Source organism: Haliotis rubra, unplaced genomic scaffold (genome assembly GCF_003918875.1).
Source record: "Haliotis rubra isolate DU_JTF1 unplaced genomic scaffold, ASM391887v1 Scf686, whole genome shotgun sequence".
NCBI lineage: Eukaryota > Metazoa > Mollusca > Gastropoda > Lepetellida > Haliotidae > Haliotis > Haliotis rubra.
This window is the reverse complement of record NW_025767397.1, coordinates 520,414-585,165: the sequence shown is the minus strand read 5'-3', so window position 1 is coordinate 585,165 and position 64,752 is coordinate 520,414. Positions and strand designations below refer to the sequence as shown.

Genomic DNA, 64,752 nt, shown 5'->3' with positions numbered 1-64,752 from the left:
TAGTAAAAGTAGTTGTAGCTGTAGTAGCAGTTGTAGTAGTAAAAGTAGTTGTAGCTGTAGTAGCAGTTGTAGTAGTAAAAGTAGTTGCAGCTGTAGTAATAGTTGTAGTAGTAAAAGTAGTTGTAGCTGTAGTAGCAGTTGTAGTAAAAGTAGTTGCAGCTGTAGTAGAATTTGTAGTAGTAAAAGTAGTCGGTGGTGGTGGTGGTGGTGGTAGTAGTAGTAGTAGTAGTAGTAGTACTTGTAGTAGTAGTAGTAGTAGCTGCAGTTGATGCACAAGATCATGTAAAGACAGAGTACCTTTGACAGGATGGGATTTCTTCACTTACAGGCAATGAGAACTTGCTGCGAAGTGACAAGATCTTCCAGAAACTGATTGACAAGTATCAGAAACAGGGATGCTTGGTAGATGGTAGCGACTTTCCACGGAGATACCGCCGAGATCATCAAAGACGACGACAACCAGTTCCTGGATTGGAGTGGAAAAGAGCTTAAGTGCTGCACTTGCTGAAAGAACTGAACCTTCAGGCAGTAACAGTGTAATGAGCAAAGGACTGATTTCTTGGAGGTGTTGTGAATCTGCCGTCTTTAAATATGCATGATTCAGAATGTTTGTTTTTCCCATTCTTTAAGTCCTATTTGTTCTATTGATATTATCATTACAAACATCTGCATGTATCAATATTGTTTTCCATGTCTCAAGAATGTGATTTGAGTAACTGACCATTTTAGGGTCCCAAATACAAATTTTACATATATTTTACTTATCTACACTATGAATGTTATTGTTGTGTAAATATGTACATTTGTGAATACCATAAACTTGTAACAGCCTGCCCCATTTGCCTATTTAGAACGCATGATAAACACAGCATGTATCTTAGGAATCTTGGAAATAGAAAAGAGCACATAGATATATAGGGACACACAGACACAAACACAAACAAACACAGACAAACGTGCATACACACACTCACACACATGTGCACGTAGGACAAACACACACTTGTGAATTAACTACCATGACAACTGGGCAGAACCCTGACAGCCAACGACTTTGATCCCCAAACGCCAAGGCTTTTATTAGGTTAGAGCTGGTTCAGGAAGGTGTTAGTACAGGAAGGGAGGTAACCCTGGTTGACACCACAAACTTGTTAGACATGTTGTATCTTCATATGCTCTTGGGGCCAATGTTTGTTATATTTAGTTTGTTTGATATAAGTACATACATATATGTATTCCAAATGCTCAAATATTTCATTATACAATAAAGCCTGAGCAATGGAATATCCCAATATTTGATATTTGGTAGACACTGATGATCAGGCAGTAACAGTGTGTAATGTTAAATTCATTCCTCATTGTAATTGGCGTCATTGTGAAAAACAGCCTCAGTGCTACAACTGTTGTAAGTCTATCTTGAGGTATGACAGTTAAAGTCATCTTAGTGTTAGAATTGCTTTGTGCAATGACGCCCTGGATCTTGCCATCTGTTCTCTGATTGTGTATTGATTGTTGCCGTCCTTGTAATCTCCCTTGAGCAAAGGTCAGACATCCAAAGGTCCAAGGAATGGTGTTATTAAACTGGTGGAACAAGGGTGCTGAAAGATATGTATACGCCGCCAAAGCCTTTACACAATTGTTTCAAGAACTTATATTTTCTATAAATATCCCAGTTATGATGTAAATAGACATTGTATTAGGTGAATATGATGAAAAATACATAATGTATTAGGTGAACATGTCAGTGTTGTAAACAGACATTGTATTAGGTGAACATCACAATGTTGTAAATACATAATGTATTTGGTGAATATGACAGTGTTGTAATCACACATAGTATTAGGTGAACATCTCAATGTTGTAAATAGATAATGTATAAATAGACATTATAATAGCCGAACATCTCAATGTTGTAAATAGACATTGTATTAGGTGAACATCTCAATGTTGTAAATAGACATTGTATTAGGTGAACATCACCATGATGTCATAAATACAATATGTACCAGGTAAGCATCTCACATGGTGGTCGGGTAGCCAGGTGGACTTGTCATGTCAAAGGTGTGGGTTCTATTCCCGACCAGCATGGCTGTAATAATGCTGACACTAATCCATAACAAAGGGGGGGCGGTGGGGTAGCCTAGTGGTTAAAGCGTTGGCTCGTCACGCCGAAGACCCGGGTTCGAATCCCCACATGGGTACAATGAGTGAAGCCTATTTCTGGTGTCCCCCGCCGTGATATTGCTGGAATATTGCTAAAAGCGGCGTAAAACCAAACTCAGTCAGTCAGTCAGCCATAACAAAGGGATGTAAGAGATTTTCTATGATAATGAATGAAAACAACTACCATTCATTCCTCCTAGCATGCTGAAAGAAAGATAGATGCAGGTGATAATTTGTCTCCAATTGTTTGAAGTCTAGTTAAAGACATTGAAGTTGGTATGCTGTATGAAACTGAAATGTTTTTCAGTGTGGGTAATTGCTGTGTTAAACTAGTTCAGCTTGAAGACAAGTTGTCAATTCTGATTCAAAGCTAGCATGGCTAGTTTGGTGCATGAAAACATGGCAGGAAAATATACTAGTAGATATGTGTCAGTTGTTGTTTCAGAATTACTGTTCTTGATGAAGTTTTATGTTTTTTTATGACTTTGTTTGGTATTGATATCAAAGAGCCAATGATATCAAGATATCAATATCTTTTGCCCATATCCCATTTTGATTACAATCTGGTAACAAGTGTTTAACATTTGCAACACTTATTTGACAATATTGACACATGTGGATTATGTACTTACATATATTGTGGAGGAAGTGGGGTACTCTAGTGGGTCTTACACTGATACTCGTCAGGTCTACGATTCGAGGATACGGTGTTGGAGCCAATTTGAGTGGTCTGCTGTGCCTAAGGCTATGTGAAAATAACCCAACTATTTCTGTAGTGCCATATTTGTTTGTTGTCTCAGTATTTAGTGCCAATAATGTTTGTTTTGATTTTTTTACTTGGATATATTTCCCAATACTTTATACTAGATGTATCTGACATTATTTTCTGAACTTGATGTATATATTTTCATTTATATTGTAACTTTGTTAATGTGTCATTGAACGTAGTTCATAGACCTAGAATCTTATGGAAACGTTTACTTGGTTAAACAAGCATTGTGTGACGAAAGATGTTCAGTTCTCTTGGACAGCTCTGTGGATTTGTGTTAAACAAGCATTCAGTTGAAAAAGATGATTAGTTCTTTTTGATATCTCATTTGAATTGCTAAGGCAGTGTTCCTGTTTTATATAGAATGTTAAATTTGTAACTTTATTGAGACCATTTAGTATGAGAAAGGTTTGGATACAAATTGATTTTATTATTGTCTGTTGAATCCAATTTAAGTATTTTAGACAAGTCTCTGAGGAGTTATTGTATTGGGTTATTACATCAGCTAACTTGGCTGTCTGTAGTTTTAATATGTAATAGTTTACGGTTTTGGGATTCTTTATCATTTAGAAACATACACTTACAGTTATTATTAATTAACCTACATCAATGTACCTGACATTTGCCATCTATTCATGAGTTACTCAGTTGGTTTACATCCATGACACTCTCTTATGATTTATGTTCGTTATTGTGATATTGTTTTAAAACACACATTTACTGTTTATTAACCTTTTTTACCAGTTAACAATCTTTTCACTATTGACCAAGTTTGTTTTATACTTCACCACACTCTCTCATAAATATGTTTTTTATAATTATTGAAACCATATAATGCAATATGTATTCTTTGACAAAAAATGTGATATCTACATTGTTCATTCATACATTCCATGACTGCTAAAGACGGTGGGTAGCCTGGTGTTAAAGCATTGGCTCGTCACGCCGAAGACCTGAGTTCGATTCCCAACATGGGTACAATGTGTGAAGCCCATTTCTGGTGTCCCCCGCTGTGATATTGCTGGAATACTGTTACACCGATACTCACTCAGTGGACCATCCCCAAGTACTTAGATCAGTAGTTAAGTTGTCTGAATTTCATACATTATCAAACATAGGTATATCCCCAGAAATGCAGCATAGAAATGAAATCTTTTTAATATTTAACCAAAAATTTAAATTATAGTTCAAATTCAAATTAAGTTTCCTTAGCAATAAAGTATTCTAGATATTGCCTGTGTGATATTGGACATGATTAATCTCTGAAGTGCTAAAGTGCAATTCATAATGTGTCTGGATACAGTTAATCACATTATACAATCCATTGTACACATCATATATCCAAATCTCCTAAGTGCTACATTGCAGCATATCAGGTGTCTGGATAAGGTTAACACGTTATACATTCCATTGTACATATCATATAGATCTCCTGTCATCGTCACTTGATACTTACAGTATTGTCAACATTTCAATCCGTCCGTTTTATAGGTTGTATGCAAGACATGATGTAATATTGATTACATACATGTGTTCTCCTCGGATGTAATATATCATACTTTTATATTACATAGTCAATATTTTTTATATTTAGATAACAGCTTTAATTCAACTAAACATTGATTGTTTACTTTCAAGTGGGTTTGTTGGAGCCACATAATATCTGGGTGAAAACTGTTTGCCAATTATCAAGGCAGTGTATAATGACAGTTGCTGTTTGAGATTACGATTCACCCTTACACCCTCGTAGAGACTAATCGGTAACGGAAATGAATATATCACTACAGTCTTTGACAATAACTTGAAGATGCAACCATCTTTATTTTATTTTATTCCCAGACTTTCCTCATTATCTTACTAAGTATTTCTATATTCAAACAAATCTTAATGTCAGAGCATATACTTTACTTCAGCAACCGCCAAAGATTTCACCTAAATATGAATGTGGACATGGCAACCATTTGTGCCATCATCAGACTATTTTGTTGTCAATCCATTTATTGGAAATTATATAATGTTAATTTTCTGTTCTTTCATGACTTACAAACAGGGACCTTTGAGATGTTATTATTTAGCGAAAAGTATGTATATGTTTGTGCCATAACTTTTAATATATGTTTGTCAGTTTCCACAAAGGGAAAATAAAGTTTTTTACGTCTTCATGGTTTTTCATGTCTTTATCTTCCCCATAATACACCAATAACTATATGGTGGGTGTGTGAGTTTGATTAATTTGGAATTAAACAGTATTTCCATCAGATCGTGACTTAGGTCTGAGACTTTGAATGGAACCCTCCTAACTGTGCAGTCCACAGCAGTTCTATATTTAGTGTTGTTATTAGTCACAAACGTGCCCATGTTGAAATGAACAAAGTCTGATTCTTGTTAATATGAACCACTCCGATTACTTTCGTGATGAGTGAGTGAGTTTAGTTTTACGCCGCAATCAGCAATATTCCAGCTATATGGCAGCGGTCTGTAAATAATCGAATGTGGACCAGACAATCCAAAGATCAACATCATGAGCATTGATCTACGCAATTGGGATACGATGACACGTGTCAACCAAGTCAGCGAGCCTGACCTCCTGATCCCGTTAGTCACCTCTTACGACAACCATGGGTTACTGATCAGATCAATTCTAACCCGGATCTTCACGGGTCACTTTCGTAATGATTTGCAAAGGGGGCCCTGGTCCAACGTATTCTTTCTGTGGCATCGCTATTCACCTAGACACCCTTTAGTTTGTTTTTGGCTTAACACTGTAATCAGCAATATTCTAGGTACATGGCGGCGGTCTGTAAATAATCTAGTCTGGGCCAGACAATCCAGTGACTGACATCATGAGCAGCCATCTACGCAACTGGGAACCGATGACATGTGTCAACCAAGTCAGCGAGCCTGACCACCCGATCCCGTTAGTTGCCTTCTAGGACAATTATGAAGACCAATTCTATCCCGGATCTTCACGGGTAGTAACAATCTTTAAGTGACAATGTTGGCCAAGTTGTAAAGTACACCACTGATAATCTTAGATATGTGTTCACTTAGGACACCCCGAAGACAAAGGGAAAATGCAGTTTGCCATGAAAGATCTTACAGAGGCAAACGTTTAGGAGATACATGTATTGTAACATTAAGGACCTAAGTTGCCTGCATATTTATCCGCTCGTGTAATGTCAGTGAAGTACAGATTCTAGCGACTTTTTTAGGTTAAGTCTCTTCCAGGATTCGAACGGTAACGGGTTATTTCACCCCAGACACGTTCACCCCAGCACAGTTTCACCCCAGGCTGTTTCACCCGGGTAGTTTCACCCCATTAAGAGGTTGTTTCACACCAGCAAATTATTATTACTATCAACTATATAATTATTTCAATGTTTTATTCATCTATGTATGGTGTGAAAACAGCATTTTCAGATTGTTTGAATAATTGTATCACTTCATATTGACTGTGGGTGAAGTCCTATACTGACACTATAGACAAATAAATAGTCAGTTTATTGATTAATAATAATTTACAGTTTAAATTTAGTCATTGGATATTTGAATGGTATAAATTAAACATTATTTATCAATGGGTATAAAGTATATAAGGGATGGGTCTAGAAAAGCACTGTATACTAACATGCATACTAACTAGACAGACAGACAGACAGACAGACAGACAGACAGACAGACAGACAGACAGACAGACAGACAGACAGACAGACAGACAGACAGACAAACAGACAGACAGAGGCAGCTGAGGCACATCTCCAAACATGCAGTCGCCATGGCAGAAATGCGAGTGTAACGTCTAACTCAATGTTGACTTATTAAAATGCTCATTTAATTTTTAATCGTGATGAGATGAGATTAGATAAGATATAAGACACAGTAGCACTTACCTGATTGTTGTACAAACATTGCCTAATTAGGATTGACAGATTTAAGCATTAGTACCATTGTTCACGTATACTCAATTAGTTGGGTGAAACAATTTTTGATTAGGGGTGAAACAACCCCTAATGTGCGATGAATTCACCTAGTTTTGAAATGGGGTGAAACAACACGGGTGAAACGACTTGGGGTTAAAGGACCCGGAATCATTCGAACCCACACGCTGGCTGAGTGGGTTAGATCGCTGACTTTGTTGCTGGCAATTAGGTGTCTGGCTCTGAGAGCGTGGGTTCGAATCCTGGATGGGACACAACTTGAAAAAAGCACTAGAATCTGTTCTTTACTGAGAAAGTGTAATCCTAAATACATCATATGTTACATTTGATCAATATCTAAATGGAATTGTGTATTCACATATTCGCTCTTAGACAAACGCACACAGGTTATAAATAGCTGTTAAATCTACACGTAACCTACCTGTACATTGTAAACACGTGTTCAGTATTAATTTCTACCTCGATTAAAGTAATCGGAAACTCTTTGGAAGATATTAAATGAAGAAGGTTGAATTCATTGTTTTCGGTGGGGTCTTATAGTCTGAATAGAGGAAAGACAGACTGGCCAAACATGCTTGTTGTAAATTTTCAGACATGGTGGTTTTACAGCAAAACACCTTACCTACATATATTAGTGTATTCTGTTTTCGTCTGCACTTTAATTGGCTATAAGCGGGCTAGGATTAACAGTCCAATGGTTGCACAATTATAGTCTGTTCAAGTAAGTGGAGTTCACTCACCAGCAAGTTCACACACTGACCACACTGTACACAGTCCATTATGATTAGTGAACTCAGTCATTATTTCCTGGTGCCATCTAAACTAAAGATTACTACATCTGGCATTGAACGCATATCTATGTGTTTGCGGATGATATTTGCAATAAAATTTCAAAATGTCACCATATTTGTCAAATGATTCATATTCGTGTATTTATTGTATTTGCGAGTGTTATATGCAATAATGTGATAAACTTTACCGTTCTCCTTATTTACTGGCATACTTGCATTTCTACTACAAACTATAGCCTTAATGCCCATTGTTCTAAGGATTAGTACGCTCCACTGATTTTAATCCCTATACAATACCTGCAGGCAAAAAGAGAACACCCCCATATATTGTATCAAGCTGCCCACATTTACTCACATTGATTCCATTAAAAGGCAATGTTGTAAAGACAGCTCTGTTGATGAAAGAAAGTACTAGAGCTTTGTCATACGGCCCATTGAACTTGTAGCCATTGTAGTCGTTCTAGGAATAGGCGAAGCTTCTAGTGCCAGGAAAGCTAAAAATATCGCTTACACTTATTACATTATCAATATGTTTACCGCTTATGTCACGTCTCCTTACAAACACATGTCATGGAGTGACGGTTAATGATGGGAACTCTCACGTAACAGCCTAGGGCTTTTGTTAAAGGGACTCTCTCTGTATATTGCTCATATTGGTCCTGGGTAAAAGTCCTTGTATGAATCGAAGAATTATGTCTGAGTAACTGGGATAATCCGCTACTGATATATGTTGCGTTGTTAAATGGAATGTTTGGAATTTACAGAGGAACAAATAAGTTAAAATGCGTCTTATAAACGAAGGTTACTATTCTGCTAGTTGTCCAAGATGGCTATGTGGCCATTGTGACGACATTTGTTCCTTGTCGAATACCAAATAGTTGGTACACAAGGATGTTCTTGTATAGATCTGTATGATATGTTATCGATTTGATTGATAGGGATAGGGATATAATCTGTTTAGGGTTTAGGGTTTAGGGTAGGTTTCTTTTCATTCTGCTCACCTAGCAGAAAATGGGTACCCGGTGGAAAGAAATGATATGACTATAACTTTCTAGAGCCTAACAAGCAGCTTGGGTTATCCGTTGTAATAAAGTGTTAATGCCCTTTGAGCATACCTTCATGGCGTCGAGACAGCTCAATATACATGCCATTATTATTATTGAACAAAACAGTCTTTTCGTTTCATAATATGTTTCTTGTTTCCTCTGCTCCAAAGACACAACCGTGTTCAGTGGCTGATTCAAGACATGACTACCATCCTATACGTCCTGTCCAATACCACGTTCCTTCATCCTCATTGTTATCGACAGCGTTGTTTCGCTGGGGCAACTGTGTACAGATTTCTTGTTAAAGTATGCCTGAATACTAACTTCAGTTATTCCATCCATCCATGAAACTGTAATTTCCTTTCATTGGTAATGCATTGTTAAATGCATTCGTGGAGAGAATTATTTTAAGTATAAATGTTTTAACGTTTTTCACTTCAGTTGAAAGATGGGGAACTATACATATTTGTGACTGATATATGTGACTGGTTTTGTACCACAACGCGCTATCAGTAATCAGACCTGACCAGCTGTTCCATATTACAAGTTGATATAGTCTAACCCTGTTTCCTCACGGAAGCTGAGGAAAGGAAGTAAACTTGTACATACAATGTTTTGTCAACACACTGTGGCAGCGCGGAATGTCAAATGATAGTGGCCGATGTGAAAGTACAATACAATAGAATACAATAACAAATAGCGTTAAACACTTTATTTTATTAAATAGAAATACATACATTCACATAAAGATCATATAAAAGAGCGCATAAAAATCCAAGCTAAACAAATCTGAAATGACGCCAGATGTCAATATAATGTTGATGGCTGAGATATTTGGTCTCAACCCGTCAACAACAGGTCTATCGTCATGCTGATTGGCTGAGATATTTGGTCAGAACCAGTCAACAACCAAAACATATTCTGATGTTCATATCCTATTCTGACAGCAGTTAGAAGACACAGTTACGAAAAATCAAGTTCATTTTAAGATTTCTCCTTTCTCCATAACTAACAATACAAGTGAATACAGATGGACATAAGTTAGTTAACAGTAAACTATGACAATACTAATTATTGTAATGTAATAGATCTGAACTGATGTTTATCACATAAAGTTCATCCTCGTCAGGATTGCCTACACACGGTTGTTAGGCTTCTCAGTTAAGGTTTCCTTCAAGAAGGAACAAGCGGGCAGCGTTGTCCCTGAGCCTCATGTCTTGTTATCAGAAGAGACGTTGACGCCTCGCGGGTGGGCAGCGCTGGCCTTCAACAACACATCCCTGAGCCTCATATCTTGCTATCACTTGTTTAAAGACATCATCAGTCCGCAACAGATTCACGTTTCCTGTAACAAACATCGAACTGTGCAATCACGCTAATACAAGTAAAAGTAAATGTGTTTGGTTATATTATTTATTATGAACTATTAAAATGATATACAGTACAACGAACAAAGTGCTTATAAACACTACAACGAACAAAGTGCTTATAACAGACTGACGGAATAACGAACTGTTTTGTGGTCCCTGACACTTACACCATATTTTAGTCGAACTGCTTATAACGCACTACGGTTATGACGAACTAGAATTAGCGATTGCCATGTGCTATGAATGTGTTATAACCATCGTTTACTTTAAAGAACGTGCTACGTTTGCGATTAATAATTAAAGAACTTACTGAAGGTTATACGCAAAGATGCAAGATACACAAATCAATCTATTCTGCTTGACCGTATGGACTTTTCGACTGCAAGGGATGCACATTATGATGCGAGAAAACTGAAAGATCTGTTTTCCCGTGTCAGCGGGCATCTCATTGTTAACTACCTGAGGGAAGCTGACGTATGTCATAAATTGTAACTTTGTAATGTGAATAACGAATTGAGTGCTTTTGGTGCTATGGCATCTTCTGCTTTTAAATAAGACTGTGATGAATGTATGTGTTTGGAAACTAAAACTCATGTTCATGAATGCAGATTTGTTCTCGTCGTTATATGGCTGAAATAATGCCGATGTGACGTAAAGCCCAACTCAACCTCAACCTATTCCTCTGTATATATAGAGATACCTGTTTACTCACCTATGATGATCAGCCCTTTCCTGGCTCGTGTGAGTGCCACGTTCACCTGGTTAGCGTCAGTTATGAAGCCTAGATTCTGCCTGCACCAACCAAGAGTAGGGCGTCTTTCTATCTTGTACGGAGGAAGTGACCTTACTGTGCTGAATATCACATAGTCCCATTCACCTCCTGCAACACAAAATCTTCATTACACAGCGTAAATACGTACCTTTTATAATAAAGGTAATGTTGATAATGACCCTCCAAGGATGCGCTTATCGGGATCGAAAGATCTGGTTTGGCCACAAATGATATGTGCAACATCTCCAGTTTGTTGAATACATCGAAACAAATAGTTACATTCGAGTATATTGGTCCCAAATCCAAACACAGCAAAAAAGAACAAAGGTTGCCAAGGCAACACCCAAACATGGGGAGGGGTGCTCACGAACCAGGGATAATAATCATCGTGAATTATGGATTCGAAACCAACATTATTAGAACCATACTAAAAGGATTTTGAGTTTTGGTAAAAAAATCAAAATCATAACCTTTGACAATGTATTATATGATGTGAGGATAAGGGTAATAACCCCCACCATTGTAAACCCTTTGTTGGTGCAAGCATGAATTGGACCATATTTCCACTTTTCAATGTGAGTGAAAATACGCCTATTGGAGACAGATGAAAATCGGTCGTGAGACGACAACGAAACTGGTCACATAGCCAATAGTCGAGAACTTGAATAAATCCTAGATTTTCTATTTCTGAAGAAAACACAAACCTTGACTTGCAACAACTGTGTTCACATTGAAAACTGAATGGTAAAGTGTCAGTTTCTCCCTGATCCTTGAACACTGCGCGTTGTACTGAGACATGACATTGATGGCAGTAGGGTCGATCTTCTCCTTTCCTGTAAGCCAACTGAATACTTCCTCCTGAAGTGAACAAATGAAGATGATATCTTGAAATGTCTCACATTCAATACTGAAATGATGATATTTTACTCCACGCATACGCACGCGGGCACGCACACACACACACACACATCTACCACCTACTTACCTACAGACAGACACACACGCGTACCTACCTACCTGCATACATACATACATACATACATACATACATACATACATACATACATACATACATACATACATACATACATACATACATACATACATACATACATACATACATACATACATACATACATATCCGCTCTAACAGAACAATGTTCATGTTCAGCTTGTGTGTGATAATACCTATCGCATTAATGTTTATTTAGAAATTTATGCAAGTGTACATGGTGTGAAGTGTCTTCCAAACACACCCTGTGGAGCATGTTCATGAGCAAACCTACGAGTATACATTTGTCAGTCGTTTGTTCAGAAAATACAGGGAAACCAATGAGGTGAAGGATCGCTCAAGTTACGGGCGAACCAGGTTGACGTCGCGAATACACGGCACTATTGACAACTCGAAGACAACCATTCGCCACAAGAACTATTCTGAAGCACCACTGGTTCCATTTCGCCAGGCCTCCATGAGAACAATCCAGCATCGCCTAAGGAAAGCTAGGTATAACTCAAGAAGGATAATCAAACGTCCTCTACGGAGCGATCCTCACTGACAAATACCGTTGGTTTGGTGTTTACCATGGCAACGCTGAAATCTGAGGACTTGGCGAAGAATACATTGGTCTGGTGAATGCCTATTCCTTCCTCATGTAACTACTGGACGCTTGAGAAATTGGAGGCAGCTTAATATAGCATTTGCAGCAAAACATTTAAGCAACTATGGATGTGTCTCTCATGACTGTAAACTTGACTTGGTGGCAATACGTGGGAATTTCACGGGTGATCAGTGTATCCAGGAACTGCCGGATCCAGCTGTTGTCCCCCGCTTTGATAACAAGACCTGTACTGATAAACTTTTTTTGTCTCATCATATACACGCCATATTGCCTGATTCTCTCTCAAGCTCCATACTTGTAACAACTATCATAAAAAAGTCTTCAACAACATATGTTGAAAAAAGCGACTAACGGGATCGGGGGATCAGGCTCGCTGACTTGGTTGACAATGTTATCGTAATATCTAAATTGTGTAGATCGATACTCATTTTGTTGATCACTAGATTATCTGGTCTAGACTCGATTATATACATACCGCTGCTATATAGCTGGAATATTTCGGTGCGTCGTTAAACAACAAACCAACCAACCAAAATAGATGAGCCGTGTCCATTATTAAAACGTAGAAGGAAACTGTTCTTTTTGTGTTTTGTAGTCAAGACACGATCTCACAGAAAAACATGCAGCTTTACCAACGTACTGTACTTGCACACCGCCGATGTTAGCCGAAACATACTGACAAAGCCAAATACGTTATGATACTTTTATCGCTACTCACCACGATGTCAACTTCAGCTGAGTTGGATCTTGACTGTTCGTTTCCCTCTTCTGCGGACACGCTCAAAACATGCTCTGTACCCTCAACGTGCCACAGCAGATATGGAACATCAAATACCGGCCACAGTCTCAGAGGTGTATCAATCCGCCACATCTGAGAACTGCCTGTCCTTAATCCCTCTTCGTAGAATATGTCGGATGGGATCTGGCAGATCTTTGGGTGCTGTAACAGTTAAATGAAGGGATGTTATATAAGTAAAATAACTTTCTTTCTTAAAAATGTCATATTTTGAAAGTCAGATTGTTAGATATGTTAGAACATAGAAAATATTCTGAAAACAAGCTAAAGCAGAAATATGCAAATGACGTGTAGACTTGCTACAATAATTTGATGTAACATTTTAAAAGTGTAATTTTGTCTATACACTCTCCCTTACACATTTTAACCCAATAATTATTACTTACCATACGGTACTGGGTGTCCAGGAATACAGCTTGAGAAGCATACCGTTCAAACAGCGATCGGTTCAGGCCCAGATCAGCAGCCGCTTTGCACTGTACAATAGGACGCAGTTGCTTGTGGTCTCCAATCAAAACAACCTGCTTGGCCTTTGTTGCAATAATGGGCACCATGGTCTGTGGTTCGGTGCTCATCGCAGACTCGTCAATTATTACTTGGAAAACATTGGCAGATGTAATAATCTTCATGTTGCCTCCAACTGCGCATGTGCTCAAGATAACATCGCATTTCTCGAGCTCTTCACAAGACGCTTTGAAAATGAGTTCGCTGTAACGTTTTATGTGGTCAGATGTGACATCATTGTAATTGTTTAGGAAAAACGAGTCAAACTTCTTGATTTCGTTTGCATAGGGTTTGTCTTGCTGTCTAATCCTGTGATGAAGAGATATGTTACGCAACCTTTTGTCTGAATTTAATCCATGGAGACTTTTCCTTGACAAAAAGTTACGTTTTGGCACAGGGTAATCTTGAGACACGATGTTCTGTCCATATACTCGGATGATTTGAGGGCAGATGTGCGCTAGTCGTTTAATAAGTAAACCTAAAACAATCAACGATTACAAAATTAGATTGTTTTCTTACATCATTAATCATATACCGTTGTCACTGACTAAAAATGAAATGGAAGTACATTTCAAACAACGAATGTGAGCCACTCCATAGTCTTAACAACATCTGGAGAGCCCCAGAGTATCTTGGACAAAGCAGCAATTATTATTGCATGATATTACAAAAGAAAAGGCATGCTAGAAGTTTGCTTGTGAAGCTATTAATAACTCTCAACAAAGCAACAGAAAATTACATTTTTCTATGTTTTGATTCACTCTAACAAAATCTCATATTATCTACGAAATCAATGTCATGTCCTTCATATTCGGGTCATCATGAGATGTAACAAAATACATACGTCCAACCAGATCCACAGCCTTGTTGGAAGGTCCACAGAAGAGCACCTGTTTCTTCTTCATGTCTTTTCCTTCCTGGTGCATATTCTTGTTAATCCTCTCAAACAGGTATATCAGCTTTATGCCTGTGTATGTTTTGCCAGTCCCTTAAAGGATGAAGATTATGGTGATCGTGAACGCATTGATTTGCAGATGCCTCGTATGCTACATCATTGAATGCATGAACATATCTTACTTTTGTCTTTTGGGGTTTGCTAGTTTCGTTTGTAGGATATGTAGCTGTGTTCATTTCCGTTAACAAACCCCTGTGAGCGTCTGCTCGGAACAAAGGCAATGATTCAGTGCTATCAGCATCATACCAAAACACGATAAACATGGTTCTTTGTGTTATCATGCCCAGCGCATGTCAGTATACTGTATCTGGAGTGCGGTGTCCATGTTACAGACACATGCTGTGCGCATGCACGCATACACGCAACACACACACGCGCGCGCAATGTGGTACATTAAATGTCGTTATAAAATAAAGTAAATTAGCGGTGGACATATAAAGTTTTCTGAAATCACACTTATGATAACTTTGCTTATATTTCACATTGAACAATGTTATACATCACTACCTGGTGGTCCTTGTATAAGTGAGAAACTGGAAGTGAGGGCTTGAGAAATGGCATCCTTTTGCTTATGATTGTTGGGAGGAAGAAATCCGGGAGGGATTTCCTTTTCAATTTCACAGCCGGCTTTTAACCGCTCGTTCTCTGAAAGAAAAATATCTGTGTGAAGGAAAGGTTCTGAATGATTATATAATCAACATTGTAGTGTTGTACCACTTTGAACTTTGTTCACTACCTTAATATCGGCGTGTTTCAAATTTCATTTATCTACAGTTAAATTGAAGTCTTTCGGGTAAAATTCTTTTCAGGACATTGGCTTGAAGGAGAAATAATCATGGGCCGACTTAAATACTTAAGACACGTAGTAGGCGCATTTAACACGGCACAATTTGACTCTGGACTCGCAAGTCTGAGAAAGGAATTGACAAAATGAAACATGCAGCTGTCTTGAATATATAATAAAGATGAAAACTTGAATTATTTTTTTTCGAAAACTCAAATTTAAACTCGCTCGCCCTGAGCCGGCCCATGGGTCAGCCAATGGGCGAGAATGTTTAGTTTCGCTCAGAATTCATGTTTTGGTGGTTGTAAATGAATGAATGTATCTTTCATGACACAAAATTCAATTCATTTTGACTTAATTCGGCTAATTTAGAGCGATATTAAAAAATCTCGCCCATGGACGAGAATATTTACTTTTAAATATTAAAGATTACCTAGTTTTGGCAACGATCCACCCAGCGCAATAGCCTCTGCCAAATCATAGTCCTCGTTGCCCAATTCCTGAAGCATTGTCATTGTACGCCTGGAAAAAAGATTCCTTATAACGTCGACACCCTTGTCCTAATTTCAAATTTAAATTAATTTATATTCACCAAGTATGCTTAAATATACACACATGAAGATAGAATGAAAACAAAAAGCATAAAGAGGTCTTTCGTTAATATTTTTCACATATGTTTGCTCGACTCCTTTAGAGAATCAGGAAGACGTTACATGAAACAAGAAGGTATGTTTGTTCTTCATCTCTTACTTTCATAAGCAGCATTAGAAAATAACGTATTCACCTGTCAACCTCTGACTTCATGATAATCTCTACCGTGCCTGAAGCCTTACTTAGTAGGCACTCTGGAACATGACCACTGTTTGAATTCAGGCTGAATGTGATATCCACACGATCTGAATCTGTCTTCTTTCCCTCTTCTTCTTACTTTGAGTATCTGGGCATGCCCAACCCATGTATATGAGTCTGTATCGGAACTGGCGATGTCACAATTATCTGCTGTTTTCGACATTCTTTTCTTGTGTTTTTTTGATGATTTTGTCTTCTTTGTAGATTCTGTCACCTCTGCACCCATTTCAATAGGTGCATATGTAATTTGAGGAATCGGACATCTTATACACAGATACTCAATAGGTACTACTTTTCTCATTCCAGAGTCCTCATCAGTACTATCTCCTTCTTTCAGTTTGTCTATAGATTTTCCTCCAAACTCTATACATCTCTCACGCATAAAGTTTCCTTGAAGCGTGAAACTTCCAGTGTGAAGTCGATAGCGACATTGTTTATGATAACATTTTCTTCACTGGTAGCAGCAGTCATGGCAGCATTCATCTCTAGAAGGGGCAGCCATGTCCGCTGATATTCAACAACTGATTCAAAGGTTCTGTTTGTTGACTCAGTGGCATACTTGCTCAACACTCCGACTGGGTCTTCTATGTGACTGAGACACAGACTGAGATTCTTGCAAACATGAAACAATCTCACTTGTGGAGTGAGCAAACCTTTCTCTGGATTAGCAACCATCTGCACTTTGATGACACGTCCAGGTGTAAAGCACAGTGTGAACTTGCACTGTTGAAACTTGATGGAACCATCTCCATACTCTGAGGTGACCATGTCTCTCACTGGTGCTCCGGAAGGCAATTGTTGTCCATCTTGGGGTTGACTGTTGACTATTTTCTTCAATGCTTTAAGGTCCTGGTTGAACAATGCATTCAACATCTTTGCCCACGTCTGTGTGTCCACAAAGTACACATGCTGATTAGGATCAACAACAGACACAACTGGTTTGGGTCGTTTCTGTTTGGACCCTTGCTGCTTTTCTAGCATCTTAGAATATGTCAGCTGGCTTGGGCATCCAGTACAGTCATACAGCCTTTTCTTCCATTTTCCAGTGATGATTGCCTTTGTAGACCAAGGATCTTGTATCTCCTCTGGCTTCTTACTGAAGTCCATCAAGTTGAAGGGTAATTCCTTGCTTCTGCTTGAGATATGCTTCAAGGATGGAATACAGAGTTGTGCTCCACTATCTGTGACCTTTTCCACCACAGCATTGAACACCATTGGCCTCTCTGACATCTTTGCAGCTCTCCTCAAAGCTTGGCATCCATTGCTAAAGTGTTTCTGTCTGGAGGTGGCATCGTTGATATGGACACACAAGTCAGTTATTTCTGAGGGTGAGTAGGGACAGGATGTACCCTCCAGAGCTGCATGTACCAGCCTGTGTACAACCAGGTCCACATATCTCCGGATAGGGGATGTGAAATGTGTGTACATTTTGGTATTCAGAGAGAAGTGGCTCAGCTCTTTTTCAGACAGCATTGAACATTTGTATTCTGCAGATTCCATGATGCAATGCCAGTGTTGAAGAGCAATGGCTTGAAAAGGATGGACCTCATCTTTGCACATATTCCTTACCGTTTTGTCTAATGTTTCATTGTGAACTCCATCAAGAATCTGAAGCCAGATGTTCCTCTGGATTGGCAAAGGCTCTTTTCTCACAGTGTTGCCCTTGGCTACCCAGTTCTTGGATGCGACCCTCCTCCCAGGTAAGATTTCTCGTCCCTGAAGGTTCACCACAAGGTCCAGGAACTTCTCTTCACTTTGGACAAATTTCTGGACATCCTCAGTTGATGGTTGAGACTGACATCTGATGGGGATTGAATGTGGGAACTTCTTTCTCAGCCAGTGAGCAACGGATGTATTGGCTTTGATCATAAACTCTTCTACCAGAGCATGAGCCTCCATATTCTGCTCTATGATTTCAGTCTCAATAAATCTTGGATCTTCAAATGGAACTGCAAACCTGGAATCATTCAGTCTGTCCTTTCTCAAAGTCTGAGCAATTTCATGTAGCAGTTTGATATTGTCTTTAAGACTTTGTGAAACATGATCCACTTCCCATTTTCAATAATTTTCTGGGCATCTTCGTATGACAACTTGCAGGATGATTTAATAATTGTTTTCATGACTGTTGGTTCTTTCACAAGTTTTCCTGATTTTTCCATGTGAAAGAAAATTGACAATGCAAGTTTTTCTTCATGTGGTAGCAGACTACACAAGCCCTCACTCAATGGTTCAGGTAGCATGTTGTGAGTTCTAGACTCACATGGGTAGAAGCTTGTTGCTCTTTCCTGTGCCTCTCTGTCAACTGGGTCCCCTTTCTTCACCACTGCCGCAACATCAGCAATATGGACTCCAATCAGATAGTGATCATCTGTTGCAGAGATACTCAAAGCATCATCTAAATCTTTTGAATGTGCAGGATCTATTGTGAAAACTTCAAGCCCTGTGCGGTCGACTCTGCCATCAGCAGTAACCGTTTCTCTCTTCTCCAGAATATTACCAATATGAGCAACTGTGTCTTGGGGATATATTGTTGGAACCTTGTATTGCATTTCCAATATTTTGAGACCTCCATGAAAGTCAGTACCGCAGTCCAAGACGTCTACCACTGCACCCAGAGGATACACGTGATGTATGCCCCACGTTAGATAGATGACAAGGAAAACATATTTTTCTTTCATCTCTGGCTTCACATCAAAATATGTCTTAAAATGAATATGTCCCTTCTCATTGATTTCATACATATCAATTCTATGCTTTGACAGTGAAGGGTGATGTTTCTTAGTTACTCCATTTAGGGCATGCATCTTTAGTACTGTTCGACAAAGGGGGCGCATCAAGAATCCTTCATCATGATCACAAGTACAGGCCATGACAGGGTGACTCTGATCCCTGAAGTTACTCTTCAGGACACCAATGACCTGTCCATAAACTTTGGAATCTTTTTTTTGTGTATTCCTGTATGTCCGTTGGTCAGAAACTGGGTTTGCCAATACCTCTACGCACACCTCATCATTGTTGAAGGTTTGTCCACACTTAGATCTCCCATGAATCTCTATCTCACGGTAGGTTTCAGATCCGGTCAATACCTTACACACAGCCTTGTGAGGTGACTCTAGTTCAAGCCTACATCGCTTGTACCGTTCAGGCATCTTGGTCATTAGTCGCTTCAATTCATCTGCTGATTTCATCTTCTGATAGAAAGGATTTCTTGTATGTTGTGTCTTCCCAGCTTCAAATGTTGTAACGTCCACGTTTGTCTCCATTCCACAGGAAAGACGTTTTGACATTTTAGAACTATTATACACGTCTTTGCTTTCATCAAACCAAGTCGTGACTTGCACCTCAGGTTTCACCTTAGTCACTTGGGGTTCTTTCTCATTATGTTCAGGCTCTGGAAGTTGGAAGGCATCTTCAAGGTCTGACTCCCCTTCTCCGCTGGATACATCCCATTTTTTGTATTGCAGAAATGAGTTATTGTCAGTGGCCATCAACAGAGGATGTTGTGTTGAAGGATTAGATGGGGGCAACGGAGAACCTTTCAAACAGTCAAGCTCACTAACTTGCTCTTTGTCAGCAGATTTCCGTGTTTTCGCTAACTCATGTGAAAAAGTAAAAAAAATAGTCTGTTTGCATATTGTATCTGTTATTCCGTGTGAACACAACGAACTGATAATATCTCCATTGAAAAAATCAAATAATGACTTGGATGATATCATTGAAATATACAGCTCATAAATCTTTATTCGATCAAATAAACGACACCAATAGTAAATAGCAACTTGCATAATTCACATGGGATAGTTGTTGTCTTACAAATAAGATCGTTTTTTCAGGTCGTTTTCGTTTTAAAAATAACTTACGCCTTGAACGTTTCTTCTTCTTGATATGGTTTAGGTTTGTTTTCACCGAGTTACACAATCAAAACTACTTTCTACTGGTAGTAAAATATGTATTTTATTGATGGCCAATAGGATTTTGCATGACATAGCGTATAACATAACAATGTCTCCTCGTGGCAGCGAGGCGGGTGTCAATATAATACTACTATTATTGTTACTTCGAAATAACCTCACTTCCTAAGGAAGAAATCGTTATGTTACAAGCTGTGTCATAGAAAATCGTTATGGTCATCAATCATATGCATATTTTACTACAACTAGTAAGTAGTTTTGATTCTTTAACTTCCGTGAAGCGATCTGAACACAAGTAAGATATCGTTTCAGGCTTCCACAACGCTCGCTTCGCACTCACAAACATAACCCATTTAGCACGAAATGCGGGGGTCCTGTGGAAATCTGTGCATGGGGACACCATCGCCCGACCCCTAGGAGCAATTGACGATAAAGCAACGATTCGGCATGTCGTCGTTGATGTCGAGAAATCATCAAAATGATGAGCGTGCTACACATTTTCTATACAACTAACTGAAAATCGTTCCTCATATGACGTCACTGCAGTGCTCTGGCGACAGAGTTACGTAACCTGTCTGTGGTTTCGATGGCGGGCGAGAGGGAAGCAGGCGACTTTTTGGCCACTTTTAATCGCTCGGTATTAATTAACCACAAGTTTTTAAAGAATAAATTTGGTGTTCCGCTTAAGACTAACCACAAATTTTTCATATGTAATGGTTAAAAGAGTAACAAAAAACAAACAAAGTTTAGTGGTTCTTTAAACATAGAATTAAACCAAATACATTGGTTTAACATGTCGTTTGAGTTTAATGTCTTATATTGCTTTTGTAAATATGTTCCCCATGCAGAGATTACATCTCTTTTCCATATATTCAGGATCAGCTAACCAAAGTCTCCTGTAGTTAGGTATACAATATTCAACTAATGCTTTCCATTTGCAGCTACTGGAACATAATCTCTTTATCCATGATATTACATGTGCATAAATGATATTCTTAATGAGTGGGACACAAATTCCTCAATATCCAGGTGACATAGCAAATACATCTCTTTTTATTGTATCAGGCTTGTCTTTCCATGCAAATTTGAAGCAGGCTTGTTGAAATGTATTTATTATCTCATCTGGGGGTGATGGAATTAAGGAAAATAGATGGTTTAATTTTGAGTGTAATAGTGATTTCAAAATAACATTTCCACCGATTGGGGTAAGTGTTCTTATTGGCCATAATTTCATTTCATTCTCTGTCCTTTAAAACTTATTATCGTAATTCAATTTCACCATTTTGTCAAGGTCCACATCAAATATAATACCTAGTAACTTAAAGTTACTTTACGTCCAGTTTAAGTTCCAGTCTTTACAGAGTTTATATCTACATTTTTAGATTTCTTTGAGTGGCATTTTAGAAGTTGGGAAGTACAATATAGAACAAACTTTATGGATAACAACTTCTTTTTATTCGTGAGTGCGACGTTTCGATACAGATTCTTGTACCGTTGTCAAGCATAATGGGACATGAAGAGGGGGGAAGTGTATATATACTGGATGTGACAATGTGACAAAGAAAACAACATAATTAACATAACTGGCTAGGCAGAAGGCTGATGAAGCCAGAGAGTAGACAAAGGACAGGCGTAGAAGCCAATGATGTACAAATGATAATGACATGTTTATACAGCAGTGAGTTTATACAGTGGATTGGGCTTGGTGGATGAGTGCATCATAAGCGGATGGAATGAAGTATCCTTGGTCCTCGGTTGATGGTGGGCTTTTGGCGTTTGATGTGGATGGCTTCGGTGAGCTTGCGTTTAGTGAAGTCTGTTTGTTTGTTAGAGAGAATGGTGATGTCAGTCCACTCTATTTGATGATTGGGGCTTGCTTTGATGTGGTCGGAAATGGCTGATTTGCTGTCGGAATTGGTAACAGAGGTCTCCGCCTCATGAAAGATCAAGCTGGCATAGATACCACCTTCTCCGCGTCCTCCAACCTTAACAACATTCTCCATGCCAATGGAAGAAAACCCACCACCATAAAGAACAACAACCCAAAATGTGTCATCTACAAAATAAACTGTGATTGTGGGCAGAGCTACATAGGCGAAACTTCCCGACCCATCAACACCCGAGTGAAAGAACATCAGACCTCTGTTACCACCATTCCGACAGCAAATCAGCCATTTCCGACCACATCAAAGCAAGCCCCAATCATCAAATAGAGTGGTCTGACATCACCATTCTCTCTAACAAACAAACAGACTTCACTTAACGCAAGCTCACCGAAGCCAGCCCTATCAAACGCCAAAGCCCACCATCAACCGAGACCAAGGATACTTCATTCCATCCGCTTATGATGCACTCATCCACCAAGCCCAATCCACTGTATAAACTCACTGCTGTATAAACATGTCACTACATTTGTACATCATTGGCTTCTACGCCTGTCCTTTGTCTACTCTCTGGCTTCATCAGCCTTCTGCCTAGCCAATTATGTTAATTATGTTGTTTTCTTTGTCACATTGTCACACCCAGTATATATACACTTTTCCCCCTCTTTATGTCCCATTATGCTTGACAACGGTACAAGAATCTGTATCGAAACGTCGCACTCACGAATAAAAAGAAGTTGTTATCCATAAAGTTTGTTCTATATTGTACATTTTTAGAGCCTATCCAGATCAGTCTTGTCTTGTCAGCATTAATTTTCAAGCCAGAAAACCTTGCAAAAAAGGATTAAGTATTAAGCAAGGTATATAGACTACTCCCAGTGCCATCTAAAAGTTGGGAAGTATCGTCAGCAAATTGTGCAAGAACATAATCAATATTTCCTTTTTTAATGCCTTTAATAGTTTTATTATTTCTGATAAGTATAGCCAAATTTTCTGCACATAAGATAAAAATATATGGTGATACAGGGTCTCCTTGACGCCAACCTCTCGCTATAGGAAAAAAGGTGCAAGCAAATCCATTTACAAGTACACTTTGATTTCATATCATTAAAAAGGTTTTTATCCACTTCTGAAAACTAGGTTCGAAATTAAAGAATCTTAACACATTTAGTATAAAATTTCTATCAACTGAACCAAAAGCATTTTCAAAATCAATTAGAACTAATAGTCCTGGTATTTGATAAGAATTTGTATACTCCATTAGATCATATATCAGCCTAGTGACCTCACCAATATATCTTCATGGTACTTAACTTTCTTGGTCATCATTTATTATTAGTGGTAGCATATTTTTCATTCTATTGGCTATAACCGCTGATGCAAGTTTATTTGATGTGCTGAGGAGAGAAAGTGGCCGCCATTTAAGCTTTGGTTTGTTTTATTTTGGTAGGCATGTAATTAGTCCTTGTTCTGGGAAACTGATATATTTTCATTTAGATATGTATAATTTAAAGAACGTATCAAGAATTTATTTAAATCTATCCAGAAGAAGTTTATAAATTCTGTTGTGAAACCATCTGGTCCATGACTTTTTCCGTTTTTCATTTTTTTTCAGTGCTTCTAGTGTTTCCTCCATCCATGAGATGATGGATTAAAGCAACAATTATATTGAAATAATAACCTCAGTATTTTGGGTAAGTGGCAAACGGACACCATTAAAGTAAAGTAGAAATATGAATATGAACAGTCGTGGAAAACCCCCAGAAATTAACGAATACAGTATTCCATTGTTAACTGACACAATAAGCAGTATCTGCAATTGCAGGTTCATTTTGAATTTGTTTAATGGAGTGGAAGAATTTAAACAGCATTTGAAATTACCATCACACATTTCAATGCATGTTCAAGCTTGCCCAGGGCTGCACCATATTGTTTCTCCTTGTCAAGAGCGTTTGCCCAGACTTCTAAGGGTATGTAACTTTTATATTCCTCCAGTTCACAGGCTGAAATTATTAGTAAAATAGTTAACATATTGCGTTGTTCATTACGTTCATGCAGAAAAAGATATTTCAAATGAACAAAATGAGTTTTAAGCACAAATGAACGAAACGGAATAGTAACACAACAACAAACGATTACCTTTCAAAGGCAGTTTGGACAATAGGTGTATTTACGGCCTATTGGAAATTCATTTGTTATTTGTTATGGTCACCTTGTTCACACAGTTTTGTGCAGAGTCTGTACTGCTTCTGAAAGTAGAATGACATAATTCAACAACTCCCTCTCTGTTCTGCTACATGACATAAATGCTCTTATGGACTGAGAAGATAATTGATGTTTTACTCTGTGTCAGTGAAGCCCTGTGCTGCGATCTTTTACATGATTTATTCTTTCATAACATGTAAATGAGTGAGTAGCAGCAAATTGGAATATTGACGACCCAGTCAGTGGGGAGGCAATCAAGCCGTTATGACCAATGATTGTTGGTGGATTCACCTTTTTAAGAACTCCTTTTTAAATACCAAAAGTTTAACTTTCTGTGTGAAACGACGTTTCGATGCAACTTTGTCAGATTACCATTTTCACAAAAAAGTGCTTTCAGAAGTGACCTTGGCTTGTGCAGTTATCACTCACCGCTTGAAAGCTGCATCTAGCCATTAGGACAAGTAAGTAAGCTTTGATTCTTGAGTTTTGATCCTCAGTGAACGAGTAGGCCATCATATTGAATGCGTGTGTCAGATCTTGGCACAAGCAGTAACAAAATCCGGGATTGTTCTCACAGTGTTCAATGGCTAGGTATCTCAAATGCTTCAGTAAGTCGATAGTCTCCTGTAATGTAAAAACAATGACATTATGATCATGGTTTTTGACGGTTAACTTGTCGGTGTGAGTCAAGGCACCAACAATATAAGAGAATAGGACCGACATATCAAGTAGATAATAGAGAGTAAACTATTTCAAGTGACACGATATTAAGAGGTAAATAATTTGTATTCCTTGATTTTATGGGTTATATACTATTATACCTGAAATTAATTCCTCTCCAAATAATTGCAACTTTTTTTCAGTAGCACAAAGTGCGACTCAATATTAATGCGAAGTCGGAATTTCAGAGAGAACAAATGACTTATAATAATAACCTAAATACGTCTAGCACTGTTTCTACCGTGAGTGTCATAAAGATACCTTTTCATCCTTCTGACACTCAGATATGTCATTGAAAAAAGTCATCCATAAAGTGATAGCGCATTGATTGGCCATGTCTTGTCCAGATATTGAACCCTCAGAAACAGCAGCTGTCACCAGTGCCACGGCTGTAACAAATAATATGTCGATACCATTTAGATAATTATGTCCCCTCTATTCATTTAAAAAAAGAGTGGTTAAAAAATACAAGCTGGCCCCAGCACTTTTGAGGCAATATATGAATAAAACTACATATCTGTAGGATCAACACTTTCCTGTAAACCTTGGACAAGAAGACAATAAAGATCATAAGCTAGTCTTTTACTTTGTCTTGACGGACGTTTGTAACATAGGAAAGACCATGAATGTTAATGTCTTCTATAGGTCCAACATACCATAGTTCTTTAAGGTGAAACGTTAACTTACTTTCATAGAAGAAATAGAATGCTTGCATTATGTAACAACCCTGAAATGAAGACGAGAAATCATTAAATACACGTTTCGATTATAGGGATATGTAAGTACACGTATAGAACGAGCCACTCTTTACATTCTATTTAGATCTACTAAATGAAGGTTACATGTGAGACATTCTATTTCTATCTCTATATCTATTGTGTTTCAGAAAAATGACATGAAACATTTTGTACCGGCAACGCACCTGCGTAAGAGCATCAATTGTTCGAGAACAAATATGTCTCACGACCTCTTCTTGTTGTTTGTCGTGATTAGCAGTCAGCGCACTTTGCCTGATGTGCAGTTTCAGGAGCGTCCGGAGCACCCAGCAATCTCCATGTGTAAATTCCCCTCCCACAACTCTCTTCACCGCCCAGTCAATAAGTTCTTTGACGCCAAGACTACTCTCCATCAAAATCGCCAGGATATGCTGTGAAATAGGTTTGACTTTTGAATACATGAACAAAAATGAACACACAAACTAATACGTGTGCAGCCTAAGTTCAGTTTAAATCCATTAGAATTTGCTGGGAGTGGGGTAGTCTTTTTGACACTTATAAATGTAAACTCTACTGTAAATGAGGGCATAATCGCCGCCAGTGGTGGCCTGCAGGATATGGGATAACATTTCAAACAATAGTAAGTACCTGTGCTCTGGGCTCGACCGTCAGCAGTTGAATGGTCAAAATGCTCCCGTAATTTGTTAATCACTACAAGGGAATCTGCAAATGAAACATAACATACATAGTAGACATGTGCAAGTATGCTATGAACCTAACATTAATCCGTTTCCAAGTAGAAACTAGGGTTCTCTGTTTACCCCCTATCCGTCCCTGATTCATTTACTCAGAGAATGTATCTTCTCAGAAGAATCGGATTGTTATTGTTTAATTAGCCTCTATATCCTCCCATGGCTGACTGGTTTTGTTATGGAGACTATTTTTCAGCTAATGTGGAAAACTATATGTATAGACCTTTATTACAACTAGAATGCGCTCAGAATATGTAATGTTAGGTCCCTTACAGAAGAGTAAGCCAGTGATACTTACCCATAGCTTTAATTACATGTGTTATCCAGGTTTAGGTAATATAGTAATCCCATGGTCAAGAACTGTCGAGAGTTAACATATCACAAAATATATCCATATTGGGAATCGCACCCGGTGTGACAAGCTTCTACTGACACCATTAGACTGTCTATCTGCTCTATGTGAACGTCTCTCTGTTGTGTGTGACTGTCTCTGCTCTATGTGACGGTCTCTCTGCTCTATGTGACTGTCTCTCTGATCTGTGTGACTGTCTTTCTGGTATACATGTGTGACTGTCTCTCTGATTAATCGCCTATGTGAAGGTCTCTCTGGCCTATGTGACGGTCTCTCTGCTCTATGTGACTGTCTCTCTCGTCTGTATGACTGTTTACGAGTTGTAAATACACGCGAATCGAACTGTCAGTTCATGTCACCATTCGCCGAAACTGTCAATAATAAGAACTTGTACGCAATACTCGGAAGCTAAAAGGAAAGTAGAAATGAATAGTCTAAAAAAAACCAATTGATATATTTCAGTCCATTTATTTGAAACAGGTCTGGGATTGAATTGAACTGGGACTGATATTCGTAGCAGACATTGGTGTCAGTGTTGCTTTTGCAGGCTTACTTTTTGTGGAGTGTCGAATGTTCTTCCTGGTTTTGTCGTAGTGTGCGTTTATGTGACAATCGTGAAACTAATGTGAAACTAATCCTCACACAGATTAAGAGAAATACTGATCTTAAAAATAACACCTCAACTTTCTAACATGGGACGGACTTCTATTGAACGCAGCGCGTATCTTAATGACATGTCAGCCTTTCCAAACAAATTCCGTTTGTAAAAAAATATAGGTGATTTACGTAAAAGTAGCATTTACTTTATAATCGTAAGAACTATTTATAGTTACTACTGTAACCGTATCACCTGTATCACTCACGGTTTTCCGTGTTGCAACCACTTTAGGGCGATCTATGTATCCAACTCAATGTGATCAGATTAAAAGGCCTTAGGTTTATATGACATGAGGAGTACAAACCTATTGTAAATGAATTGGGTGTGGTGAGCTAACACAGGTGATTCAGCGTTGCTTGCGAAACCAAATGCTGTTGTTGGAAAAATAGAAGAATGATGATCATGATAAAAATTACTAAATATACGCATTGAATATTCCATAATTGTATTCTCATGAAATAATAACATATAACAATAATTATTATAATTATATTTCAGAATATCATTATATTCTCAGTGAATAAAGAAACAATTAAGGGGCTATAACCCGTCAAGTACAGGGTACCTTACAACCAGGTTCTACATCCCGCCCAGTACTGGGTACCTTACAACCAGGATCTATAGCCCGTCAAATACAGGGTACCTTACAACCTGGATCTACATCCTGCCAAGTGCTTGGTACCTTTCAACCAGGATCTATAGCCCGTAAAATACAGGGTACCTTACAACCTGGATCTGCATCCCGCCCAGTACTGGGTACCTTACAACCAGGATCTACAGCCCGGCAAGAACAGGGTACCTTACAACCAGGTTCTACATCTCGCCCAGTACAGGGTACCTTTCAACCAGGATCTATAGCCCGTCAAGTACAGGGTACCTTACAACCAGGATCTATAGCCCGTCAAGTACAGGGTAACTTACAACCAGGTTCTACATCCCGCCCAGTACTGTGTACCTTACAACCTGGATCTACATTCCGTCAAGTACAGGGTACCTTACAACCAGGTTCTATAGCCCATCCAGTACAGGGTACCTTTCAACCAGGATCTGCATCCCGTCCAGTACTGGGTACCTTGCAACTCAGAGTCCTTTTAATATAAGCCCCAAGCTATTACGTGAGAGTTCACATCGTTAACTGTCACTCCATTACAATAGTCATGTGTTTGTAAGGAGCCATGACATAAGCGGTAAACATATTGATTATGTAGGCGTAAGCAGTATTTTTAGCTTTCCTGGCACTAGAAGCTTCGGCTTTTCCTAGAAACACTACAATGCGTACAAGTTCAATGGACCGTATGACAGCTCTAGTACTTTTTTCCTCAATATACCCGTGAAGATCCGGGTTAGAATTGACATATACACTGACACACATTGAAAACGGAAAACTATGGTGGCTCATTCGGGCCATCGCTTTCTCGCCTTAAAATTCGGAGGCGAGAAAGCGATATCACGAGACGAGAAAGCGATATCACGAGACGAGAAAGCGATAACGCGAGACGAGAAAGCGATAACGCGAGACGAGAAAGCGATAGCACGAGACGAGAAAGCGATAACACGAGACGAGAAAGCGATATCATTGCGCGAGACGAGAAAGCGATATCATTGCGCGAGAAAGTGATAGAGCGAGAAAGCGACACAGCTAGAAAGCGATATAACAAAGCGAGAAAGCGGTAGAGCGAGAAGGCGATAGAGCGAGAAAGCGAGAAGGCGAAAAGAGCGAGAAAGCGATATAACAAGGCGATAAAGCGATAGAGCGAGAAAGCGAGAGAGCTGGAAAGCGATATTTCACATAATTCTGCCCTATCTGCACATGACGTCTTGCCTGCATATGATTTAATCCAACAGGAGGCTTTACTGTCATTTGGTTAAGTCGTATAGAAACAACATGAACATGCTTTCAAATTCTGTGGCATTTTTGTAATTAATCTTTTAACTTGTCCAAACAATAACCCAACAATAACTCCAGAAACCGAGTGTGTTTTCGTTGAAATGAATGAGCGCTCTTAAAATGTCTGTAAAAAGGATAACAATCACTTAATTTATTGTTACATCACTAGTTAGTTCTGGATTAATTCCTGGCTTACATTTCTTTATTGCCATTTGCCTTGTTAAATGCCACCTTTGTTATCTCATTATTCATGCCTGGATTAACAATCCCTGGCTTCCATTTGTCCATCCACCCTACCAATTTTTAGCGCTAATTAAGTACTGGCTTCCCTTGTTATCTTATCACTGTTCTTATCACTGTTAGTTTATCACTGTACCTCTTTAGCTTTCTGTTTTTCATTCACTCGATGAAGGATAAGAATATACTCCGTAACATCGTGTTCCACAAATACAGAAGTTGACGTCCATACATTCCTGTTTTATGAGCCCTGTTTTTCACTGGGCTAAGCTACACATTTGCCTACCCCCCATGTTACCCGTGAAGATCCGGGTTAGATTGGTCTTCAGCAACACATGCTTGTCGTAAAAGGTGACTAACGGAATCGGGTGGTCAGGCTCGATGACTTGATTGACAATGTTAACCCAACTGCGTAGATCTTTTTGCTCATAATGTTGATACCTGTATTGTCTTGTCCATACTCGATTATTTACAGACCGCCGCCATAGAGCTGTAATATTGCCTAGTCCGGTGTTAAACAACAGACCAACCAAACCAACTCCCCGTCGGGCTTTATTGTATCAGTGATGGAATTTTATACACCCTGTGCCTTTCATCTGGTCGTTTTATGTGTGCATATTTCACACATATATATTTCTACTATTATGTGAAAAAGGTATTGTTCAACATGTATGTGTCATAGTCTCTCATCCAACTACAAGAATGGCTTGTCTACATACGTATATGTCTGTCTGTCCCCATATCCCAACTATCAACTTGAGACAGTGCCACAATTCATCGACCGACGTGGTAAGTGTGTTTAACAAAAACGTCATAAAACTACTTAGGGAATAAAGCACTATATCATAAAACACCTGTATATTGAAATTAATTATGTTTAGATTGGGAGTTGAGAAGTTGGACGTAAGAGGGTTGGGAAGTTGATTGCGTATAAATTCAACTAAGTAGGTAGTGTAGAGTATATTGTGACTTATTGTGCAGAACAGTTCAACTGTTGCTGATAAGCTAATACGGAGTCTACTAAATAGATGAAAAGGGGTTAAATGTTAAAAGGTATGGCTGGGGAGGCAGGGTACGGTGTTAATGTTTTGGTTGTGAAACGTGTGGAGTGTGACCTTGACATTGTGAGTTAGTCTGGATAATCGAGTTTACACTGTAATGTGTCGCTGGATAGGGATGTTTTAAAGGGTTTATTCTGAAATTAAGGGTGCCTTTTTGTTTGGTGTTTTGATATTTTGGTCTCAGACCCAGTCTGGTAGTTATTGAGTAATTTTGTTTCTTCTAGTAAGTACTAGGTAGTAGGTACTAGTATTTGCACCTATGGTTTTTTTGGTGGGGTGCGTGGGTGCTTTATATTGTAAGGAGTTTAGTTTATCATAATTGGTAGGGGATAGAGAAGGACGGGAGCGACTCACTCCAGTGTGAACATGATAAATGTTTTGTACATGTGTAGGAGGGTTTATTTGTCTGCATCCCAATGAATGTCACCTATTGCTCTCATTCGATTTCAATCGTTTTGACATGAATTGACCAAGTTATAAACAAGATGATAAAGGTAGATAGTTCCATGTACTGAACGAGTTTCAAGTCCTCCTCTGTAAACGAAAATGTTACGAAAGGTTAATTGGATACACGTGCCACCTATCAGCTTATCAAAACCTATGCAACCATGTTCAGCTGTAGCCTTTACTTTACTTTTATTCTCAATAGACCACCAATGGTGGTATAAAAGTACATATGACACACATCAATTATTACATGCAGTCAAAATGGCGGCGGAGTGTAACAATATATTGCAGAAAATCAGTTGTTGGTATAACATGTCTATTATCTAACTTTTGTTTGGAGAAAACTTGGGGGAAAAGATGGGTTTTGATAGCAGAACGGGTTTGAAATTGGTGGACCAGAACGTCGCTTACATTATAATAAAGAAGTTGTATATCCATATAACTTTCCCCGTTGTTCAGCACACCAACTTCTAAATGCCACCCAAAGAAGTTCACTATAGTAGTATATACAATGGGGGGTTCTGGACCAGTTTCAACCAAAGCCTCTGCAAAGCCTTATTTCACAAGTAAGGCTTTGGTCGGACCCTTAGCTCTTGCTACCATTACCCCTACTATGAAAAAGTTGGGGGATGCGAACGCACCTCCTAGCCACGCTACTGAGCTATCGGGGATGGGTCTATGCCGTGTTGACTGGAGGTAACACTGTGCCGTACGGTATGATCAATAATTCCTCTCTTACAAACCCCCTACCTGGCCCATCCCTCAAGTAGTACAAGTTAGGCTCGTCTGCTTTGATGTCCACTTTATCTATGTTGTAAGTTTTGACTGACCATATAGGATCGGTGGCTCACTTACGGCTATCACCCTCGTGTTCCCCCCGGCTGGTATAGATACCTCACTAGAGCCCTATCTGGTATCTGTTTCTCCTTCCCACGCAATGGAGCAGCCGGCTCTGCAACTATTGATTTTAGTCTGATAGCGTCTGCCGGTTTCTTATCAGTGAGCCGGGTGACTTCATGGTTGATTGCCGACACCACCTTGGGTAACCTCATGACCCATTCAGTCGATCGTTTTCCCGGGGTTGCCATCTCCCTCGCATACTGATGGCCGAATAATCGCTCAGCCAAAGTCCTATTAAATCTCTCAACTATGGCTTGGCTGCGATGGGCCCCAGCCGTGCCACGCCTGACCTTTGTATCGTGTTTGGTTAGCAGTTGTGACACGGCACCCATGAACTCCCGTCCGGGGTCAACTTGCAGCTCTGTTGGCCACGTCAGCGGACTGCGTTTGTATATGCGTTCGAATCCTCTGGCTACCTGGGCCGAATCTTTCGCGGTCAAGGGTTCGGCTTCCTTTGTAGCGACTGGCTACGCCCACTACGGTTAAGGCATACTTGTACCTCTTGGCCGTGGGTAGGAACAGTAGGTCTGCCTGGTGAACGCTATTAGGTATGTTAATACCGAACCTCCTTCTAGGCACGTGAGCGTGGTGCCGCAAATAGATCTGCCACAGGGCTTGTTTTTCAAGCCACGCTTTGGCTCCTCCGGGTACTACCATTTTAGCTAGCTTATCTACAGCGCTAGCTCCTTTCCAGTACCCACGCGGGCTGTAGTAAATAGCCTCAAACTTTCTTTGGTTCCGTGACATGTCGTCCCGATATTTATATCTATGTTCTTGGTTCAATTTTCTCATGCCCGTATGCGTACGTGTTTATCCCATCAATAGCTATCCAACGTTTAGTGTCCATAGGCGACAGGGACGTCTTGTTTATAGTCAGTCCGTATATCTTATGCCCATCACTTCTAAGTGTGTTCATTTTATGCCTAAAGGTACGGGTCTTGAACAGGGCTTCCTTGAATCTGGCGTGTTTGATGTGTTGTTTCACCACATACTTCTTAACACCCTTAGCCTTCCGGATTTCACCATTGTCGGCCTTCAGTATGGAGTACATCTTAGGCCTCAACCCTATGTACTCGGCTATGGGCGTGCCAGCACACTCGTCCTTCATCTTACCTAGGACCTTTTTATTTACTGTACTGTGTATGGCATGGGCCTTAGGTTAATCGCTGGTGTCATACAAATCGAGGTGTTTTTTCATGTCAACGCATTACCGCCCTCGGTTCGAATCTCCATCAGCAGGGAATCCGTGTCAGTGTACAGCACTTCACACCTGTCGCCGTACTGTTTCTTAAGCTCGCTTGTAGTAAAAGTCGTTACATCAGGTGTTTAGATAAATCGAGGATGCTCATCCCCACGTAAACAGGCCGGTTGAATTTTATGTGGCTTTTCTTCATGTGCAGGGCAACTAGGTCATCGGTGAATATTTTGCTACGGTTGAATGCCGGACTGGCTATCAGTCTCCTGAGCTTGTCTACCTCATTCGATCGAACCAGCTTCACGGTCACGCGTTTCCTCAGGTTCTCCATAGTCTTACCAAACACCGAGTTGTTCATGAGCTTGTAGAGATTTTTCTCAAAGTCACTGGTGGCAAGCTTTCGGAGGTCTGTGTTCATTCTGATGTAAGGCTCCATCCAGGGGCTCTGGTTGAACATGAGCACCCTGTGTATTTTGGTCAGCCTCATACCCAACGACAGGTACAGCTGTAGGTTGCGATAGTGAACGATGTACTTGGTCTTATTCATTAAGTTAGGCACGAGTTTTTCAACATCTGCCACCCGCCCACCTAATAAGTTATGTTGGTACTCAGACACCCAGTCTGGGTTAACCCTCATATGTTCGGGGGCCAGGGGGTAGCTGTTGTGTGATGCGTGTAATGCCTTGGGGTATTCCAAGTCAACCTCGAGGATATAACCTTTATTCGAATCTGGTGCGATGCTCATAACATCGACCTCCTGTGACGCCCATTCGAACCCCCCTGTGGGTAGATACTGGCTCATGGCCCAGCCATACAGGTTGTTGGCCGAGGTAGAGAATGTGATTGGTTGGCTTGCTAGGGTCGTAGAGCCCCTTAACGTATTGATTATTTGCTTTCGCCAGACGCTTGGTTGCCATGGAGATCCCACCTCGCAAGCCTTTCTCAATGAATAGGTGCATGTCATAATCAGTAAGCAATTCCAACTTAACTCCGGTCTTTTTAAGCAAGGCATCCCACGACAGACCTGGGCTGGTGTAATACCATGCGGGGTCGAGTTTATACTGCTTGAAACATGTCCACCTAAACGTCTCAAACACGTCGGCTAACAGCAGTACATCTGTCCTCAAGTACAGGTCGTGATAATCCCCCAGGTTCTTACAACCCAGTTTATTCCATACATTAATAGCGTGTGAGTAATCATCTTGGGATATTGCTGAGTCGGTCAGATTGCTGTAAAATTCTCTGATGGGGGGTAGTCTGGTCTCGGCGAACTTGGCCCAACTATCCATGTACTCATAGGGGTACACACCCTTCCTCATAAGCAGGGGTCTAGTCTCGGCGTCTGTGTATCGATCGGTAATAGGGAAGGTATCATTGGCCTTGACCAGACTGTCGAGTGACGACAGGAGGAATTGAACTGAGTCGATGAACCTCAGGCCGTTTAAGCTGAAGGAGATGTATCTCTCCATGTTGTTGGGGATGCACGTTATATTACCATCGATTTTCGCGATGGCCTGCATGATTAAGTGAGAGTCGTACCCTCTCAAGTTGTGAAAGACCACGGGGATGTTTATTGTCTTAGGGATGATTCTAAGCTTGAGGTTACACGCGCTGTGAGCGGCGCCTCTATACTTACCGGTTAAGTGGCAGTGATCTCTCACCGAATCACCATTCAGTGGTGAGTCACACACGTGACAGTTAGTGCTACAGGCGTGAGCTAGCCTGTCGGCTCGGGTCATACGCATGGGAGCGACTCTATACAATGCATTCCTAATAATTTTTTCTTCCTCCTGCAAACACTTAAGAAACCTTTCAGCCGCGTCAGGGCCCCTATACACTACGGGAGCTTTCGTTTCCCCATCACAACGGACGACAATGTATCCAAACCCACAGGCTTCATGCTCTTGTGTTTTGAGTGTGGTTGGGGTACCCCCAACAGCGGCAGCCTCAACTGGTTTAACCAAGGATTCAAAGTCGGCGTATATGATATAAGGCACAGACATTTGGTTCTTGTGGTTACCGAATTTTAGGATATTGTCACCTTCTTGAGGCATGTCGACTCGTATAGCCGTCTGCCCCACACCTTGGCAATCCTCCCGGTGGGATTCTAATAAATCAGCTCGTGTGAAGCCATGTAGGCACCGTTCGCAGAAGTGGGTCTTTTCTCTGTGTGCCGATTGGTCATACAACAGCCTGCTAAAGTGTTTTATCCAAGCGTAGTGGCACTTGTCACCTCGCTGGATCATGAATATATTGATAATGCGTTTCCCCAACGGGCTGACTCTGTGCACTATTGTTGTGTTACCTTCGTGCCCAAAGACATTTATAGCTAGATTATTCTGTTTTTCTATTTTAGTGATCTGGGATATGGGGGTGGGTTCATCTATACCATCCCAGTTGAGTCCATCGTCTTGGGGATAGCTAGAAAGCCTGTCTGAATGAGTGTCAGCTGGAAACAAGGCTGACCTGATAGCTACCCTCAGGCAATCGTCTCCTCTATTCTTGACATTGACCATGGCATGTTTTTTCCTATAGTAGGGGGCAAGTCTAGGTATGAACCGCCTCTGAACGGCATCGTGAAGTTAGCTATGTCTAGATAGACATTATCGATTTTATCTACAGTCCACCCAGACCCCAAGTGTGTGTAGCGTTCTAGGTATTCCCGCATTCTGCTGAAAAACTGGTATCGATTGATGCGCCAATGGTCTCTGTATGCGACAACCTCTTGTTTACCTCGAAGTAAGGCTGAACGTATCAGTGACTCAAGTGGGGTTCCCCACGTTCTTATCGGTTTACATTTTCACTGTGATTTGAAATTTGATACTTCCCAGACTGTTTAGTTCCTGGTTTATTTTATCAGCTATCAGAGGCTTGATATCTGTAATGTCTATGTTCCTATCAACATGCATGCGCCAGCCTTTCAAATAGTTACCTACAGCGCGCTCAGTGGGTACGAACTGTAGGTCGACAGCTCTATTCTGCCGTAACAGTTCTACAAGCTGTGGCTTTCTCATTCGGGAATATCCCCCTAGCCCCAAATGGCGAGCCTGAACTTTCAGTTCTTTTACAGTGGGAGGTTTTGCTAAGGGGGCATGTGATAACAATGCCATTAACCCGGTTCTCCCCAGGTTTGAATAACCCGTGAATCCAAGCTGTTTTGCTTGAGCTTTTAATTGTTTTGCCGTGGGAGGGGCTTCTAAACCTAGTAATCTCAACAATGCTGGCTTCCGCATTCGAGAATACCCGATCACACCACGGCTTCTGGCGACCCGCTTAAGTTCACCAACAGTGGTCATAATTGTGTACACACCTAAGAGAACCAATGTCTAATTGACCCACCGTAAGGTAAAAAATCAAGATACACCTTATCGATTATTCCTCAACCCAATCCGAATATGCGAGCATAGTAGGGTGTTTTGTATTACTTGCAACGAATTAGGCCAACAAGTATATCTATATCCCCATGCACATCTACTCGCCCACCATCAAAGTAATTCCAAGTGTGCCCAGCCCATGGCACATCAAACCCTACTTTTACAATGATTGTAAACGAGCACCCCTTATATAGTTCCCTAATAATCATGGGTTTGAGGACACTGATATCTATACTTTTCCCAACATCCATCTGCCAGCTTCTCAGGCAACCTTCCCTGGGCTCAATTTCCACAAACATAGCTATACGTAGGTGTGTATAATCTCTAATTGGGACCAGCCTTAGACCGCTATCTTGAGAAATCGCCTACGTTCTTTTATGTAGGCCTTTTTATTCTCGTAGATGAGGTGATGTCTGACTACGTTCGCCCCGTGAGCTTTACATAGACAGTAGTGCCCTTTAACCCCTATACCGCACACAGAACATGCGTAGTTAGGGCTTCCCATATGGAAACAACAGTACCCCTGAGTCCTGCATTTCCTACCACAGGTCTCGGTCTTCCCCATAAGTATGTATTCGCATCGGTATGGAGCAGGTCTCATGTTTAGCATACTTATATGGGTATTTAGTCTAATTGTTTCGCAACCAACGCAGTCGCTGCTATACCCAGCGCTATGAAGCCCAGTTCACGGTCCATTTGCCCCTTGGATGGTGTGTAGTACTGAGCGAGTGTGGGTTTATTGAGTGGTTGCAACCGTTTACCAGTTAATAAGAAGTATTCTCTCGCTGCATCGTCGACATCGTGGAATGTTTGAACGGCATGGTTTTCACGCCTGAGTTGTTCATTAATGTAATCGATCCGCTGGAGGCGTCTTTTAGCGTACTCGGATTGGGCGGCCTGTAATTTCTCAATAGCGAGATCATGCCGCTTCCTCTCTTCCTGTATTTCAGCCGCGTGTGACTCTCGTAGTTTCGAGAAGAGGAAATTACTCCCGGAAAATGCCAGAGCATTCACTAACGCCCCACCGACCATCATAGCTATCGTGGCCATCCTATATTTACTTCATAATATTTTCAGGTAGTATCCCTTTGTTTTACTAGGATGTCTTTGTAGCCATCGCCATACCAAGGTTCATTATGAGCATACCCATATCCTGCAGGTTGAAATCTAGCTTGATAGTTGGTTGTTTAAGCACCATTTTGGTCAACCGAAGCCGTATCCTACAGCTAGACTGGCGACCACTGTGGCGTGGTATGCATCGTTGACGAACGTTTTCCCTCAGACATTATGTATATGATATAAAATATTAAATTATAACATGATATGCGGGTCGACCTCTAATTGTGGGGGATCCCCGGAATTGTGAGGGTTTCCCTCACCGGAATCCTTAGGATTCCTGTGTCGTGTATATAACCACGAGATAGCCACGGCAGCAGTTACGCATACAACTAACAAGAGTCGCTCCGGGTGAGTCACCCTGATAATTTTATGTTGGTTACACCACCGTTTTTTACCGGCAGCTACTCTCTTAGGATTCTTCTGCCTGGTTACTGTGGGAGGGGTTTCCGCCAGTTGTGGGGTCTCCTCCCTGGAGGTTTCCTCCAGTTGTTGGGGTTTCCCCCAGTTGTTGGGGTTTCCCCAACGTGGGGGTTCCAGTTGTTGGGGTGGGGTTTCTCCTGTGCATCCATCTATACTATTATTATTTTTTTCCTCTCAAATTGGCAATGCTTTGCCGTAATAATCGCCGCCGTCACCGGGGCTAACAACATACCATATTTGTGGTACAGCTCGCAGCTAATAGAGCTCAAGGCGTGCTCGATAAAAGGGTCTTTCTCGAGGTCTTCCCACAGGTAAAGTCGACGCTCTGGGGCAATGGGAAGGAAGTATGACGCAATACCAGTGTATATCTGAGTCATAGCCGATCCTATTGTCTTTGTCATCTCTGCTCCGAGCCGGGACTCGTATCTAGCGTACAGCTTATCGATTTCTTCGGCTGACATTTTGTGAATTTTATCTGGAGTGTACTCCCCAAAGTAATGTTTGGCTTTGCCCCCAACAGCCAACGCCACCAGTTTCTCTCGCTTGTCATCGTCCACTGGCACCAACAATTGTTCGAGCAATTCCTCACACTCCATCTTATAATGTAACAAGTAAGATTTAGTTTTAACTGTATAATACCCGATGCAGGCAAAACACAGGGAAATGAAGGTTAAGTTGCACACGACGAACACTTCAAATACCATAGCTATAACTAAATGCTAAGCATTATACTAAGCCTTGCTAAGCTTTGCTTAGCTTTGCTAAGCATTGCTAAGCATTGCTAAGCTAAAACACCCTATATGCTACTGGTTGGTCGGTCTTGAGCACGAGCTTAGCATGTTTAGTTTCAGCGAGCTGTTACTTCACCCGTTCCCGTTCTAATTTGCTCATCACATCGTTCTCTCTCAAACACTCCTCGAACGAATCCCTGTCCTTGCAGTGAAATAAGGCCACCCATCGCGTCTGCTCCCTGAGGTCTTTCAACACCGAGTTGAACTTCTGCGTTAGCACCCAGACACTGTGATTTGCGTGCCGGCCGGAGAAGGCCAGGTACGATAGCATGTCTCTCTTTTTTGTTATCTCACGATTAGCGCTGCAGTCATCCAGTATGAACAGCGTCGGTTCCCTTTAAATTTCTCGTGAAGAGCTTTCAACCAGTCCTGCAGGCGTGTTCCCGGGTCGACTTTGTGTACGTCCGGGTCAGTCATCACCCAAGGTCTTTCCGTGTACGTTCTATTCATGCTCAGAGTAGGGCACATGATAACGATGTTATCAAACACATCCTTGTAGTAACCCTCCAACATATCCAACACGAAAACGGTCTTCCCACAGCCAGTCTGCCCAAGCACACTATGGCGCAGTGTGGGTCGCGGGGTAGCAATAGCTTGCAGGCAGGCAGTGGCCTACTAGATGATGGCTTACCGCCATCAATAGATGGCTTGCACGAATCTCCCATTGTCTATATTAAGTTGCGCGTCCATAATAACGTACAGATATAATTTCAACTTGCCAGCGGGTTGAGCCTTCTTGGTAATCTGGATTGTTATCCCTTCGCTGCCATTGTCTATATGGACGACTCACTACCGTTACAGTTTATCGTCATCTGTGGATCGCATGTCCAACCATAGGGCGTACTTGGTGGTCAGGTATTCACCGATCTTCACGGAGGATAGGTCCAGGTCCTTGGTTATGTAATGTTGTTTGCTCGGTAGCTTTTTTATCTCATCCCACTGCTGGTATGGCCTCCCACCATGACTGAACAGCTGGTTGGGCACGCCCTCGATGGTCACTTCCACCTTTTCAATCTCAGGGTTGAAAAACTTCTCGCTGTCCCTCCGGAACGGTTCGTAATCCTCCACGGGACGACCAGGATGCCTTTCATCGATCGCCCGCACGCTTCAGGTTGATATTCCACACAGTGTCGCTCTTATCTCGCACGACTGATCTATGCCTCAGTATGCGATCGTACAGGATGGCCATCTTCCCCGAGTACTGGCTTCGAACCTGCCTGGCCAGCTCCGGGCTAGTTACCATGTCGAACTCAAGAGAGATGTTGTCTATGGCGTAACTGGCCTCATCACCGTTCGGCGTACGCACTACTTTGCTATAGTCGTTAAACGTGAGCTCGTATTCAAGCCTATCACCCAGCTGGGCTGGTAAACGGCGCCTGTCCCGTGAGCAGCTCGGGTCGAAGCGGCACGCAGAACCTGTTCCCGTGACGCGAGAGCGATGGCCTTTTCACCGTCCGCTATCTTATCTAGCTGGTCTTGCGTGAAGCCATACCCTATGCGCGGTACCGGGTCGATTTGCTGATACCCTGGTACACGTCATTGACACGTTCTCCCTCGCTTTTCCAGAGATCCCCGTAGCAGTGAAACACGTCGCTGTCGTCGATGCTCAGCACCTCGTTACCGCTGATCTTGATGGTGGTTTTCTTGATGATGGCTCGGCCTACGTTTCGCACTAGCTCGCGTTTGTCGTTGGTGGAGGTCAGCGTGAGGTTGAACGCCAGTCGAACCGTGCCTGGTACAATGAGGTCATTCTCACCAAGGTTTGGGAATCTAACCAGCAGCGTTTGATTCTGGTCTATCTTGCTGGGATTGTTGGTGATGGTCACCAACTGGCGCACGGCTCTGGCGCCTAGAGGCTCTCTTGATCTTCTGAAAGGATCTAGTTTTCTACCGTACATTGTTATATAAATGAAATATATTTTAATACTAAATAATGGCCGAGTACATACCTATGGATGATATGTGGGATGATAGTGCCCAGGCATTCGGGGATGACACCTCATTCACTACCCCCTTAAGTACTGAACTTATACAGCCGGCTGTCGATGATTATTACAACGCAGTTGAAAATAGAGACAACATCAAGCCGTTGGGGAGGGACTATTCCAAGTTTACCGTCGATAAGAAGGGCACGCTGCGATTGAAGGCTCACCCGGGGGTTGATATCATAAAAAAAGACGGGAAGCCGTGATGCTTTGTCAACACTCACCAGTCGCCCTGGTGGGGTCAGCTGATCCGCGTGATGAACTAGGTTTCATAGATTACGGGCGCACGGCCAAAGCTTCCGGTCGCCCAAGATCTGCAAGCAGCCAGACCCAAAAGACGATGACCCCTTAACGCAAGCTAAAGAAACGTCAGACAGTATCGAAAAATATTGACCACGCACCATGACAAACCTCTTGCCGGGTCCTCGAATTTCCCCTGAGGGAACTGCGAGGCCTAGACGAAGCCTTGAAACATGTACGCGGAGAACTAGTGAACAACACCGTGATCGTTGAAAACACGATATCACTAACCAAGATATTCCTACCCGACAACATACACTTCATGGGGGTGAAGTTCACCCCTGAACTATTATCAGAAAACCAGTTGGAAACTATATCGTAGTAGTATTATAGCAATGACCAGTCATCGTCCCAACACTACGCTTAATGACCTAGGGGACACAGAGGGGTTTGATCAGCCTGGTGAGGAAGACACCTTATACATCCTACACTTCAAAGACAACGTGTATAGGCGGGTGCCGTTATCAGATTTTAAAGAGCCTGAATGGTTACTCAACTTAACCCTCACCGCACCTTATATCACCTTGATACAAGATGGTATTATCTCCGAGATTAAGAACAACGGCATAATTATAGGATCGTTCGTTCCGGAACCCAAAGGCATAGTGGTAGAAGGAGTGGTATATCCGGAATCTAATGTATATATCACACCAATACCAAACCACTCGGGCAACATGTTAACTTCCAGGGAGAAGGTGAAGATAGAGATCAAATTACTTGATTACCAAGAGGTCTTTAAAAATGTCGCGGAAAACTACACATTCATCATAGACGTCTATCTCGGGGATAACCCGTCGCCTGGGAAGTATATTTACATTATGGCCGATATGATCATAAATTGGGAAGCCAGGTGTAATGGCAAACGTTGCTGTATTACTAAGGTATCGGGAAACAGACCTGTAGCAAGCCTTGATGGAGTTCGTCTCCTTAATGGAAGTAGAGTTAAGACCCCGTTTTTTTACGTGCACACTAATCTAAGTTATATCAGCTTTAAGTACATTAGCCGGCTAAGGTTAACTGAAACTCAATTAAAATATCTTTTTTGTAATATATATTATAGGATGGGTCTGTACCCAGTCGTAGGAAGTAGCGAAGACACTGGAAACCGTAGATGGGTTCCGCTTGGAGGCAGTTATGTGATGTGAAACGCCAACTAGAACAAGACCGCGAACACCGGAAAGCACTATGTAAAAGTACCATAGAGCTTTCAATATCGTGGACGGGGCTGACACTGCCCTTATTGCAACCAGCATGGGACTAGGGGCGGCAGGTGTTGGGTTGTTAGCTACCATCGTGGCTGCACCTATAGTGCTAGGCATTGAAATAACAGCTGGGGTGGCAGGGGTGTTAGGGTTGGTGCTTAAGTTGGCATCACGCAGACTGCATCGTAAGGCATTGAAACATGATGGGATCAGGGTTCTGGCCGAAGCAAAGCTGAACACAGTAAGTGAGCGTATTTCCACTGCACTCACTGACAGTAAGATCTCCGAGGAAGAGTTTAGTTCAATCCTCTCTGAACTCACAAAATATAACGAAATGAAACAAGAGATTCGATCCAAGTCTCGTAAGTCTGCTATCAGCGAGGATGATAAAAAAAAGTACATAGAACAAGGGGTGAAAAAAGCCCGGCAAGCCTTTATTACAAACACCAAAGAGATTATAGGCGATTCACGTTAAACTGTTTCATCAAGGTAAACGTGTCATAGCGGCACGTTAGACGCAGCCCAGTATTGGATGATACAATCCCAGGATAGACCAGTTACTTCCCCCATACCCCCGGTAGCTCGATTGTGAGGTGCGTTCGCATCCCCCAACTTTTTCATAGTAGGGGTAATGGTAGCAAGAGCTAAGGGTCCGACCAAAGCCTTACTAGTGAAATAAGGCTTTGCAGAGGCTTTGGTTGAAACTGGTCCAGAACCCCCATTGTATATACTACTACTATATATGGCTAGACCAGCGTTTAACTGCGTACTATTTTCAGCTTTGATTAGACGAACGTTTGACTGAATCGTTTTATTTGCTTAGATTACACCATTGACTGTGGAATGGTTCTGTTACTACATTGAGGTACCAAGGTGCTTTAATTACTGTCACGTGCGTCTCCTCTATCTTTTGGGTAGGAGCGATTTAAGTTCATGTAGGTGAAGATCTTCAGCTAAAAATTTCATCGTCTTTATTAATTCAAAAGAATCTACAGCTGTATTTTGATCACCCTGAAATACAATAAAGTGACATAAACATAAATGGTTAAGTTCCCATGCCTCATTTCTAATTCCTTCACCTATAACCAAACAGCGAGAACTGATAATTATTATAGAATTGTGCCACATACGGCTCATTTATAGTGTCACATACTTCAAAACTCTCTGAATGTGATGTATATGTAATAAACTGAGCTGCAAAGAAAACACAAGTTCCAATTTGTTTGAAATGAAAGTGTAACTCGTCATTCCATTAAGTAGGAATTGAACTGATGGCGTACAATATGGCGTCACAAAACCATCAACAATGAACCTAAAACATGAATAGTGCTCTTTAGGCGACATATATTGCAACTCGCACACTCACTCAGTGATTTTGTTTTAGGATGAATATTTTGGATGTGGTTGACTGTTTTAGTGCTGGCAACTATCACCATGAAAAGATACTCGTCACAATGCCTTATTTGTCATAGGTCCCTCCTTTCACATGGCACTTCCGACACATTTGTCACACAATATCATAATTCAAAGAAAACCATAGAAAAGAACCAATCAGACTACAAAATTCGTAAACTTTTGGAAGCAGTACACATCAACGGATAAATAGTTTATAGATTTTGATTCAAAGTAAAGAACATCGTAGAAATCGTGCTTTGCGATTATTAACTGAGTGAATCGTCCTGATACATACTACATTATGATACATGCTAGAATTATATTGTATAGTGTGACCAGAAATTATTGAGAATTTTAGGAATATGTTTAACTGGATTTCTAGTATAAACAACCTTGACCAGCTATCAAGCGCTTGGTTTCATTCAAGAGAGACAACTCCGTTAATCCTTTTTCATTAGTTTGTGAAGAGTTATCCCCCTTTGTTTACTTGCTAGCAGACGACATTTTCAGTGATCCTCAGTATGGATGATTTAGAGAAGAGGAAGTTGATTTTAGAGTATTATAACAAGGACATCAGATCAGCTAAAGTAGAACAGGCATCCCTTTGTCCACTGTTTATCGTGTTTTGAAAAATATTGCAAATGGATATGGCATTGAGCACCAGGGAGGCGTAGGTAGGCCCAGAAAATTGACTGTCGGTGACAGGAGGCGGCTTGGTATTCTTGTTTCTAAAAACAAACGAAGGAGTTTAGAAACCTTAAGGCTGGATATGATTGATAGAGGAACTGTGGCTGTCTGTAAGGAGACAATTAGAACTGAGCTGCATGCAATGGGTTGGCAGAAAAGTCGAGGAATTCCATCACCGATCATGAAACCTGAACAAAAGAAGCGAAGGTTGAACTGGTGCTTATAGCACAGAATTTTAACTCGGACAATGTGATTTTCTCAGATGAAAGTTCTGTTTGTCTGTTTCCACTGAAATTAATGGACCAAACAAACTGAAAACCTTTGTATCAGCGCCCAAAGTACAGTCCGAAATTTAACGTGTGGGTTGGCATATCTGTGTTAAGGGCAACGGCAGCCCTCTGTGTATTTGAAGGGAATATGAAAAGTGAGCGGTGCACAGATATTCTAGAGGGACATTTACTTCCATCTGCTCACGTGTTCTGTGGAAATTTTTGGATTTTCCAGTAGGACAACGACCCAAAACATCGTTCAAAGCATTCACAGGCCTGGTTTCGGACACAAAATATGACATGATTAGATTGGCCAAGCTTATAGCCCTGACCTAAATCCAATAGAAAATGTTTGGGGACTTATGAAGGAAAGTGTCAATAAGAAAAATCTGACAAATATGGCTGAAATGAAAGAAGAGGTGGTCCGATATTGGGACAGAATGGACCACGACTTTCTAACATCTTTGATCAGTAGTATGCCCCGCCGCTTTGAAGCCTGCATTGCTGCCCATGGTGACTTGACAAAATACTAACTGTTCACCTGTCTTTAAATCTGGAGTTATGTTCTGCTAATATTCACATTAAATACGTGAGTAATGAGTGAAAAAAATAGAAGATTACATTCTCTCAGTTCTCAATAATTTCTGGTTGTACTGTACAATGTTTGTATTTACCGTGTAGACAACAGATGCGTCATCATCTGCATACAGCAACTGTCGGACATCATCCTCCATGACCCAGTCACTGACCTCGGACCTTGCCTCCCATCTCTCCCCTATATCTTCCTCCATTGACCTGTAGTCAAAGTCAAAATATGTTTATTTGTATGTAAGGCCACCGGCCCATATACAGCGGTTACAAAAAGGTTCTCATTTAGGAGGATAACAATTGTTTTCTTTAACATAATAGCATGATGGATATACAGTGATAATCTTCTTAAAATAGAGACATCGCATAAGGAAACAATTTTGTAAGATGCTGCATTATTACTTCTGATCGTAATACAGTTACGGAGATAATCAGAACGGATTTTATCATAGGCTGGACATTCAACAATAAAATGTAATTCGTCTTCAATGCCTTTTTTACAAAATGGACATGATCTATAATTTCTATCAATGGATAGTCTTCTTCCTTCATTTACTTTTAAATCTAATAGCCCCAATCTAAATTTTTTACAAGTAGCAGTCTCAGATTCTTTGTAGTCACGAGGGATAAATATCTATCTGGTTCTAAAAGGGACTTAAACTGTCTGTAACAATCAAAACGGAGCTTTCTTCTAACCTCGAGTGCCATTCTTGTTGAAAAAATACATATACAGCGATCTCTAAACTGGTTCAGGAAACCATTGACATTACCTACGGATTGGTTTAACCAGACGATACCAAAACCTTTAGAGCAAAGAAGGTTCCTAAAATGGGACGCCCAAGTTTCTTTGCCGTTACTGTCTAAAATGTAGAAGCATATTGTAGGAAGTTTTCGGGAGACGGTGATCATGCATTTGTACTATCTTTAGCCAGTATTTTAAGCATCTAATTTGAGCATTAATGAAAATTGGAAATCTCCACACATTCTCCATATACCATGTCGTTAGGGGTAGATTGTGTAACGCCTAAAATTTCTTGCAGGCCAGTAAGTGTATCTTTTCAAGCGCTTGGAAAGGTTGAATCCCATATTTCGGAATCGTACAAAGAATAGGCTGAATTTGTACATCAAATAATTTGAAAACACGTTGTGGGTAAGGAAACCAACGTTGTTATAAACGGACATGAGGTATAACAGTGCTTTCTTAGCTCAGAGAGCAAAATCTGCAGCACAATGTGTACAGTTCATAGTAAAGAAAAACTTTACACCGAGTTATTTATAATGATTTACGATATTAACGGGTTTAGAATTAAAACACCACTTTTCCTTCGAAGAGAGGGGACCACCTTTTCTAAATACAACAATATTAGTCTTTTTTCAAGATTTACTGATAGCGACCATTCTGGAGAATATCGTTCTAGTATGTTTAGTTGGTTTTGTAACCCAATAATTGAGGTAGATACTAGAATTACATCGTCTGCAAAAAGTAACATAAATATTTCAATAATGTCGGGAAATAACTGGACACCATGTTTACTTTGCAGCGAAATATCATTATATAACTCGTTTATGAAGAAAGAGAACAGGATAGGGGCTCATAATACATCCTTGTCTTAAACCGACTGGACAATAAAAAAATAAGATGAAACACCTTGACTGCGTACACATGATTTGATATTTGAATACAATGACGTTGGTCGCGCCCCTACCAGTTGGGTATCTGCGAATTTGGGCTAAAACAACAATTATTATTGTTTCACATATATTTATTTCTTATTTAGGACAACAATGGTATCAAAACGTTTTTCATGAAGAAGGCCCTGTCATTTACATAGAAAAAAATGTAGATTTTCATTACATATGTTACAAACATTTCAGTACATTTTGTGACATTATGGTGAGTTGAAATTTGGTTTAACATTACACTCAAGACTACTGCGATAATCATGTGTGTGGTTCCGTATACTAGCAACAAACACTCATGCTGGTTTTAGGTAGTGCAAGCTCATGTAACTGTTTAACATAGAAACCCAATTTAGACACTATACTGACTCTTAACTTGCCAAAACCAGTACTATCTGTTAACAACATCTTAACATCTTTTAACATCGTTTAATACAGCCTGGCGATGAAAGCTACGACCTTCCACACTCTGGCTGGATGTTTCTTCAGTATAGAGGAATTCTATTTTCACAATGATGCTTTTCATGCACATTATGAGGGAAGACTATTTCAAGAGTTACCTGCTCGTCTACTAAGAGTTTCTGGAGCTTGAGCATTGATGTCCTGTAACTGTTCCACGTAATTTTTGGCAGGATGTGCCGGCTTTCTTGCCTTCATGAATGTACGAGGCTGGATGGTCACTGTCGTTCCTCCCGTGACAAAGGACTTGTATTGTTACTCTGACGTTAAACATGCTAAAGAGAGTGAATCTTGTTTCACAATATTATTAGCAGTATTGCAGAGATATTACATTCAGGGACTCAAAGAAGGACTTCATACAGAATAATGACAGAACCACTAGACCTATCTATCAGCCAGGTGACACAATCAGTGATACACTGTAATGACTTCATCCTTAATAGTTTTGTTTGTGGATTAAAGCCACAATCAGCATATTCTAGCTAGATGATGGCAGTCTGTAATAATTGTGTTCGACCAGGTAATCCAGTGACTGACGTCATGAGCGCATCGATGTACCCAGTCGAGAGGAAGTAATGGCGACACTGGAAACCGTAGATGGGTTCCGGCTGGAGGCCGTTATGTGATGTGAAACGCTAATTCAGAACAGTTATCCGCGATTGACACGCTGAAAGCATCTGGCGTAAAAGTACCATAGAGCTTTCAATATCGTGGACGGGCTGACACTTGCCCTTATTGCAACCAGCATGGGACTAGGGGCGGCAGGTGTTGGGTTGTTAGCTACCATCGTGGCTGCACCTATAGTGCTAGGCATTGAAATAACAGCTGGGGTGGCAGGGGTTAGGGTTGGTGTTGCTGGCATCACGCAGACTGCATCGTAAGGCATTGAAACATGATGGGATCAGGTTCTGGCCGGCTAAAGCTGAACACAGTAAGTGAGCCGCGATTTCCACTGCACTCACTGACAGTAAGATCTCCGAGGAAGAGTTTAGTTCAACTCTCTGAACCTCACAAAATATAACGAAATGAAACAAGAGATTCGATCCAAGTCTCGTAAGTCTGCTATCAGCGAGGATGATAAAAAGTACATAGAACAAGCTAAGTGGAAAAGCCCGCAAGCCTTTATTACAAACACCAAAGAGATTATAGGCTAGATTCACTAAAACTGTTTCATCAAGGTAAACGCGGTCATAGCGCACGTTAGACGCAGCCCAGTATCTGGATGATAAATCCCAGGATAGACCAGTTACTTCCATACCCCTCGAAGGACAGAGGTGCGTTCGCATCCCAAACTTTTCATAGTAGGGGTAATGGTAGCAAGAGCTAGTAGTCCGACCAAAAGCCTTACTAGTGAAATAAGGCTTTGCAGGTAGAGGCTTTGGTTGAAACTCGGTCCAGAACCCCATTGTATATACTACTACTATATATGGCTAGACCAGCGTTTAACTGCGTACTATTTTCAGCTTTGATTAGACGAACGTTTGACTGAATCGTTTTATTTGCTTAGATTACACCATTGACTGTGGAATGGTTCTGTTACTACATTGAGGTACCAAGGTGCTTTTAATTACTGTCACGTGCGTCTCCTCTATCTTTGGGTAGGAGCGATTTAAGTTCATGTAGGTGAAGATCTTCAGCTAAAAGATTTCATCGTCTTTATTAATTCAAAGAATCTACAGCTGTATTTTGATCACTCCTGAAATACAATAAAGTGACATAAACATAAATGGTTAAGTTCCCATGCCTCATTTCTAATTCCTCTCACCTATAACCAAACAGCGAGAACTGATAATTATTATAGAATTGTCTACATATACGGCTCATATTTATAGTGTCACATACTTTCAAACTCTCTGAATGTGATGTATATGTAATAAACTGAGCTGCAAAAGAAACACAAGTTCCAATTTGTTTTAGAAATGAAAAGTGTAACTCGTCATTCCATTAAGCAGGAATTGAACTGATGGCGTACAATATGGCGTCACAAAACCACCAACAATGAACCTTAAAACATGAAATTCAGCTATTTAGGCGACATATATTGCAACTCGCACACTCACTCAGTGATTTTGTTTCTTAGGATGAATATTTTGGATGTGGGTTGACTGTTTTAGTAAAGCTGGCAACTATCACCATGAAAAAGATACTCGCCTTCACAATGCCTTATTTGTCATAGGTCCCTCCTTCACATGGCACTTCCGACACATTTGTCATTAATACTATCATCATAATTCAAAGAAAACCATAGAAAAGAACCAATCAGACTACAAAAATTCGCAACTTTTGGAAGCAGTACACATCAACGGATAAATAGTTTATAGATTTTGATTCAAAGCAAAGAACATCGTAGAAATCGTGCTTGTGATTATTAACTGAGTGAATCGTCCCGATACATACTACATTATGATTGCTACGTAGAATTATATTGTATAGTGTGACCAGAAATTATTGAGAATTTTAGGAATATGTTTAACTGGATTTCTAGTATAAACAACCTTGACCAGCTATCAAGTGCTTGGTTTCATCAAGAGAGACAAACTCCGTTAATCCTTTTCATTAGTTTCCACCGAAGAGTTATCTCCCTTTTGTTTACTTGCTAGCAGACGACATTTTCAGTGATCCTCAGTATGGATGATTTAGAGAAGAGGAAGTTGATTTTAGAGTATTATAACAAGGACATCAGATCAGCTAAAGTGATTTCAAGTAGAACAGGCATCCCTTTGTCCACTGTTTATCGTGTTTTGAAAAATATTGCAAATGGATATGGCATTGAGCACCAGGGAGGCGTAGGTAGGCCTAGAAAATTGACTGTCGGTGACAGGAGGCGGTTTGGTATTCTTGTTTCTAAAAACAAACGAAGGAGTTTAGAAAACTTAAGGCTGGATATGATTGATAGAGGAACTGTGGCTGTCTGTAAGGAGACAATTAGAACTGAGCTGCATGCAATGGGTTGGCAGAAAAGTCGAGGAATTCCATCACCGATCATGAAACCTGAACAAAAAGAAGCGAAGGTTGAACTGGTGCTTATAGCACAGAATTTTAACTCGACAATGTGATTTTCTCAGATGAAAGTTCTGTTTGTCTGTTTCCACTGAAATTGTGGACCAAACAAACTGAAAACCTTTGTATCAGCGCCCAAAGTACAGTCCGAAATTTAACGTGTGGGGTGGCATATCTGTGTTAAGGGCAACGGCCCTCTGTGTATTTGAAGGAATATGAAAAGTGAGCGGTACACAGATATTCTAGAGGGACATTTACTTCCATCTGCTCACGTGTTCTATGGAAATTTTTGGATTTTCCAGCAGGACAACGACCCAAAACATCGTTCAAAGCATTCACAGGCCTGGTTTCGACCCAAAATATGACATGATTAGATTGGCCAAGCCATAGCCCTGACCTAAATCCAATAGAAAATGTTTGGGGACTTATGAAGGAAAGTGTCAATAAGAAAAAATCTGACAAATATGGCTGAAATGAAAGAAGAGGTGGTCCGATATTGGGACAGCATGGACCACGACTTTCTAACTTCTTTGATCAGTAGTATGCCCCGCCGCTTTGAAGCCTGCATTGCTGCCCATGGTGACTTGACAAAATACTAACTGTTCACCTGTCTTTAAATCTGGAGTTATGTTCTGCTAATATTCACATTAAATACGTGAGTAATGAGTGAAAAATAGAAGATTACATTCTCTCAGTTCTCAATAATTTCTGGTTGTACTGTACAATGTTTGTATTTACCGTGTAGACAACAGATGCGTCATCATCTGCATACAGCAACTTGTCGGACATCATCCTCCATGACCCAGTCACTGACCTCGGACCTTGCCTCCCATCTCTCCCCTATATCTTCCTCCATTGACCTGTAAAGGTCAAAGTCAAAATATGTTTATTTGTATGGGCACACCGGCCCATACAGCGAGCGGTACAAAAAGGTTCTCATTTAGGAGGATAACAATTGTTTTCTTTAACATAATAGCATGATGGATATACAGTGATAATCTTCTTAAAATAGAGACATTGCATAAGGAAACAATTTTGTAAGATGCTGCATTATTACTTCTGATCGTAATACAGTTACGGAGATAATCAGAACGGATTTTATCATAGGCTGGACATTCAACAATAAAATGTAATTCGTCTTCAATGCCTTTTACAAAATGGACATGATCTATAATTTCTATCAATGGATAGTCTTCTTCCTTCATTTACTTTTAAATCTAATAGCCCCAATCTAAATTTTTACAAGTAGCAGTCTCAGATTCTTTGTAGTCACGAGGGATAAATATCTATCTGGTTCTAAAAGGACTTAAACTGTCTGTAACAATCAAAACGGAGCTTTCTTCTAACCTCGAGTGCCATTCTTGTTGAAAATACATATACAGCGATCTCTAAACTGGTTCAGGAAACCATTGACATTACCTACGGATTGGTTTAACCAGACGATACCAAAACCTTTAGAGCAAAGAAGGTTCCTAAAATGGGACGCCCAAGTTTCTTTGCCGTTACTGTCTAAATGTAGAAGCATATTGTACGAAGTTTTCGGGAGACGGTGATCATGCATTTGTACTATCTTTAGCCAGTATTTTAAGCATCTAATTTGAGCATTAATGAAAATTGGAAATCTCCCACATTCTTCATATACCATGTCGTTAGGGTAGATTGTGTAACGCCTAAAAAATTTCTTGCAGGCCAGTAAGTGTATCTTTTCAAGCGCTTGGAAAGGTTGGAATCCCCATATTTCGGAATCGTACAAAAGAATAGGCTGAATTTGTACATCAAATAATTTGAAAAAAACACGTTGTGGGTAAGGAAACCAACGTTGTTATAAACGGACATGAGGTATAACAGTGCTTTCTTAGCTCAGAGAGCAAAATCTGCAACAATAATGTGTACAGTTCATAGTAAAGAAAAAACTTTACACCGAGTTATTTATAATGATTTACGATATTAACGGGTTTAGAATTAAAACACCACTTTTCCTTCGAAGAGAGGGACCACCTTTTCTAAATACAACAATATTAGTCTTTTCAAGATTTACTGATAGCGACCATTCTGGAGAATATCGTTCTAGTATGTTTAGTTGGTTTTGTAACCCAATAATTGAGGTAGATACTAGAATTACATCGTCTGCAAAAAGTAACATAAATATTTCAATAATGTCGGGGAAATAACTGGACACCATGTTTACTTTGCAGCGAAATATCATTATATAACTCGTTTATGAAGAAAGAGAACAGGATAGGGCTCATAATACATCCTTGTCTTAAACCGACTGGACAATAAAAAAAATAAGATGAAACACCTTGACTGCGTACACATGATTTGATATTTGAATACAATGACGTGGTCGCACCCCTACCAGTTGGGTATCTGCGAATTTGGGCTAAAACAACAATTATTATTGTTTCACATATCTTATTTAGGACAACAATGGTATCAAAACGTTTTCATGAAGAAGGCCCTGTCATTTTACATAGAAAAATGTAGATTTTCATTACATATGTTACAAACATTTCAGTACATTTTGTGACATTATGGTGAGTTGAAATTTGGTTTAACATTACACTCAAGACTACTGCGATAATCATGTGTGTGGTTCCGTATACTAGCAACAACACTCATGCTGGTTTTATAGTGCAAGCTCATGTAACTGTTTAACATAGAAACCCAATTTAGACACTATACTGACTCTTAACTTGCCAAAACCAGTACTATCTGTTAACAACATCTTAACATCTTTTACATCGTTTAATACAGCCTGGCGATGAAAGCTACGACCTTCCACACTCTGGCTGGATGTTTCTTCAGTATAGAGGAATTCTATTTTCACAATGATGCTTTTCATGCACATTATGAGGAAGACTATTTCAAGGTTACCTGCTCGTCTAAGAGTTTCTGGAGCTTGAGCATTGATGTCCTGTAACTGTTCCATGCGTAATTTTTGGCAGGATGTGCCGGCTTTCTTGCCTTCATGAATGTAATACGAGGTTGGATGGTCACTGTCGTTCCTCCCGTGACAAAGGACTTTGTATTGTTACTCTGACGTTAAACATGCTAAAGAGAGTGAATCTTGTTTCACAATATTATTAGCAGTATTGCAGAGATATTACATTCAGGGACTCAAAGAAGGACTTCATACAGAATAATGACAGAACCACTAGACCTATCTATCAGCCAGGTGACACAATCAGTGATACACTGTAATGACTTCATCCTTAATAGTTTTGTTTGTTGATTAAAGCCACAATCAGCAGTATTCTAGCTAGATGATGGCAGTCTGTAATAATTGTGTCTGGACCAGGCAATCCAGTGACTGACGTCATGAGCATCGATGCTACCCATCTGGGATAGTATGACATGCTTCAAACAAACCAGTAGTCCTAACGACATCGTCCCGTTAGCATGCGCTGCTGACGACTAGTTATGACATTTATGTTCACAGACAACCCCTCAGTAAGCAGCCCTTCCAACACGTAGGTAGATTATCAGCGCCCAGAGAACTACCACACCTAGATACTACAGTATGCTGTATATGAAAAAGTAGAGCCAAAATTTCCCAGTACATGTATGATGAGTCTTTCCTCCTCAGTCCCCTGGGTACCTCACCTTTCAGTGTTCTCCGTGAGGTAGAACTGGCATTCAGTTTCTTCAGGTGTTCCACATAGGTCTGGGGGTTTGTGCTTCGGGCCTGTGGGGTTGGTTTACAATACGTTCCCTGCCAACCCGTAGAGCGTGTTCTCACTGCAAACACCAAACATACAGATATACCTTCAACCTATTTAAATCCATACATCATAAGAGGTTTCTTTGGTCCTGGCTACTTGTATATTTTTATTCAAAGTCTGTATACCAAACGACAATTATACTAAAATTCACATACCAAATAAGCGCTCACCTATACCCTCGCTCACCCCCCACTGCCATCCCTGCATAATATGTACTTAATTGATGAATGCCACTCCCACTTCCAAAATGGGTAACCCCAGTTAAAATCCCCATCAACCCCTAGCTATAAAGTATGAATGGTCATTAGGCATAGTTTACATTATGCAAATATTCAGCCCTAGCACATATACAGTTCTATATGCAACGTCAAAGATATTAAGGACTGTAAATATGAGCAACGAACCGAGGACTGTAAATATGAGCAACGAACCGAGGACTGTAAATATGAGCAACGAACCGAGGACTGTAAATATGAGCAACGAACTGAGGACTGTAAATATGAGCAACGAACCGAGGACTGTAAATATGAGCAACGAACCGAGGACTGTAAATATGAGCAACGAACTGAGGACTGTAAATATGAGCAACGAACTGAGGACTGTAAATATGAGCAACGAACTGAGGAATGTAAATATGAGCAACGAACTGAGGAATGTAAATATGAGCAACGAACTGAGGACTGTAAATATGAGCAACGATGAGGCTCAACCGCAATCACTCGTTGTACCAAATGTACTCTATTCAGTGATGTTGTTTCATATTTCAAACTACAGGAGGTCCAACGAGTTAGTGCATGCACATGCTGCACACACACACACGCACGCACGCACGCACGCACGCACGCACGCACACATGCACACACGCACACACGCACACAAACACACACAGCTAAGGATCAAATATTGGATTCAACAGAATACTATGATGTGGGGTCAAATTTGGTTTAAATAACTAAGCTTCTTGTAAGCATGGATCCTAGATTTCAGTTTGTCGTTAGATCTTGTGGAACCCATACCTGCTATTGACAGGTGTTGTGTACTTGTCAATGACTCGTTCCATGATGGTTGGTTGGTGCCATGAAAACCATTTTTATGGTTACTCAACAGTAATCAACTGTAAACTCAGCTCTGTATATCAACAAGAACCAACACCTTGGTAACTATAGACATTTAGTTAATATTTTAGATTTGCGACACAACTGTATTGTATTCAATGTAACCTTGTGTTATTATTTATTCAATATATAATTGAATATTATAGACGTGCTTGTGTTTTATTTTGCTCACAAGCCTATTATCTCAGTAATTACTAAACCGTAACAACAGAAATATATACGTGAGGGCGTTCTCAAGTTAAATCCACCCTCGGTGTGCTGTTTCTCTGCTCATGTTTACTAACGTTATAATCTCAACCGAACTCGTTTAATTTGTCAGTTTAATTTATGACTGAACACTACTTAAGATTTTTCAGTTCGCTATGAATTCTTTTGTCGTTTAACGAGTACGGTCTTCATGCGTTTCGAGCAGGTACATTCCTTTGGCACTTGGTTTCCCAACTTCGCGTTAGATCAGACTTGCAGTGTTAAAACGGATAGACTGCATATCTCGACCGTCCCGAATGTATAAGTGCATTTCGCTCCGCTCGCGCTCACTGACTGATCCGTCACTTACACATACTGCACGAACAATATCGCATACTGACTTTCTCATGACTCATTTATATGTGTATAGAAGCGGTGGGGATAGCCTAGTGGTGAAAGCGTTTTGTCTCGTCACGCTTTTAAACCTGGGTTCAAAGTCCAGTTCTGGTGTATTGCTGGAGTATTGCTTTAAATGTAAATGGCGTAAATGTAAACTCACTCACTCACTCTAACACTTATTTTGTTTATCAAGAAAGAGGTTTATCTCTGTTCAGGTGTGTAGTATAACAAAGTACATTATAGCACAGAACTAATATAATAGTTATTGCCCGAGGGTGCTTGCGTCCTAAAACAACGTTTGAAACTGTAAATGAAGGGTACCTGCACCGCGTTGTTCATGACGATTAGGGAACTAGACTTCTTGTCGCGATTAGAACACGTTGATAACAGCGGGGAGGTCATACACATAAAACACTGATCTATAAGGCTTTTAACACACGTCAAAAGTCTTGGACACAAAATATGATTCATAGTATATATACGCTTAACAGGAAGGATACAGGTATATAGATCAATATGTTCCCAGTTTGTAAGAGATAATAGTTAACGTTATAGTTATACATATATGATGATAATGAGGCACACATCACAAACCGGTAGGAAAGTAAGACAGAAAAGTTATAACTGCCAATGATGGAAAAGGACGATGAGGCCAAAATGGGAAATCTCCTTTGAATTGAATCATTTGAAGTTTTAATAAGCAATAACATTCATCGTTATTTTTAAGCTAAAGAGTGATGCTGTTAGCAAGAGTTATTACATACACCAAATGTTTCTATTAGATGTAAAACAACATTCTGGTTAAAATTTCTTCTGAAGAATCGTTTATTTTGCATATTATTTTTTTAAACAAAAAGTCTAGTAGGACAAGCCGCGGTTTTGACGTATTTATGTCTTGCTCCATTTGTCCATCTGCGGTCAACTTTGCCGGACACTGTTAACATAATGGCGGAGTGTCTGTCTGTCTGACATATCCGTCAGATATGTGTTTGGGCGGACATGCCTTGAATGAGTGTCTAAAACCTATTTTATCAATCGATAAATGATATGGATGTAAGACCTTGATTGACAGGTCAGTTGGAACGATTTTAGGTTTTGTTTGTTTGGTTGTCGTTTAACAATTTGACGGTGACGGGGGTCTCCAAATAATCGACTCGCGACAGTAGATCTACTCAAATGGGATACTTGTACCACGACATGTCTTACCACAAGACGCCTCTTACCACAAGCATTGGTTGCCCAACACCAATTCGAACCCGGATCTGTACTGATCTGAACAATTTTAAGATTGATAGAGCAGTATATATTCACAATATATATTCTAATCGGTGGGGGTATAAGGGTATTGGAAAACCAGATGTACACAAGCCAAATATACCCCCTGCCGTGCTGTGTCCCCGCGTACATTTAGCAACCTTTGAAACCAACTGATAGGATATTGTTACAGCTTGTTGTATCGTCGTCTTTTTTCAGTGAAATTGACTCAGGTCCTTCCATATTGATAAATATATCACCAACTGACATTTTACTCTAAACTGGTCGCGTAATGTATGTGCGCGGCTGAGATCATTCTTAGTTTCATAGAAATGGGGGACCTTGTGGCAGCACGTAAGTGTACACGTATCTTCTGTCTTACTTGTAAATGCATGATATCTGAAGCAATATTCTGATTTTGAATATGTTAAGATACATTGTGATTTCGACAGTGTATATAAATTTATAGATCTCATGAAGATCTGCAGGAAACCATGCTTCTAAGATGCGACTAACGGGATCGGGTGGTCAGGCTCGCTGACATGGTAAACGTTTGTAATCGTATCATTGATGATGATGATCACTGGATTGTCTGGTCCGGAATGGATTATCTATAGGCTGCTGTCATATAGCTGGAACACTGCTGACTTCAATAAACAAACGAATCTAATTTTATGTATAAATATATGCAGACTGCCGATGTGATCAGTTATAAACATTAATCTGTGATAAGTCTGGTTATTAAACAGTGCTTTAAGTACCGTTTTATTTTGTTTAAAGATTTTTGTTTAATGTTTATTGTTTATTGTTACGGAAGGCTTTTAGGCCATGCGGTTATTTTTAGTTTTTTGGAAATTTGAAGATAGTAAGTTGAAATTTCGAGAAAATGTTATTGAAATTTCGATATAAAGAAGTTGAAAATTCAAAATCAAGATAAAAATCGAATGGTCCTTAAGCGCTTCCGTGCAAAGCGCTCCACATCATATAGTATAGAGACTGTTAACAGCAGTCTTTTAAAATTTCTAAAAACATTTTACACAGTAAGTGAAAAATATTTTTATATATTTATTTTCGACCGACCGCTCTGTTCCTGGACTCGGTTGGAGATGAGAAAAACATGAAAAAATACGGATGGCCTTATCATTGTCATGTTATCCAGGCTTTCACAGACGTGTTGAGGCTGCAGAGAATGGGAATGTGTTTGGACTGGAACCATGGACAATATTAGCAGTAAACAGCCAAAGCAATATCATCGGTTATGCTAGGGTTACACTATGTGCAACCCCGTTTCCCCCAAACGTAGTGCGCCGTGGCATTTTGGTATTTGTTTCCTCCAAAGTTTTGTTCGGCTCTGCCACGTTTTCTCGCGGTCTATCACGGTATCCGTGATGGTTCACCCCGCAGTCCACTACGGATGCCATTATGTTCACCTCGCCCTGTCGCGTTCTAATGAGTTCCCTCATGTTTCTCACGTTTTGATCAAGGTTTTGACACGTTTTCCGCGTTCTGTCAAGAATTTCTACTGATGAAACGTGGACGCCGGCTAGCTTTGGTTCACGTTTGTGCCCACGGTATAAAAATAAGGAAACTCAAACAATAGCAGTCATTGTTTCCTGAGAGACAAGAGCAGCATGAAACCCCAAGATTAAGAAGATTTTGTGTTTGTGCGTTTGCGGGGGATAGACATCGAGTCCTTGCGTCAACAATAAGACCAGCATCAGCTGCAGAAAGGGAATGCTAGAGAATGCAACGTGCCGTATCTCGCCTGCCCTGTACACCGTCACACGCCTGGATGCGTCGTGATAGAACAGGACGAATCGGCTACCACACAACCTATCTGTGAGAACCGGGACAAAACGGGCAACAAGGGTGAAACAACCGTGACAAAACGACAAACAAACGTGGTTGTGGACTGACACGTTTGCTCATTCAGTCCCCACGTTGTCGCACGTCCATCCCGTTTCGTCCCCGTTTCACTACGTGTCGGCGAAACGGGGCGGCCGTGGCCACCGGGAACATAGTGTAACCTTAGCAAAAGGGGGAGGTCACGTGGTCTATGACTGAGTAAGAAGTCCCCCTTAAGCTCTGCCGCTAAAGTGAAAATATGAGGCCCATCCAACTCGGATACACACCCAAAAAGGGTAAGAAGAGGCAGAAGAAGCCTGAGACCCCAAAACAAGTCAGCCCAGCGGTCCGTTAATCGTGCACGGGATATATCTCCGTTTGACGTTGAAAGCGACGCTGAGAGTGACATTGAGGCATCAACATGGCGAACCACTTAGGCCTACCGCAGACGGCGAGCCCCAGAAACTATAACGATGACCACGCTCTACCAAGCAATCGTATCTGCCAAAAGTGAGTTGAGAACCGAAATGCAAAATCTCAAGTCCTTGACTGACTTTGTTTATGCGAAATGGACGCATCATTTCTAGCAATCACGAGAAGAAGCGATTTCTGAGGTCACGGTGACGCAGAATGGAATGTCGGTGCGCGTGACCCAGATCGAGGGCCAGGCGAGGATGCGAGACATGGAGCGTTACTCACGTTAGTTCAACGTTTTGGTTCACGGTATTCCCCAGGAGAAAGATGAAGATACCATGGCTCTTATCGTCCCTTTATGCAGCAAGAACTTGGTCTTGCCAACGCAGAAACCTAGGATTGAAATCGCACAAAGACTTGGGAGACAAACTGGAAACAAAACACGTCCTGTTATTGTTACATTTTACTCTCATCTCCAGAAATCACAGGTCATGTCTCAAGCTCGGATTAAGATTCAGGGCAAGAAGATTTTCCTCACACAGGACTTGATCAAAGAGGACAGGGATCTTAAGACTAATCTCAGAACGGTGATGGACGCTGCCTTCAAAGACTAGAAGAAAATCGTTTTCATCCGGGGTCAGCTTTTCATTTATAATGTGCTCTACAAAGGCCCAGAAACTCAGGGTTACTATTGACTTTTCGCATTGAATGTACATGTTAAAATGCTCTACAGTTTAAGTATTTCATGCAATGTGTCTTCATTAACCCATGATTGTCGTAAAATGTTACTAACGGGATCGGGTGGTCAGGCTCGCTGAATCTCAGTTGACATTGCGCATGATGTAAATCACTGGATCGTCTGGTGCAGATAAACCTGTGAAGATCCGGGTTGGAATTGATCTTCAGTTACCCATGCTTGTCGTAGGAGGCGACTAACGTGTTCGGATGGTCAGGCCCGCTGACTTGTTTGACACATGTCATCGGTTCCCAATTGCGCAGATCCTCAAGCTGTTGATCAGTGGATTGTCTGGTCCAGACTTGATCATTTACAGACCGCCGCCATATAGCTGGAATATTGCTGAGTGCGGTGTGAAACTAAACTCACTCTGGTCAAAACTCAGTTCTTTACAAACTACCATCAAATAACTTGTATTCTGCAGAGTGGGTTTTTATACAAGCAAACACGTGTGTAAAAGAGGTTTGAAGAATACATAATCTTTTTGTCATGTCCTTGAATATTTAATGCCTCTATGTGGTTCAAACTCTTGTTTTGTTAAGATCCTTCATCGTCTGTATGTGAAGGTTTGCTCTTCTGTGTCACCCAGGTATTCAAGGAGATGTTGGCCTCAACGAGGAGGGACGGGTATTTAGTGTGGAGAGACACACTACCTTAGGAAGAGACAACAGTGGGAACGTGGTTGGCACAGCGCGACATACCGGGCTCGAAGAAGATGACCAGGGTAACATCCATGGAGCTGAGATTACTCGCGCTGTCAACATACCACGACAGAGCGAAGGTAAGATATGCACACAAACTTGGCCAAAACCAGCTATCGAGGTGGGGAAAAATCTGTCTTGCTTTATCGATCTTATGTACAAATTTATAGATCTCAGGATTTACAATCCTGCATCACCATGGAACCGTTGTTGACGGCTTTGATGAAATTGGGGATACGGCGGTTCGTAGTGGGTATCCGTGAATTTAGGAGGCAGTGCCGGGCTCCATTTATGGTGTTGGTGAATTGTTTGGACGGTTACCTGTGAAGATCCGGGTTAGAATTGGTCTACAACAAGCCATGGTTTTAACAAACAAAGCTCAACATCTGAAATCTCGTTTCCTTCTGGTCTGAGCTGCTATTTCATAGGGGATCACAAATCAATGTTTATGTCTTCTGATGTCATTAGTCATACAAATCTAAAAATTATGTACGATTCTACTATTTTGAAATGTGATTCATAATAATATAATATATAATCAAAATTCATTTATATAGCGCCTAGTATCCATCTGACTAGTTTCTCACTGGACGCTATAATCTGATTACTATTACCCCGGATAACCCAAGTTGCCTCTTAGGCGCTAGAAAGTTATAGTCACATGACTTTATGCAACCGGGTACCTATTTTCTGCTGGGTGAACAGAGGCAATTTTTGAACAAACATCCTAGCCTAAGGTGAGACCACATGTATCACATGTGCTTCGTTGTGGGGCAGGACTGAAGTTTTAGAAACTCTCAGGAGTCAAGCTGACAAACATAGTCACCCATCCAAGGACTCTCCGCTTAATTTCAACTGATTTGTGACCTGAGCTCTGCGCACAGGACCACACACCGCAACAATAATCATTTGTTCTCATGAGTTGTACAATCTATTTTTAAGTTTACATTGCAGTAACACTCAATGAAACACTCAACACTCTGAAACTAGTTATTTAACCTTATTTTAACGAAATCAACTGATTTTCACGAGCTAGGATATGGACTTGCCTTTTGGCATCATTTACATAGTTTTGCCTTTGGATCATGCCCTTTTTATGCAGGTACTTAATCTTTGCTCGTATGTCATTGTTTAATTGCACGCAGTTTCTCTTAACTTGGTTTCTCGAGAACAGACATAGCTATCAGCATGTAGCTTGGTAATATGTCTTGGAAGAAACATACTTTAGGCATAAGTTAAACCTCAAAATGCACAGAGAAATCTATAGGAGTCTGCGGATGTTGCCATTTACTCTTGTAACACTTTCCTGGTAAACGAATACATAGCATAAGATTTTAAAGTGAGGTACATAACAGGAGTCTCATTTGTGATCAAGTGACTGGCTGATTAAATCTGACACATAATACATTAGGATATATATGTGCGGCTATGTTGCAGTTGGATATACAGGGGTAGGAAAGACCGGCTGCTTTTCAAAGAGTGAGTATACTTCTTTTATTGTGAAAAGATCTTTAGGATATTTTTCATCGCTTTCTTATCTGCAGTAAAATACATGTCTGTTATGTTTCATTTATCAAGAATTTCCGATCCTAAATTTCTGTGAATGTGGAAATATATGAACATGAATATACACAAATGTATTCGGTAACTCATTTGTGTTCAAGAATGATGAAAAATAAAATGGAGATACAAATGGTTTCAAACTTTAAACGCTTTTATTGCATCAAGGTGTTACCTTACTGGGATCATGTACAAGAGAGAGAAAAAACATATAGTGTTTTAAGTGAGTCTAAACACACACACATATAATAGCATGTGCAAATATCGTGCATGTGAACAGCCGCGTTTTGGTGTAATGTTTTGATAAGAATTTTTATCATTTATTGAAGTCATGACAATATTGTTTTCAACGTTACGAATTACATCACATAAGTTCGTGTGTAAACTGTACCTTTAAACATTATGGAATATTTTGCAAAATCTAGTTTAGAACAGTTGCCTGAGGTAAGTGGCTATATTTACACTTTACAGACTAAATTTTGGAAAGGATGCGTATTTGAGCAACGTTAAAAAAGTGTATATTTCATGCTTGTAACATATTCAGTTATGGTGGCTTCAACAGACCTTGTGGATAGAAATACAGACAAATATTACAAAGTCATGATGTTAATCTATATTTTTGCATTTTAACAGGAAAATTTGTCGTGGTAGTGATCTTCATGGTTGTGTCCTCGATACCGATAGCTATGGCAGTCATTGGTAAGCTCTATGAATACAAGTTGAAAGGAGGAATTCATAACAATTTTCTAATTTGAAAATTCAACAATATTCGATTGCAGTATACCAGTCATAGTGAAGTAAAACCTCCTCTAACTACACCTTGGAGAACCACCAACTGTGTTGGTTGAACTTCCACTGCCTAGACCCACTAACCATCGCATACATCATATTAGAATAGCCTTACTGGGAAGAACAATACCACATGTATCAAAATCGGTTCTCTTACTTCAATACACTACTTGACTGCCTGGAGATGTACTGAGGTCGTGTCGGGAGAATATAATTTTATTTATCAGTCAATCAACATCAAGGTTTCAAAGTCGAACTGAGCAAAGAATTCCAACAATATATGAATTCTGTATCTCGGAATCGAATATATATCAGTAAATTTCGGCTGCCATAAGCCTTGTATGTCCTGTGTGGATTTTCATTGTTTATTGAAAGATGAACCACTATCTGACGTTGGTAAGAGACGTTCTGCCGCCATATGGTTTGGTTACAAGTAGTTCCAGCACTATTTGGCCGTGTGAACATGCCACTACTATACATGTATGCTGCGGTTAGTGAAGTCCCACATCAGCCTGCCGTGTCTAGTGGAAATTTAACAGTCACATTCTGCAGGAGATGGACCCACACCTATATGACGAATTACATATGATTCACAATTAATAAAGTGAAGCCGAATCATTTTAGAAAGCTGTAATCTGATTGCCTCAAGAACCCAAGAATTCTTCATTTACATTTGAAGGTCAAAGTTCGATCAGGTCCGTCCTATCTGTCTAAAACATCTGGTTGTAACTGGGAGCAACCACTAACATTACACTACTTGGAACTGCTGTTTCCTTTGCAGGTATCAAAGCACTTCTTGATCCCAAAGTTACTTGTCACTTCATGATTGAACTCTACCTGGCAGCGCATGGCCTGTACTCAGTGCTGGTCCTGTTCGTCTCATGTTTGAACGTCTCTGGAATTTGCGTATGCTCAGACAAAACCCAACAGCGCTGTCACGGATTGATGGCATATTTCTATATCGGGTTCTGTTTTGAAGGTGAGAGAATGTGTTGGTGGGTGATGAGTGAGTGGGTGGGTGAGTGAGTGAGTGGGTGGGTGAGTGTGAGTGGAAGGTTGTGTGAGTGAGTGTGTGAGTGGGTGTGTGTGTGAGTAAGTGAGTGGGTGGCTGAGTGAGGGAGAGAGAGGTTTCACGAGGCAATATTCCAGGAATATCACGGCGGGAGACACCAGAAATGGGTTGGTTTTGATTGGTTGGTTGGTTTATTAACGTCGCACTCAGCAATATCCCAGCTATATGGGATCTATAAACAAGCGAGCCTAAAACCAGATAGTCCAGTGATCAACAGCATGAGCATCGATCTATGCAATTAGAATTCGATGACACAGCTTGAATATTGCTGAGTTTGGCGTAAAACTAAACTCACTTACTCATTAGTTATATGACGCCTCTGTAGTTGGATTTCTTCATGGTGTTGGGGGTACAGGTGTGTTGGCAAAAAGTGGCAAGACTGGGCAGCCATTACTGTAATTCCAAG

General features: G+C 40.5%; 2 protein-coding genes and 1 long non-coding RNA gene across 4 annotated transcripts in view; 1 reads left to right on the top strand and 2 right to left on the bottom strand.

Moving 5' to 3' along the window:
• Nucleotides 1-9,409: 9,409 nt before the first annotated feature.
• LOC124258190 (helicase with zinc finger domain 2-like) lies at nt 9,410-20,247 on the bottom strand. The gene is given in 12 exon segments (XM_046692246.1): nt 9,410-10,052; nt 10,790-10,957; nt 11,554-11,707; nt 13,187-13,408; nt 13,651-14,246; nt 14,613-14,756; nt 15,231-15,368; nt 15,941-16,029; nt 16,292-16,431; nt 16,735-18,402; nt 18,405-19,948; nt 20,217-20,247. Coding segments are annotated over 11 exon segments (4,881 nt in total). The 5' UTR covers nt 19,845-19,948; nt 20,217-20,247; the 3' UTR covers nt 9,410-9,930.
• Nucleotides 20,248-22,908: 2,661 nt separating this feature from the next.
• LOC124258191 lies at nt 22,909-28,016 on the bottom strand. Of its 2 annotated transcripts, XM_046692247.1 has the most exons (8): nt 26,842-27,403; nt 26,440-26,514; nt 25,998-26,222; nt 25,763-25,802; nt 25,337-25,464; nt 24,785-24,979; nt 24,363-24,399; nt 22,910-24,153 (listed from the first exon to the last, which is right to left on the bottom strand). In XM_046692247.1, the coding sequence occupies exons 3-8, from the start codon at nt 26,202-26,204 to the stop codon at nt 24,011-24,013; spliced, it is 750 nt and encodes a 249-aa protein (XP_046548203.1). In that variant the 5' UTR covers nt 26,205-26,222; nt 26,440-26,514; nt 26,842-27,403; the 3' UTR covers nt 22,910-24,010. The 2 variants fall into 2 exon arrangements, with proteins under 2 accessions (XP_046548204.1, XP_046548203.1); XM_046692248.1 differs by lacking the exons at nt 26,440-26,514; nt 26,842-27,403 and adding an exon at nt 27,858-28,016 and having other exon boundaries at nt 22,909-24,153.
• Nucleotides 28,017-64,191: 36,175 nt separating this feature from the next.
• LOC124258203 overlaps nt 64,192-64,752 on the top strand; it is a 1,245-nt gene continuing 684 nt past the window's right edge. The window contains exon 1 of the long non-coding RNA XR_006893537.1: nt 64,192-64,253. This is a non-coding gene — a long non-coding RNA (uncharacterized LOC124258203). The remainder of the gene's footprint in view (nt 64,254-64,752) is intronic.

Bases quoted from the DNA above. Each gene is read 5' to 3' on its own strand.
- LOC124258191 (XM_046692248.1), bottom strand. From the start codon at position 26,204: ATGGAGAGTAGTCTTGGCGTCAAAGAACTTATTGACTGGGCGGTGAAG. The intron at 24,400-24,784 runs GTGAGTGATAAC...TTCTACTTTCAG, and splicing joins CTAGATGCAGCTTTCAAGCG to AAGCAGTACAGACTCTGCAC. The intron at 24,154-24,362 runs GTGACCATAACA...TAATAATTTCAG, and splicing joins CACAAAACTGTGTGAACAAG to CCTGTGAACTGGAGGAATAT.